At 42.8% G+C, this 72,089-nt stretch overlaps 1 protein-coding gene across 3 annotated transcripts; it reads left to right on the top strand.

Moving 5' to 3' along the window:
• The first annotated feature begins 40,759 nt into the window (after positions 1-40,759).
• Positions 40,760-70,194, top strand: LOC147614391 (uncharacterized). Of its 3 annotated transcripts, none has more exons than XM_086780944.1 (8): positions 40,760-41,476; positions 41,861-42,059; positions 54,823-54,993; positions 55,103-55,219; positions 68,755-68,952; positions 69,130-69,189; positions 69,358-69,456; positions 69,881-70,194. In XM_086780944.1, exons 1-8 carry the CDS (start codon positions 41,295-41,297, stop codon positions 69,992-69,994), a joined length of 1,140 nt encoding a protein of 379 aa, XP_086637070.1. In that variant the 5' UTR covers positions 40,760-41,294; the 3' UTR covers positions 69,995-70,194. The 3 variants fall into 3 exon arrangements, with proteins under 3 accessions (XP_086637070.1, XP_086637071.1, XP_086637072.1); XM_086780945.1 differs by having other exon boundaries at positions 40,763-41,476; positions 41,864-42,059; XM_086780946.1 differs by lacking the exon at positions 40,760-41,476 and adding an exon at positions 41,676-41,692.
• The last annotated feature ends 1,895 nt before the right edge of the window (positions 70,195-72,089 follow it).

The following is a 72,089-nucleotide window of genomic DNA, read 5'->3' as shown; positions in this document are numbered from 1 at the left end:
GAAAAGATACATGAAAATCAGCCCCATGGATTGCAAGCACTCACCATTAGGGTCAAAACACCATGGAATGAGGGAAAAGTGAAGATCTTGAAGAGCTATCCAACATTGCAATGCCTCGTACTCTTGATGTAGCTATGGAGGTGTCAAATGGTGGTGATGGAAGCTTTCAAGATACTAAAATTGGAGATTAAGACAAATCAAGACCATATTAGATAAAATGGGAAAAATCTTACATTTTGGGAATTTTAAAATTGGTATGTTTTGCATAAATTGGGAATTTACCACTTATTGTGGGAATTTGTACGTGTGTAAAGAATGGCCGTTGGGCCATTCCATACTTGCAAGGACATAGATAGATCATGTAGGAAGGTGGTGTTGATAAACACCTTAACAAGGAAGCCGCATATGTCTTGTACATAAATACCCACAGACCTTATGATTGTGGATCAAACTAATAAATGAAACTCTACTTTCAATGGCAACAATTAAATGAAACAATATTTAAATTTAAATACCAAGTCTTGAACAAGTACGATGGTAGATTATGATGGTGGAAAAACAATCTCGTTTGCAAATTAGGTTGTGAGAAATAGAAAATTTCAAATAACTTAAAGTGAGACTACTGCATTTTTACTATCATGCAAATTTAAAGCACAAAAGTCATAACTCTTCAAGGCAGGCACTGTCAAAGTATTCCTCATGACAGGTTGATCTGCTCCACCAAGGCACATTCCTTCTTGTGCTTTTTTGGCTTCCGTGAGACTGGTATCTTGATTCTCGTATAAGGCCCTAGTTTTCTGGGCCTCCATGACCAAACAATTGCATCCTCTTCCCACACCCGAGGATCTACCTTGTTCTCTACCCAAAACCCCTTCCAACAATCAGCATAGGCCTCTGCATCTGTCAAACCACCCTTTCTTGCACACGGTGCCCAATACTATATCAGAATCTTCTTGTAGTTTGGTGAGTTCCTATCCATATCAATGTTTGATTCAGCCATAGCAAGCCAAATAGGATACACATCTCTGTTTGATGGGAGCAACAAGATAAAGTCCCCTTGCTGGACATCTAGCATTGGGTTGAATTCTTCCCTTGGTTTCTCTTGTTGGCCCACAATAATGATCATTGTACTCCTCGTAACCTAAGAACCTTTCAAGATCAAAGGAAGCATCCATGTCCCGCTATTGAGAGCCTTGAGACTTTGGCCAAAAATGTGTGTACAATCTAGCCTCCGATGCTATAATTGGTTTATCAAGCTCTTGGATTACATTATTCCAGTAATCTATCACAGGTCTATAATATCTTGGAACAAAAGAACCATTTCCAAGATTTTGCCAAAATCTAATATAAGACTTTATACCTGATATCACATCCTCATGCCCCTTTACATGCTCTGCCACCGACAACAAAGGTGGATTACCTAGTGTGGTAACATTGGCTTACCTTCACTATCTTTCTTCCACAGTGGAATACCTCCATCACTAGGCCTCCAATCAGGTGTTGCTACATGCACTTTATATTACTGGTGTGTCCCCATTCATGAAGAATTGAAATTGAAGTGGCCTAGAGTGGCCTATAAGTGCATCTTGCCCATCACAAATGTATCCATCACAATATCGCTTGAAGTTAGGCACTTGAGTTAGCAAAAAAGGCACTAGTGAAGAGCTTGAGTTGGTCCTTAAGGTGTCCATCAAATGTGGTAAAGTGAAGGTCTGTCCGACTCTCAATTTTCTGAGAACCTACTAAACATTGCATCTATGTCCTCATGTTTGTGTCCGACCATTAAAAATCCCAATTGAACAGTTTTAAAAACCCGCCTTGCAACTAGAAGAGATAGATATGCAAACAAATATCAATTCTTGTTTTCACCTGCACAATTATCTAGTTGCAGTAGCAAGTTCTTTGGCAATCTGTGAAAAGCTGAAACCACATTGACACCTTGTAAATCATTTGGACCTGATGCATGTTCTCCTGGAGAAATGCTTGTTATGGAATTTCATGTGCATTATCACTCGATACATTCTGGCCAATAAGCTCTTTACCCCACCATCAGTATCATAGTGGTAATCTAAAGCTTCCCTTGAGCTCAAGGCATGGAGAAGTGAAACTTTGCTCCTTGAAGCCCCATCTGTAGCTAGATCACCAAGGGGTGCTTATCCAACTGCTCTAGGTTATGCAAACACAATGCAATTGATCCAATTGTGAGATTAGGATCCGATGGTCATAACCCATTTACCATAAAGCGATCGTAATGCCCCTCCCCATGTCCATGAGTGATCATACCAATCAATGCCACTTGCAATTGCCATGCTGAATCTGTGTCCTTTGGTATCGTTCATAGTCTAGGAATGGCCGTCTTCCTTTGATCCATCTTATCATGGATGATGCACACATATTTCTCTGGTTGTAATTCTGAAAATACACGCCATGCATAGTACATGTTTCTACAACTCTGTTGTTGTTGCTGACTCATGTGAACTTTTATTTCCTCCTTAATCTTTGCTCTTTCCTATAGACTTGGCTTGGCTCCCATTCTAGCCTTCAATGAACTACACAAACTGCACTTAGAGAAATCACTTGTCTTTGTTAATGCCACGTGGGGATACTCTTGATTCCATATCCTCCCAAAAGAAGACTTCGATAACTTCTTTTCATATCCCAATTGATCGAGCGTTGTATTGATCTCATCTAATATGTCAACTTACTTGTATGTTTTGGGTATCCTTAACTGAGTCTCCCTTGAGCCATCCAGCATAGTTCTACTCTTGTTAGGCATTTGCTCTGAGTTAACGTTGATGAAGTCCTCAAGTAGTGCTCTAGCCATACCAGTATGCTCAAGGCTTCTTCGGACTATCCCTGTGTTTCCATGTACATGTTAACGAACACCAGCCTCAAACTTTTCCCTGTAGTGGTAAAAGGATGTCTTCACGATTCCATGCACCTCATACCATGATCGGCAACAATAGGCACCCATCTCATTAAGTTTAAATTCATATTTAATCTTCTTTATTTTTGAGTCTTGTAGCCAAGACATAGAGAGCATATCATATACATAGTTTGTCTAAATTTCTTGAGATTTTTCCCAAAAATCTTGGCGTATGCACATATCATGTTGCGATCTACAAGCTGATAACATTTGTTTTTACAACAATCAATAGAGACAACCCTTTGCACTGAATTGACAAATAGAAACTCAAAGTTGGTGGTTCTCTCTCATTTGGAGTTCTTTTTATGAAAGTATAGCGTCTCTTTTTTGAGGCTGGGACCTCTTGAGCCATCGTTGGATACTCAACTGTGTTCTGCTCGCCACCATCACCCTGCATGTCTTCAAAGGCTACATAGGGCTACAATGGAGTATTGTCTAACATTGTAATTTGCTTGATAGGCCACTTAACTAAGTTGATGCTATCCACCTCATAACCATTTCCACTTAATGTATCCTCTTGGGCCCTATCAACAGTAACACCTACACAATGCTCACCAAGTTGTTCAAAGTTGACACAATTTTTTGGAAGCACATACAGTATCAAACCCTTGTACATAATTATCCCATAAAAGGAAATTTTTGCTCTTCCAAGACTCTCGAGTTCTGATGTCGGACTCTAAAGATGTCACTAGTATAGCATCCACAATTGGAGGTTCCATAGGACGGGCTTGTCCATCTGCATTTTCCATTTGCTCTCCGAAATTTGGAGAATCTCTAAAAGGCATTAACATAACTTTAGGCCAACGGACGGAAGTCCAAATTGCACCTCTTAGATCTCTTGCATCCATAGTTGGAAGGGGAAGGTCTACGTCCTTCACACATTTCTCTACAAACACAGACACATTCCCTTGACCGATCTTAGAGCCATTGCAAAACATCTCTGGGTCTGTTCTAGAGATGTAACCAACTCCAACACATTCACTTACTAGCATCATAAAGACCTTGTCTCCAGGTTGAGTATCCATACCTATCAATGATAACATCATAGAGTCAAGAAAAGATCGTGCAAATCTCCAAGGATGAAAACATAATACACTCAATTTTGTTCATAATACTAGGGTATGTTTAAAAGCGCTAGAATGGCTAGAAAGGTATGTATGTCCCCATTCTTGCATGACCCCAAGGCATATAGGTCATGTTGGAAATGGCCATGGGGTATCCAAGAATGGCCCTAGGGCCATTCTTGATGCTCTTCTACATTTAGGAATGGATATGGGGCCATTCTTGCATGACCCAAGACACATAGATCATGTTGGAAATGGCCATGGGGCATCTATCTAAGAATGGCCCTAGGGCCATTCTTGATGCTCTTATCCAAGAATGGCTACATGGCCATTCTTTTCTTATACAACAGGTGCAAGAATGACTATGGGGCATCCTAGAATGGACGTGGTACCACCCAACCTTCTTCCATGCTCTTGGGCAAACAAGAATAGCCATAGGGCCATTCTTTTCATGCACAATAGGTGAATAAAGTCATTGTTTTGCCTTAAAGGCCTCAAAGAGCATGCAAGTTTGGCCCTAGAGCATCAAAGCATGGTCCGAGGGCCATTCTTGCATGACCCCAAGGCACATAGATCATGTTGGAAATGGCCATGGGGCATCTAAGAGTGGCCCTAGGGCCACTCTCGATGCTTTTCTACATGCAATAATGGATATGGGGCCATTCTAGCACGGCCTTGGTGGCACCCAACTTTCTTGCCCTATGGCCATTCGTTTCTTGCATGCTCTTGGGCATCCTAGAATGGCCATTGGGCCACTCTTGATGCTCTTCTACATGAAATAATGGATATGGGGCCATTCGAGCATGGCCTTGGTGGCACTTAACTTTCTTGCATGCTCTTGGGCGGCATCCAAGAATGGCCATAGGGCCATTCTTTTCTTGCATGCTCTTAGGCATCCTAGAATGGCCCTAGGGCCAATCATGATGCTCTTGTGCATGCAACAATGGCCCTAGTGCCATTCTAGCATGGCCTTGGTGCCACCCAACCTTCTTGCATGCTCTTGGGCAAACACGAATAGCCATAGGGCCATCCTTTACCTAATCAACAGGTGCAAGAATGGCCCAAGTGCCATTCTTTTCATGCACAACCGCCGGTGCATGAATGGCCCTAAGGCCATTCTTTCATGGCAAATAAAGAGCATGCACTATTGGTCCTAGGACATCAAAGAATGGCCCCAGGGCCATTTCTTGCGTGACCCCAAGGCACATAGGTTATGTTGGAAATGGCCATGGGGCATCCAAGAATGGCCTTAGGGCCATTCTTAATGCTCTTTTACATGCAAGAATGGATATGGGGCCATTCTAGCATGGCCTTGGTGGCACCAACTTTCTTGCATGCTATTGGGCATCCAAGAATGGCCCTAGGGCCAATCTTGATGCTTTTGTGCATGCAACAATGGCATAGGGTCATTCTAGCATATCCTTGGTGCCACCCAATCGGGCCATCCTTTTCATACCTAACACAGGTGCGATTCGAGAATGGCCCTAGTGCATCCCAAGTCATTTTGGAATGGCCGTAGGGCATCCAAGAATGGCCATAGGGCCATTCTTTTCATGCACATGTGGAAGAATGGCCCAAAGGCCATTTTTGCATGATCCCAATACCTCAAGGTCATTTTGGGATGGCCATGGGGGCATCCAAGAATGGCCCAAGGGCCATTCTTGCATGATGTAGCATAGAAGCGTTGGATGTAGATGGGTGGGAAAATTACGGATGAGGGTGGTTTCAAATCCAAACTTCAATTATATTAAGCATTTTTAATTATATAATGGTTAACCATTATATAATGGTTAAAGACGAGTTTGTTAACTTTAATGTTTAGTACAGGTCTTACACCTTATATAATGGTTAAAGACGAGTTTGTTAACTTTAATGTTTAGTACAGGTCTTACACCTTATAATAACTGAACAATAGTCTGAATTCTTCATGTTTCATGCTTTAATATGAAAGAATACATATAAATGTCCTGTTATTAATTTTATTTGTCAATCTAGTGTGCATATTTGCCATATTTGACATGACTCACAAGGGTCTAAACATAGCTGTGATGATCAAAACACAATAATGCCATGATGAGGAGTTTTAAAAAAGACCTAAATTAATCATCATTCTCTAACAATGATTCCATCCTTTACATATTTATTTTACAATAGTTATGTAAGGTATAATTTTTATCCTCACATGTCAGTGTTTGATACAAGGTAGAAGTAGATTACTATAATTGTTCTTATTAAATATAATTATATATTTATTAAAAATAGACAGAGAATTACATCTACGTTATGCAGAAAAAAACCTAGAGGTGCACTATGGATAACGTAGATGTACTATAAACAATTACGGTCAAACTTACACTATCAAGTCTAAAGCCACTAAAATGCTATCCCTACTCTAGGCCAAAGGAGATGCATATTGCCATGCTTAGTAAAGTGAAATTTATAAATAATCAAGCAACAAGAAAAATACAGAAAACATCTCTCTGTTTGAGACTCCAAAGATGTCTCGAGAATGCTCTCCAAGTTGCCAACACCGATTGAGTGCCGCTCCCTTGAGTGGTTACCCTAGATGGTGCACTAGTGTTACGTCCCCCTAGTATTGTTCCCCGAGCATAGATGCATACGCTATTTTTAGCACGTTGCAGTGTCCAGTTTTAGATTTTTTTATTTTTTATTTTTTATTATTTCTTTTTATTTTTATTTTTACCCTACCTAACCACTAAATGCAACTAACATGAATATGTGTGTAAATATATATATACTTTTTTTTAATAATTACACCAAAATACGAATTATGCTAATTATACTAATTATGTAAAAAATTATAAAAATTTAAAAAAATGCAAAATATGCAAAAAAAATGCGAAATCTAAAGAAAACACATAATTTATATATTTTTTTAAATTATTACTATTATTATTATATTTTTTTAAATGCAAAAAAACATGAAAATTGCCTAGTATGTAGAAATTGCAGATTTTGAAAAATTAAAGATTAACAAAAAAAACAAAAAAACAAAAAAAACACTAACCTTATCGCCTGGCACCTTATCGCTTATGAATCTGCCGGCACCTTATCGTCTTATCACCACTCTCTGCTGACGCCACCACCGCCCGCGTTCAAATGATGGCCATGGCTATGGTTGGTGGGACACCACCGGACTCTCAGCGGACCCTGAGACCTTCGCCAAGAACCGCGAGCTGGAGGTAATCCACTCCCGCTGGGCAATGCTGGGTGCCCTAGGCTGCGTCACCCCGGAGCTCTTGGCTAAGAACGGCGTCAAGTTTGGTGAGGCAGTGTGGTTTAAGGCGGGCAGTGAGATGGCGGGCTGGACTATCTGGGCAACCCGAGCTTGGTCCATGCGTAGAGCATATTGGCCATCTGGGCGTGCCAGGTGATCTTGATGGGCACCGTGGAGGGCTACAGGGTCACCGGCGGCCCTCTTGGCGAGGTCACCGATCCCATCTACCCTGGCGGCAGCTTTCGACCCCTTGGGTCTCGCTAATGACCCCGAGGCTTTTGCAGAGCTGAAGGTTAAGGAGATCAAGAATGGCCGCCTCGCCACAAACTTCGCCCGCTCTACCTTGGCCAATAAACTCGTTACCGGCTAGCGCTTCCCTGCAATATCCTAGAGTCTAATTATCCTACTCCTAATGATGTTTAGAATGTAATGGCTGCCAAGGGTCCTCAACCAACGGTAGGTCGTTTCCCCGGCAGCGGCGCCAATGGAAAGACCCTTATCTCCCTATGATGCAATACAGGCGAATAGAGGTTATGCCTAGCTCCAATGGAATGCAAGCACTCCTTTCGCGCTAGGGACTCAACCCGGTTAGGTGCACGAAAGCTTATCCTCTAAAGGAGAGATGCCTATGGCTACCATCACATGACACTAGATTAAGCACACACACACAAGCTCAACTTGCCCTCATTCCTACACACCCATTCATTCACAAATACAAGCAAGAGAAACACAATCACTATGCACACAAGCAAAGAGAAAGACCTCACTCCACTCCTATTTTCCTACAAGCATGCACACACTCAAGCCTCAAGCTTCCATGAAAGCTTCAAATCAGCCCACATACACAAAAATGAAATACTAAAAGCATGCATAAGAGTAAAATGATTAGAGAAGAGGATGAGAAAGACTCATGACATTGCTATTGATTCAATGAAGAGATTTATCTCATATAAAGATGTAAATGGGGTGAGAGAAGAGTCTTCACCTCTATGGAGAAGAGGGAGAGTAGTTCTCTCAAAGGAGCTCTTGCATGAACTTAGCCCAAAGTGTATGTGAGCTCTCAAATGAGCCACTATTTATACTAAAACCCCTAAAACTCCCAAAACTTCCCATGTGGGATTATTCTCAAGCCTACTCCCACACTCACCTACAACTTGGAACTCTCTACAAGAGCCCTAAATAAGAATGTCAAGTCTCTTGTTTTCCTGCTTCCATCTTTGTGTTGCATCCTTGCATTGATCACCACTCGTCACGCAACAGAGAGCTATTGACCTTTTGAATCAGACACCCGTAGGGCACCCAAATTAGGGTTTAGCAAAAAATGAAAAACCCTAATTTAGTCATAGATCCTTAGGGTTATCAAAACGGTGTTTAGAGGTCTTCATAATACTCCCTTAGAGCTATCCCAATGAGCCAAGAACCTTTCTATTTCGACATCGTTTGATAGGTAAAAACTAGCAAGTTGACTTTTTCACAAAAAAATCAATTCAATCTTGACTAAAATTTGACTTAGTCAAACCACTTGGAATATAGTTGGTATCTCCCTAGTGCTATCCAACAAACCAAGAAGTACTTGATTTGGACCCATATTTTATGTTTTAGGACCATTTTCCCATTCTCTACAATGCGGTAAAAACCCTAAAATAGAGAATACTTGGGCATCCGGGATTTCAACTATTTTGGCATATTTGGGCAGTATACATTGGAAGCTATCCCTAGACTACAAGATCTCCTAAATCCGCCAAGTTTTGGGCAAGCTACAACCAATACCCTATTTTCAGCTATGGCACCAAAGGGCAGACCATGGAAGCCAAAGGACTCAACATTTGAAGGCACGGATGCAGATGAAGGGTTAGAGTATGGCAATGGGGCACCGTACACTAATACTATTGGGAATACAAATGCGCAAGCAATGCCCGCTGACTAATGATATGTCACAAATGATGATGATGAAGGCACGGATGCAGATGAAGGGTTAGAGTATGGCAATGGGGCACCGTACACTAATACTATTGGGAATACAAATGCGCAAGCAATGCCCGCTGACTAATGATATGTCACAAATGATGATGATGAGAAGCATGATGCAACTACTTTTTCAAGAGACTATGGGCATCGTAACACAAACACTTGTGAAAGAGATTAAGGGCATGTATGGAGACATGAAGACCAAGGATGAAGACAAGGGTGGAACATCTTACAAGGTTCTACAACCTCATGTTGAGGACAAGGAGAATTATCACCCAAGTTTTCATTATGCTCATGGTGCTATGCAAAACCCAGTGTTTACACACTCACCCAATGATGCCAAAGGCAAAGGTCATGCATCTCCATACAAAAGCTCAAGTTTCCCACCAAGGAGTAATGTTTGTATTCCATTCAAGGGAAATACTCATCGAGGTGATGCTTCAAGACCTCATATTGAGGAAGATTTTGATGATGAATTTGAGCATAACAATGATCAAATGCCTTCTTCTTCACAAGAAATGGATGGAAGAAAGCAATGTGTTAAGTTCCATGGTAGAGCCACTACTAGTGAAAGCAAGGAAAGGTCAATCAATATATGTGAATTCTTGGTACCATTTCTTGGTTCACCTCTTACTTTGAGAGGAGATGGAAGAGCTATCATACACTCTATTTTGAAAGAGGTTGGCTTTACTAATAAGGACAAACAAGGACTTTCATTCACGATCACATTTGGTCATTGCATAGAATATGACTATGTGGGTCTTTATGCACACATTGTGGGTGCTGAAGTGGATGAGACGCTTGCTATAATTTCTGGATAGCAAGTACATGAGGATATCTCGATGCCGATTCTCTCTCAACAAGACATCACTAATGTATTCGTGGCCAATGGGAATACACAAGTTGAAAATGGGAATGCTTGGATTACTTCCATAAGTGCTTTGATGGATACATTTTTTAGCTTATGATATGATGCCACGAGATCATGAAGACGTGATCATAGAGGATATTTTGGATGTGCATGCAATTGTGTTTGACACAAGGGATGATGATTCATGTGATGATGCACATGCTTATGAGGATGAATTTAACATATGCCATGCACATGAGGATGAATTTGACATATGCCGTGCACATGAGGATGAAGATTATATATATGGTGAAGACATACATTATTGGTCACAAGAGGGTGACATTAGGAATCTTGATGATGATGCTTATGCAAGTGTTGATGATTCATCTACCATCATTACTTGTGATTAGGAGAGCATCTATGTTGATGTGGATGATGGTAGTATATACATGCATGCTACATATGATGAAGATGAGTCTTATGATGCTAGTGAGCATGTGGATAACATTATCGATGTGGATAACATTGATGATATGGATGACATCGATGATGATGCTCATGCATCTAGTAGTGAGCAGTTTTTGGGTACTTCATAGAGGTTCTATGGGAACCCAATCTATGACCCTTTCTTGAGAGACGAGTGGAGAGTCTATGATTGTGACCTCTATGAGGGTTATATGGACAGTGATGAGGATTATGCCTTGGTACATATGGATTATGCTCAGGTAGTCATTTGTGATGTGGATCATGCCTATGGACCTATGCATAGTGATGGATGCAGTGAGGACATGGATTCACATTTGATGAAGCATGCTATGGAGTATGAGGCATTCTCTTTTGATGATCATGGATGCATATGCATTGATATAGACATAGTCTATCAAGTATTCACTCTTGGACATGATGTATTCACCTATGATCCAAGTGGGTGGTGCTATACGAGCTATCATGTACCCGCAGGATCCTATGCATAGGTGCATTATCTTTTTGACCCAAGGGGATATTGGATGTATCTCATTTTGATGGATGCGGTCCATTACATCATCCATTTGATCCAGGAGGATGCAGGATTGATATGGTCATGGGTCAGGCCTGTCTTGGATTTCCATTCGATCCAAGCATTATTATCACTAGCCTCACCGTCAATTACACCCTCCTATCCTTTCCATTCAATCCATGCAGGCATCATGGAAATGTTTTGATGGCGGATACATCTAGGCCATGAGCGTATTTTTGGCTTTTGTATATAGCATGTTATATATGCTTGTGTGTGCGGCGATCACCCTTTGATTTCGAGGGACGAAATCATTGTAGGAGGGAATGGTTCGTTACAAAGTAGATTTGGTGTCACATGCACATGGGGGATGGGGCCTAGGTACTTGGGCTTAGGGTCATTTACATATGTGCCTTTGGGGGCCTTGGCCTATAGGATACATTGGGCTCATGGCATTGTACACACTTATGATCATTTTGACTATCATCTTTCTTGGAGCTCGCATGCCCAAGCTTTCATGATGGTGAACTTCTCCCATATGAGATGTGAGGATGGGTCCCACACCCATGTTGTCACTCCATGCCTTGAGTGGCCAACCCTAGTTTCTTGCAAGCATGCATTAGAGAGAGGTTTAGCAAGGGGGATTGCTCAATTGCACAATGGAAGAGTGTACTTACATTATGTGAGAAATTGCCTCATATACATGGCCATAAGTGTTCACACACACTTAAACTACGATCGAGAAGGCGCCCAAAGCTTCTATTTGGCCTATTGTTTATACATTGCTTCATATCATAATACATTGATGCATTACAACACTAGGGAGAACATCCTAGCTCACTGCCACATGCTCTAGGAGTGGGAATTGCCATTATCTGCTAAACCTTTATGAGCACTCATCCAACTTTGAGATTTGAACACCATTACTTTATAGCTTGTTTGTAGATGAGTTTGGTGTGTCCATCTGCTAAACCTTTACGAGCACCCATCCAACTTTGAGATTTGAACACCATTACTTTATAGCTTGTTTGTAGATGAGTTTGGTGTGTCCATCCTTGACATGTGATGTAGATTACTCATGCTTTGTCATATAATTGGGTGTTTTCAACCTTGACATTTGATGTAGATTACTTATTTTTGGCATATAATTGGGTGTGTCCATCGTTAACATATAATGTATATTATTCATGCTTTGGCATATAACTGGGTGTGGCAAACCTTGTTAACCCTAAAATGGGTTAACACCAGAATTGAGAAGTAAAGTTTGCATCTCAGTCACTCACTACTATGTGAGGTAATCCATGTAAATGAAAGATTTTGTGCAAAAATATCCTTGCAATATCTTAAGCAGTGAAGGTCTTCTGTAATGGGATAAAGTGTGCAATTTTTGCGAGTCTGTTGACTATAACAAACAAGGAATCATATCTAGCATTCACTAGAGTAAATCAAGTGATGAAGTTCATACTTATGTAATCTCATTTCATCGTTTAAAACATCCAAAGGATGGAATTCACTAGCCAACTTGAACATTTCAGCTTTAATCTTTTGACAAATAAGGCATTGGAGGACATAATTTAATACATCCTTTTTAATCTTAGCCAAAATAAGCTCTTCTTAAACATTTTGCAAAGGTCTTCACATAACCATGATGTCCTCTAATTGGACTATCATAAGTCTCAACTAAGATCCTGCTTCATAAATTCCCCATTACTTGGGACACATAAGTAATTATTATAGTACATGCATCCATCTTCAAGTTTATACCCTTGTTCCTTATTAATTTCTTGAACAATTTGACTTTCCTACATTAGCAAGGCAATAATTAGGGCAAAGAATACATCTTTCTTTACCTTTTTCTTAATTTTTATAGGTAGTGGATTTGATATAACCGCTATAGTAAGCAAGGATATTTTTTGACTTAGGGCATTTGTAGCTACATTTTCTTTCCCTGACTTATATTTGATCTCAAAGTCAAACTCTTGTATGCATATTGAGATCACTCTAGGTAAAGATCCATTTTAGACTTTTATGGTCAGTTTCTAGTGTAAATCTCTATCATCCAAGAAGATAATACCTCCATATCTTCAATGCGTGAGTGACTGCTAAAAGTTCCAAGTCATGGACTACATAATTCCACTCATAAGGCTTGAGCTTTTGAGACTCATAGGCTACTAGCCTCCCATCTTGCAAAAGGATTCTACCAACTCCACTTGCATCAATGATCACCTCAAAAGGCTTGCCACATTCTAGTAATTTCAACACGGGGGGTTGGTCTCACCAAGGTAGTCTTAAGTTTATCGAATGCACTTTGACATGCTAGCATGTATTTGAAGGGTTTATTTTACTTGAAAAGAGTTATTAGTGGCAAGAAAATCTTGGCATATCATCTTTGGATGAATATGTGATACCATCCTGTCAATCCAAGAAAACCTCAAACTTCTTTTACCATCATGTCAATCCAAGTAAACCTCAAACTTCTTTTACCAATTTTGGTTCCAACCAATCTGTAATAGCCTGTCTTAGCATGGTTAATCAGAATACCATCCTTGGACACAATAATCCCCAAGTATTCAATGCGATCAATGAAGATATAACATTTACTCTTCTTAGCAAAGAGTATGTGGTTCCTTAGGATGTCTAAGACATACTTGTCCAAAACATACTTGCTCGGCCATTCAGGTTCAAATGAGCATAGTTCTTTCCCAGTAGAGTGAGCTTTATAAGATAGATTTCTTCTTAATTCCTTAGGCATTTCAACATTATGGATGGCTTTACCAACTATAGTTTTGGAGATTTTGTTACTCCAATTCCTTAGATCTTATGTCTATGAAGACCCAAGAAAATGATGGTATGCTTGTGGCAGTGTAGATATCTACCTGATTCTAAGTAAGCCAATCCATTCTGAGAATTCCATCATAAACTCCTAAAGGTAAGACCCTAAATTTGCATTCAGTGAAGTTTTCATTTAGAGAAAATTTCAGATTCTCTGTCTCTTAGCATGTGAGAAAAAGTTTTCCACTAGCCAATTCGACTTGCATTGGTTTACCTTTTTCTCGTCTAGTTTTCACTTTTAGATGCAAACAAGAAAAATGAAAGAGTGAGTACTTATAGAATCAATAAAAAGCTCAAACTACTTATCTTGGTAATTAGTAGGTGCTTGAATAATAAAAGAGCTGTTGATTTTGACCTTGATGCTCAATGGCTACATGAAGTTTTCCTGTATCATCCTCTTCTAACTTGGCCAACTGCGATAGCTCTAGAGGCAGTTGATTAAGCTAGGAGTTCCTTCTTTGATTTTCCCAATCTAGGATAGTGGCCCTTGGTAACTTTAGGTGGATATAGTAGGTCTCTGGTTGCTTTGGACAAATGTCGCCGACCTTTAAAATCATGGTCCTTTAAAGCTTTTCATTCGGATAAGTTATGACCTGGCATATTAGGACAATCGCTCATAATGTATCCTAGCTATTGACATCAATAGCATCTTTTTTCCCTTCCAAGCTATTGTATAGATGTTTATCGTTTACAATTGCTAAATCTAACGTTGACTACAAATACCTTACAGTAGTGGAATTAGAATTATTGAGGTGAACAATGATGGGCTTCTATGGTCACAAATGTCATATTTAATCTAATGTTGATTTGCAAATACCTTACAGTGGAATTAGAATTATTAAATACCTTACAATGGAATTAGAATTATTAAATTAAACAACGATGGGTTTCTATGGTCACAAAGGTCATATTTAATTAATTTAAATATCAATTCTATTTATTGCTAATTTACAGAGAGGTAAAAAATAATTGAAATTGAAATAGAAGCACTCAATTGTATAAAAATGACTGTTTTACTTCCAAAATTTTAAAAATATGAATAAGGGTTAAAGCATCTACTTGTAGAATTATAAAAGCTTAAGGTTGATGTGATGTAGGGTGTTGAGAAGACCTCTAATTCTCTCAAGAAACCCACACTTCCTTCTACTAGGAAATTGTCCCTCCTACAAGCTCCCAAATGTGAATTGAATGCTCCAAAAGAAATAGGCTACCTTCTACCTATATTGGGTAGTACTCAATGTACATGTTGTAAATAGGTACTGTGACAAGAATATGACAGCATATAAGTGCTCAAAATTAGGCATGGAGATTTGAAGCAAATGGGACTCCTTTTATAGATGATAGCTGTTAACCCATGGCGGACATGGCGACGTACTATATTTTACGTCATTAATTTAAATATTCTGAGTCATGGGCCAGGCTTGTCGGCACCATATGTTAAGGATGAAGGGATTGGGTGATCGCCGATGAGAGGCGCACCTTGGATATCAGTAGGATAAGGGTTAGGGTCGGCCGGCCATGTATGGGCGCCCAAGTGTGAACGGCCAAGTCACCTATATGAGTCAAATGTAACCCTAAAATCCTCATTCTCATGTGTTGTGAATACAAGAGTGCTCTTGCCTTATCTCCTTGGTTTCCTTCTCCTGCGTGTGTGTGTGTGAGAGAGAGAGAGAGAGTGAGAGAGCGATCGAGCGCACTGTGTAGCGGCACGGCGACGGCGGCGAGGCGGTAGAGCGGCGACGGCGGCTCCTCCTTCACGGCTGCGACGCGGGAATCCTTCAAGGCGGCAATTAAGCGGTGAGTGACACACCTTTTGCATTCTGTTTTGAGCTTGCCTTCCTGGTTGTATGCTTGCAGCCATTCGTGGCTCGCATACGGTGTCCGGCAAGTCCCCAGCTATGACCTGTGCGGCAAAAGCGCACATTTTTGGCGCCGCTGCCGGGGAGTTGCCCTGCACCAAGCTCCAGTTTGCAGCTCGGCTGCTGCGTGAAGTTTAATCTACACTGTAGGAAAGAGACTGGGTGTTTATTGTTAAGGTGTTTCTGTGTTGCATCTCTGTTTCTTTTGTTATATTTTCGCTCCGCGTGTGGGCGTGCGTTCTGTTATCTGGTTTCTGCGTGCGAGAGGGATTTCTGAATCCCCAGATCTATGCTGTGTGTGCAAACTGCGCCGCGGAAAAGGCTGAACCCTAAGGAAACCCTAGAAAACTTATCTCAAAAAAAAACAGAAAATAAAAAATAAAAAAATTATAAAAAAGAAAAAAGAAAAAATTAAATTTTATTTTCAAAGAAAGAACCGAACATGTGGAGAGGAAAGATTTTCTAATTGGAGAAAAAAATTTTGAAAAGAAAGAACCCCAATTGACCCACGACCCCGGCCTCGGTCTCGGTCTTTTGATATATATATATAGGAGAGTGAGCCTCCATAGCTTTCTTTCAAGTGAGAGCTTATGGGAAGTTGTGCCCTATATGTAGCCCACTCCCTAAGGAGTAAAGTGAGTATGTGGGATAAAGTCCTCACCCTTTCCTCCACAAGCAAATAGGCTTTTGCCCCTTCCCCCCAAGGGAAACGGACTGTTTTGAGGACTACAGAAGCTCTAGATAGGCGAACACGGTGCTGTAAAGCACACTAGGATCCTTTGAACGATACGCTCGTTTCGAGCTATCACACGCCCTAGTCCAAGTTCGACCGTAAGTAAGGGGGTCAAAAACGAGTTAAAAACAATCTAAAAACAAGTAAAAACAGGGTGCGAAACACCTAAGAAACCACTCGTGTGAGTTTCAAGGGTAGTTACCAACGCACATAGGGTACCCACATCACATGCATCTACGTTCTGGTCGGGTGCTAGAGCCTGAACCACTAGAAAGCGTTTCAGTCTACGCAGACTCACACCATCCCTCCACGTTGGCATCTTGGCCTTCGGCTGGAACCCAAGGGAGTGCAACCCAAGATCCACGAATAGTGGATAGTGACTCATCCTCTGACTCAGAAACCATGGAAGGGCACCCTACCAAGAACCCTGAGGAGACAAGCCAAAACATGCCAGTGTGGGCCCCACAACCTGGATCTAGCATGTTTAGTCGTCTAATAGAGACCCTTAGTAGAGCTACACGCTCTGAGCATGCGACAAGCGAAGTAAATGAAGAAGGAGGGGTAGTAGATTCACCATTCACATCTTATGTAGACCCTACCCTCCCAAAGAGTGTCCATGTGGATATTCTACCCACTTCGTTTAATGAGGGCCCTACTGAGCTACCACATTCCGATGCTCTTCCTAAAGTAGAGGTCCCTAGAAGCCAATCCATAAGAAGTGACATTGCGTCCACTTCAAGAGAACCGTTTGGCACACCAAGTCTAGATGGGATATTTCTCAATGAAAATTGGGAATATGATCTACACACAGAGACTCTAACTGACCTATACACAGGTTACACATACCATGTGGGTTGGTTAGAAGTCCTACGATCTACATCTAGCGCCACTAATCTAGAGGAGCAACAACACATGATATGTGAGGTGATTCATAGAATTATCCAAATTGAGAGGCAAAATAGGGGAGTGAACTTAGTTTCCACTGGCCCTATGAGATTTTTGGATACGGGCAAGGCCAAACAACCAACCCTATCACAATTGGAGACTCCCTCGGTGAGTCCCATAGACCCTTCGTATGTTGTTTCGCCTGGAGTCTCAATGCAGGTTGAGCCCACGAGCAGTAACTTTAGCTTTCCAACCTTGGCTCAACTTTCCATTAAGGAATCCACAATGCCTACCCCAATGATGAGCATGACAGAAAGCATACCTGTTACCACTGTAGTTAGTACGACACCGCTACCTAGTGGAACAGTACCTACAACAGTGCGTGCTAGTGCCTATCGACCCTATGTACCTATTGCTACTCATGCTCAGGTAGCTCCTATGCCTCTTAGTATGCCAATGGCGTATGCTCCACGACCGTCTTATCACCACCCTTATCCAAGAGGAGCTAGGCCTAGCCACATGTCATATCCTACATCATTTGCCAACTTACTCAGACCAACGCCAACTCCTATCAGCCAGGCTATCCCAGAAGTGCCTTCACCAACTATGCCTGCTCACTTAGGTGATCTCGCAGCATTTGCTCAGACGATCGGATGATCCATTGCAGAAAACATGCGGGGCATGCCTGAGAGAGAACCTAGAAGCAAGGCAGTACAAGTGGCTAAGCTCACTCAAAACTTCAGTGGTAACGAGGATGTTAGGAAGCACATTGAAGTCTTTGAACACGTGTGTGATTCCTTGGAAGAGCACAATGAGCTGCATAAGTGTAAAGCCTTAGGCTTAACCTTAAGTGGGAAGGCCGGAGATTGGTATCGAACCTTAAGGGTTGAAGAGCGCACTCACTACCCCACTCTCAAGAGATTGTTCTTGAAAGAATACATACGTGAGGGTGTGCTTTGGGGAGTAGCATCTCAACTCCAAAAAGCTGAACGCGAGGAAGGGGAGTCAGTGAGAGACTTTATAAGTCGATTGAAGCATCTAAATTCTCGATGCACTCCCGATGAACGCTTCAATAACAACCAACTCCTCGATAGATTCATCCGAGGATTGCGCCACGAGGACATTTACAATGGCCTAGTCATTAGAGGTCTTACAACGTGGGAAGCAGTCACTGCCAATGCAATCCAGTTAGAAGACAACTTGATGATTGCAGGTAAAAAGGTGTCTTCAGAAACAAAATCCGTTAGTTCGCAAGTATCTGGGCACGAGCCAATGACGGTAAAACCTATTGCCAAGGAGCCCAAGATATCTGAAATGTCTGTGACCGACCTTACTAAGGCTCTCCAAGAATACTTTAGGGATAATCGAGCTCCTCAGAATAGCCATATGTACCCAAGGAGAGAGCAACAATGGTGTTCGGTGTGCTTAGGACCACATAGCACGAGTGAATGTCCCACATTTAGAGTCAAATTCAATGGGAATTGCAATGCATGTGGTAAGTATGGCCATCAATCTAAAGATTGCCTAACACTTAAGCGAATGTTGGCAAACCAGGCACCACTAGCTTGGTCAAACACACCTCAAGTACCCGCGCTAATGCCTACACAACCTATCGAGCAACCGTCACAGCACATAGTTCCAAGGAATCAGAATGTAGTCCAGTCTGTGCCGTTACCACCGCCAGTGCTAGGACCACAACCTCCACATCCAAGGATTACCCCTGTAAACCAGATGGGTTGTGAGTCACATAGTGCATGTGGGGATTATGAAGAGGAGATAGACCCCACTGTTCCATACGGGATTGATACGTTTGAAATGATTCCCCAGTACTACATGGAGGATCATTTCGGGCAAGTTAAGCCTGTATATCAAGCGGCTGCTCTCGCCACAAGGGGGCAAAACCTTAATACCTTGGCGAGGAGACCACCTCTTCAATGCTACGAGTGTGGTGGACCACATCGTGTAGCAGAGTGCCCTAATAGGCTACAGAAGATCTCTACTCAGATGCAACCAAATCAAGCGGGCACATCGGGAATGCCGGTACTTACATGTAATCGTTGTGGCATAGATCATTTGATCTCTCAATGTCCACATAATCCTAATGCACCCAAGATTACGCCATTGAATTTGGTTGAGGTCACCAACCAAGCACGAAGAACCACACCCGTTGTACCTGCTGCGAATGTAGTTACACGGTCAATGCTTCAAAATCAAAACTACATTCTTGAAGAAAGGGATACTGCATCAATCGCTCAGGCAAAGAAAAAGAAAACACGGTGAAAGAGATCGCTTAATGCCACGAGCTCCAAGCCCAGTTCAAAGACTAACATAGGGACAGGAGACGACCCCGTGTATATGAATGATCCTGAAGACGATTCTGATTCAATAGAAACCATGGGGACCAAAGCCACTACCTTAAGGGAGGAACCCACTCAGGAGCTCAATGAAGGAGAATCAAGCGAGTACAAAAATAAGGGGAAACAGAAGGAAACTTCCTCGGCCCAAGTCAGTTAATGCCCTCTCGACCACCCAAACTGACTGAGACTCCCCAAGACAAGCCACGTGGGCCAAAAACCCTCAAGAAAAAGATTGGAACTTACCCAAACCCAGTTGAGGAGATTGAACAAGTGCAACACTTAAGGGGTTTGGTGGAAGAAACACAAAGAGAACTGGAGCCAAACCCGAGAAAAATCAAAATTCCAGACACAGTGTTTCCTACGCAAGTTCAACCTCACAGGAACCATAAACCGTTAGCTATACCGAGTATCATTCGAGAAGAAAGTGAGGATAGGACATCCGGAAGTGGGCAAACACCCTTCTTGCTGGAAAGAATGTTTAGTGAGGGAATGCCTGACCCCATTGAAGAGGAAGTGATTCCATCTTCACCAGTCCCTAGTCAAGGGGCGATATCTCGAAAAGTACCATTGAATGTGTCCAAGCTAATGGATTTCATGTCCTCCGAAATCAGAACCACGATCATATCCAAATTATACGGAGATCCTGAGCTATTCTTAGCTCTTCGGGCATTTCTCAATGGAGAACTTAAGGCGGGGCTACCACAATTTGCAAATATGGATAGACCCGACACGCTTCAAGATGAAGGGGAACATTGGGATCTACAACCCAACTTAGATGAAGATTCGGTCGTTGAAATACCTGTTAACAAGTTGGGACAGTACTTTGAAGGGGACGAATCTAATGCCACCCTCCCCATTACTACCAAGGGATTAACTCTAAAGGGAATCCTTGATGGTGGTGCTGGAGTGAGCATTGTGACTAAAAACTGTTGGGAATCTATGGGGAGACCTCACCTCGAAGTCACAAACATAGTGGTTAAGATGGCAAACGGAACCATAGCTAAACCTATTGGAATGTTAAGGGACCTTAAGATCAAGGTCCTGGGATACAAGGTAAAACATACCTTCATTGTAATGGATTTCTCCAAGCATCCTATGTCATATCAAATGATCTTAGGACGTCCTTTCATGAGGGAAGCACAAATGGTGCATGACTGGTCGAAAAACCATGTCTATCTACAATTCCAGGACTCTGTCATTCGAGTTAATCTTGAGAATGGTCGTGCACATCCTTTAGGAAGCAAGGTTATCATTGATAATCGATCGGATACCACTATTCACTCCGCCCCATTAAGGTATTGCTATACATGCAAAAAAGAGACTGATGATGGGAAGGATTCTCCTTACATGGATGTCCTACCGGGTATGACTGAGTCGGATAACGTGGATTGGGTACACCTAGCGGCAACCATAGACACATGGGGAAATAGAGGCACAAGTTGGGTAACACCTGAGGGGCAAGATATGCCACAGTTAGTGCCAATAAACATGATAGGTGTTATGCACTTGACCCCTGATGGCGAGAAAGTGGCAAACTCCACCGACACTGAAAGTAGCGAAGACTCTGACCAATGCAACTCTGAGTATGAATCTCAAGAAGAAACTGACCCTGAGCCTGATGGGGAAAATGAATCAAATATTCACCCAAATGTGGAAGCAAGGTGCTCAAGGCCTAGGACAGTGGCCTCCTGCAGTTCATCCGAAAGTGAAGATCAACCAAGTGAGTCCGAATCGGATAGAAACAAAAATCAAAAACTTGGTAAGAAGAAAACGAGACATAAGCGCCAACGCTATCGAGCTAATGTACGAACTGCAATAAATAAGGAGAGATCCACTGCAGAATGGCTTAGTTATGTAGGAGCCATTGACGCTCATCGGAAGATAGCGGATAATTGGGGACAATACCTCCAAAGTGTTATGTGGTGTATTCCACAACCTCATGACGTCGCCCAATTAGAAATCGAAGAGAAGCCAAAACTAAGTCGTACTGTAAGAAGGCGGCAAAACCAAGAGTTGGCTCAACAACAAAAGGAGGCGGAATTAAAAGAAAAAAATCGGGCACAACAAGAACCAGTAGACTTACACCCCGCACCCGAGCATTTCAAATCATTCACCACAGGGGAACGTAAAGTAGTCTACACAAAAGCCCAACGAACGCCTACCAATGGGAGTAGCGGTGTCTACGATGGCCCTGCGGTAGTTAAGGAGATAGACTTAGCAGATCCGGGTGAGGAGTCTAAACCAGTTTTTATTGCTCAAGACCTCACCAAGGCGGAAGAAGTTGCACTTACGAAGCTTCTTAAAGAATTCAAGGACATATTTGCTTGGACATATCATGATATGAAGGGTGTTCCACCTTCGGTGGTGCAACACACGATTCCAATGATTAGCACTGCTAAACCAGTCCAGCAACGTCCCTACCCAATGAATCCTAAGTACGCAAAGATTGTACAAGAGGAAATTGAAAAGCTGATAAAATGTGGATTCATATACCCAATTGAGCACTCAGAATGGGTTTCTCCGATAGTCATCGTGCCAAAGAAGAATGGGAAACTCAGAGTGTGCGTTGATCTCAAAAAGGTTAATGCAGCCACCAGAAGGGATCATTACCCCTTGCCATATTCTGAACATGTGCTTGAAAGAGTGGCAGGTAAGGAGGCATATAGCTTTTTAGATGGGTACTCGGGTTACAATCAGATCACAATTACAGTCGAGGACCAAATGGGCTGAAGCGAAAGCGACACGTAAGGCAGATGCAAGGACAACAGCCAAGTTCCTCTTTGAAAATATAATTACACGATTCGGTTGTCCTTTTGAACTTGTGAGCGACAATGGTACGCATTCTATAAATGAAGTGATTAAGGAGCTCACAACAAATTTCATGATATCCCATCATAAATCTACTCCTTACTATCCGCAAGCGAATGGCCAAGCCGAGAGTACCAACAAGACTTTAATCTCTATTTTGACAAAGACAGTTGAAGCTCATCGCACGGATTGGGATCTAAAGCTTACGACAGCTTTATGGGCCTATCGTACTGCGTACAAAGTGGCTATTAATTGCACACCATTCAAAATGGTATATGGCCAAGAAGCAGTCATGCCGTGGGAATTTGTCATTCCTAGTCTTCGTGTTGCTACTCAAGAGGGATGGGATGGTAATCCTTTAGCAGAGCGTCTGTATATCCTTGAGCGCTAAACGAAGAAAGACAATTGGCTGTATACAATGCCCTTGTGGAGAAGGATAGAAGGAAAAAATGGTTTGATCGCCATCTAAAGGACAAGGACATCAAGGTTGGGGATAAAGTCCTGATGTATGGAGTGCGAAACGAAAAGAAAAAGCTCAAATATGCTGGTAAGGGACTGTATAGAGTATGTGAAATTACCCCGCAAGGTACCATCAGAGTGGAGACTCTCGACGGAGTTGAAACCATTGGATTCCTTAATGGGAGTAAGTTCAAAAGATACTATGACCCCCTGAGCCAAGAGGAGTTACATGCAATCCATCAAAAGAAGGCAGCTAAAGAACAAGCTGAGCTTAAAAAGATACAAGCGAGAGTCGAAGCCAAAGAACGTCAACAGCGTGCTAGGCGACAACGAGAAGCCAACTTGGGAATTACGCAAGTATTTTTCGAGGAAGCAGAGGAGGATGCACTGGAATCTGACCCACCTCTAAGATACCCAATTGAGTTACAGAGTCCTTACGGGGAGGTGCTGTATAATGCATTATTGGATACAGGAGCTCAACATAATTTGCTATCATATGGCGTGTGGTGTCAACTGGAAAAACCACCTTTAACCAAGAGTTCTATCCAAGTTCAAGGAATCAACAAGAAGAAAACCCCTGTCTCAGGAATTCTGCACACTCCGGTTGCTTATGACAAGGGAACCATAATTCAAAGCTTTTTGGTTATGCCTGCTGGTACCATGGAAGGGACTGTAAACTTAGGGCGCAAATGGATGATGGCCACCAAATGCAATATCGATTGGGCAACCAGACAAGTCACGATGCAAGAACCAACACTAGGTCTGACCGCTCAAAATCTCGCTCCTAAGCCATCGACTCTGGACAAAATGATGGATAACGAAAAATCACCAAGTCCAGTGGCAAAACCATCTTCGATTGTTGGCCACCCCTCTAACGCTTCAACGCCAAGAGTGGAAACAGGCAAGGTGGCCCCTAAAGCTTTGCTTACTATGCCAAAGAGTACATACAAATGGGTCCCCAAAGCTTCGCTAACAGCTACTTCCCTTGCTCAATCTCGTTCAGCCACCAAGAAGCCTCGTAAAAGGAAAGCAGCTACCCACCCGAGAAAGGGCAATGTAACATCGCGATGGATCCCTAAAAAATTATTAGTAGCCCAAGGGTACTACGAGGGAAATGACCAGATTTGGGTCCCTAAACATAAGCTGAATCCCTCTACATCACCTGTAAAACCTTGCAAACCAATTGTTGCCACCCCAATGATAATTCAAGATCGTGGTAAGGGAAAGGTAACAGAGTGCTCCACACCACTTCTTCCAAAGTTAGTTTGGATTCCCAAACGATATCGATCATTACCACCTAGCTCAAGAAGGGGGAAGCCACATGAAGCTTCTAGCTCCTCATGCCAGGCACACGCTGATATAGAAGTTTCTACATGCTCTACACCTACTCTTGCCAACACCCAACAAAAAATCGATGAGTCTACGTCTCCCCTTGTAATAGTATCATCGGAAACCATTTCCTCCATTCGTTAATGGGAGCGTACACTACCATCTCTGCAATTGGATGTGGCCACAAGGGTCATAAAAAGCTATCTGCCCACATCACAACCTATGACCCGCTGGACAAATTGGTTCCAAGAGGCTGCAACATCATTGCAAATAATATGATCTACCCAAGGAAAGGGGGAGCATGTACTCACGCTCGACATTCTAATGCTTCCTCCTTAACCTTCTCCCCTGACCATGTAATTGCCAAATTCAAGGGGATGTATATATATAGCTTCATACATTTTATTTTATTTTATTTAAAAAAAACAAAGAAAAGAAAAACAAAAAGTAGTAAAAAGAGCAAGAGCACAAAAACAAGCGAAATATTCGTATACAATCAAGAACTAGATTGACCTGTCATAAACCTACTGATGCTATATCTGTGTTGCAGATATGGCAGATGCCCGATCATCATACACTTCACCCACTCCTACCTTTGGTGAGAGGTATCATCGATACCAGATATTCCACATGTGCTATCCTGTGATTGAAACTGAATGGGATCATATAGATGTACTAGCCAGAGAAGAAAATGTTGAGGAATTAGAATGGCTAATTCGCCTATTGACCATGACTGACCCCTACTCCGTAGAGGACATATCCCCGATATCCCAATGCTTTCCTTTTCCACAAGATAATTATCCTCGCATGGTTACATTTTTGATGAGTTTATGTGGATGGGAAAATGAAAAGGAAATATCTGACAATGATGAATGGACGGATGAAACTCATGGCACTACTGAGGTTGACTTTATTTGTTTGGATGATGCGGATAGAGGCTTAACCTTAGGACTAGAGCCAGGACTCTACAACATCCTCTTACCGTATCCTCAGTAGTAGTGTGGTGACTGGTAGGTAGGTTAGCGTTTTCAAGTTTTTTCTAGTCCAGATTCCTTAAACATGTCTTGAAATTTTCACATTGATGTGCCTCTCGAGGTATAGTGCTTGTTAGTTGATTGTACAGGTTAAAAAGTTTGAGGTGGGTTCGCTTCCAAGTCCAGAGACTGCCGCAACGTTCATCAAAATATATCTACATCAAATTGCAAGCTGTCTCGTCAAATCAAGGAGATCTCCAATTACAGGTGTAATTCTTCCATACCCACTCTCTTTTGTTTTTACTGTTCAATCAATTGCATAAACTATAATGCATGACCACATGGAAATTGTCAATGTACTACTTAGTTTTTGAAGTTGCTTGCATGCTAGTGTAAATCATTAATGAGCTTAACTTTATTGGAAATATTCCTAGGCAGCATGACGTCTTTAGTTAACCTTGGAATACAATTGTCTTAGGTCTAGGGTAAAACCATCTTAATGTTTGACACCTGGCCATGTGTGTGTTGACCTCTAGGACATAGCTATTACCCCTTTGTCGAAAGGATGCAAGACAAATTATAGTTCAGGAGCAAGGATCAAAAGAAATAGATTTAAAAAAAAAAGCCTACAATAAATGGCAATACAAGTCTATGATGTGCTTTAATGTTGGCCTATCGCCTTATTGATACTTGGTAGGCGAGGAGTATTCTACTCCACACCGATGCCTTGGTTGGTAGGGAGTAGCCTTGCCTAAAGTGAGCTAATAGATTCCTGGATAATGCCTTGTGTTAAACATGGTACCAGGATCGATGTTAGTTTTGCCTTAGGAAGGTCGCCATTGTGTAAAAATTGTCACGTGCATTTTTTTTAAAAAAAGGCAAAAGGCTCCTGTAACTCTAATGTTTCTTGTGTCCCTAGACTCGTGGTATTAACTTGTTCTTAGAGTAGACACAGTGTGGTCATCTGTTTATTTATTAAGCTTGGTTATTTACCTTGACTTAGGCCAGTTATAAACCTTGATTAACCTTTGACACCTTGCTTACTCTTGAATTCCTTTCAATAATTTTAAACTCCTATTAATTTGCTACACTAGCTCACTCATGTGACCCTTAAACTAAGTTCTCATAGCAACATCCATTGTGGTCTCACATGCTTGAATTTATACACTTTATATCTTTTGAATTCCAGCATACCTTCACTCTACTTCCCTGTTTTGCAGACGGTCTACCACAACACCCTCTCGAGCTTACCATACCATAGCTTCCGAGGACGGAATCTACATCAGGAAGGGTAACCCATGGCGGACATGGCGACGTACTATATTTTACGTCATTAATTTAAATATTCTAAGTCATGGGCCGGGCTTGTCGGCACCATATGTTAAGGATGAAGGGATTGGGTGATCGCCGATGAGAGGCGCACCTTGGATATCAGTAGGATAAGGGTTAGGGTCGGCCGGCCATGTATGGGCGCCCAAGTGTGAACAGCCAAGTCACCTATATGAGTCAAATGTAACCCTAAAATCCTCATTCTCATGTGTTGTGAATACAAGAGTGCTCTTGCCTTATCTCCTTGGTTTCCTTCTCCTGCGTGTGTGTGTGTGTGAGAGAGAGAGAGAGAGTGAGAGAGCGATCGAGCGCACTGTGTAGCGGCACGGCGACGGCGGCGAGGCGGTAGAGCGGCGACGGTGGCTCCTCCTTCACGGCTGCGACGCGGGAATCCATCAAGGCGGCAGTTAAGCGGTGAGTGACACACCTTTTGCATTCTGTTTTGAGCTTGCCTTCCTGGTTGTATGCTTGCAGCCATTCGTGGCTCGCATATGGTGTCCGGCAAGTCCCCAGCTACGACCTGTGCGGCAAAAGCGCACAATAGCCCTTTCATATGCATGTTAATGATCCCATTTATTGTTATAGCCTCTATCTAGGCTAGTTAACTCACACATGATTAAGTAAAAGGTGGATTTACTAATGCATACACTAGTCTAAGGTGATGAACTCAAGTGTCTCAAGTCTAAGGCAAGTGAGCCCAACTCTAGCAAATCACTAGCTCTCTAAAACCATGAACCCAACTCCACTTTACCACTCAAGCAAAACCATGTGTGCAATGCCAGTTTTTACCACATACCACTTACCCGATTCCACTTGTATTTCTCAAACCCATGGTTAAATTCTTAGAGAAGGATAAAGTCAAGTATGCTAGTAAGAGGAGATATAGGGAAGATCTAAAAAGACAAGTTCCATGCAAAAGCCAAAGATGAGCATCTTTAAAATCTGATTCTTCAAACTCTAAGAAGGGTCATATCTGTAGGATAGTGCACGCTAACATTAAAGCTCAAGAGTCCAAGAAGGAGAGTAAGATTAGCAAGAAGGCATTTACTTTCTAGGATTATGAAGGAAAAAAGGATGCACGTGTAGTGCTTGCATGGTTGAGCCAACTAGATAATTATTTTTATGGGAAGAAAGTCTCAAAGAAGGATAAAGTCAAGTGTGCTAGTAACCATTTGATTGGTAGTGAAGCCCTTTAGTGGAATGTCTCTAGATAGAGTAGGCATAAACCTAACTCTTGGATTTATTAAGAGTAGACAAGGTAGGCATAAACCTAAGTCTTGGAAATCTTTTTAGAGATTGATCAAGAAAGAATTTTCTACCACCATCTTATAAAAGAAAAGCCAAATAGTAATGGGATATCTTTAGGCATCTAGAGAAGGAGAACATTATATATAGATAGATTTTGCTAAACCTTTTTTATAGCTTCAAGCTTTAGAGAAAGTGTGGGGAAAAAAGTAAATAAGAAAGTTTGTAGCAGATTTAAAACCAACCATTAGAGATGAATATGTTTTGCCCTCATTCACTTAGCACTGCCATAACTTTAGCTATTAATTGTGAGAAGAAAAATGGTATCTCTGAGAAGTTTAAAGCACTATTTCCATCTACATCCAGAAACCCTATATGTTGACCCTTTTCTAGACCATTTGAAAGACCAAAATTTGGTAGTGGTAGCACTAAATTTGGTAGTGATGGTAGCACCAGCCAACAAGCAGGTAAACAACAATAAGCCAGATACATCTACAAAAGGGAATAAAGTAGATACATCTACAAAGACTAACAATGAGTCTCGTAAGCCTCATTTAGTGAAGTGTTACAAGTGCAAGAAAGGGGGTCACTATGCACACGAGTGTCCAGAGAAGAAGAAAAATTGAGTGGTGAAGAACTAAAATTGAACATGATTGAAGGCAAAGATGACAACAACCATGCCAAGCAAGAGGGTAAATTTGCTAACGCACAAACCGACTATGGAAGTAAATTCAAGACTCAATTTCATTCTCTCTTTAAAGTAAAAGGAACCACAGAAAATGAAATTATTATTCTACATGATGATGGGAGTATGCGTGATTTTATATCTAAAAGAGTTGTGAGAATGTTTGGTCTTAAATCCACCACATCACATGATGATGGCAGTACACGTGATTATATACCTGAAAGAGTTGTGAGAATGTTTGGTCTTAAATCCACCACATCACAATTTACAAGGTCAAAACTTTATTCACAAGCATGATGTACAATTTCACAAAAGAGGTTTGGTATTAGTATTCAATCCTATGAGGATGATTGTGATTTCCTTATAGTACATTTACAAGGAGTAGATGTGATCTTAGGCATGCCTTAGTATAATCCACAACTAGATTATGATATTCATGAGATGTGGCTTCAAAAGATGATAAGTCTATTTGTCTAAAAAGTGAAAAGAAAAGAGAATTATTTCCTTTTCTTCACCATATGCAAGAAAAGAGAGCTTTGAGAAAGCAAAAGAAGACCTATTTTGTGCTAGTTACTACATATGCAAAAGAAGACCTATCTGGTACTTAGCCATATGCAAGCAAAGAGAGCATTGTGAAGGTAAAAGAATTCCTAGTTAATACAGTTACTACTTTAGAGACAACACCAACTAACCCTTCTCACCATGCATTTTTTTCCAAGTTCTTAAACTATTTCTTATATAAACTACCGCCTAGGCTGCCTAGCACTAAGACTTGAGAATCACAAGATTGAGATATTAGCGAGCAATTATCCTCCTTGCACCAAATAGAGTGAATATGCTTGAGCAAAAGGAAATCCAAAAGCAAGCGCTTCTAGCAAGAGGATTGATACGAGCTAGTAGTTCACCTTATAGAGCACCTAAGATTTTAGTGAAAAATTGCATTGAATAAAATTATAGTGAAAATATATATATATTATATCCCTAGTGTTGATGATTTATTAGACAAATTGAGGGGATCTAGGATATTTAGTAAAATTAATCTTAAATCTAGATATCATCAAGTTAGAATGGCTAAGGAAGATGTGTACAAGGTTGCATTTAGGACACATACCGATATAGTAGACACTAGGGAGGAGTAAACTCACAGTGACGGCGATTGATGAACTATGTGGAGAAGGGGCTGGTCGTGTATCTTTATAGGCTTGTATATGTAGGGGAGATGCAGGGCATCCATGACACGACCGTGTAGGTCCACAATCATCGTTGGTGCCACCATCTACTAGCCCATAAAGATATACAAGTAGCTTCATAGGAGCTATCCCACCTCCCATGGCCAATCAAGCTAATCTTGGGCCCCATTTGGACCCGATAATATCAAGATAGGGTGTCCAAGAGTAAGTCTACCTACTCCACGTGTAGACCATTATAAGATATTATTGGGCCCCATTCGGGCTTATCAAGATAGGGTGTCCAAGGGTAAAGTCTACCTACTCCATATGTGGACCGTTATAAGATAATGATCCAATGTAGCATGTAGCCTATTTGGAAATGTGCCAAATCTTATCCAAGCCATCTCTAAATCAATTAGCCTCCTAGGCCACCTTCCCATGCGAATATGTAGCCTATTTAGCAGCGTGCCAAATCTAATCCAAGCCATCTCTAAACCAACTAGCCTCCTAGGCCACCTTCCTATGTGAATATGGGGGAGCAAGGTGCTTGGGCTGCTCAACCATGGCTACTCCTCATAATAATGGGGGCCAATGCCTAAACAATACAATATGAGGGTGGAACATTAATATCCAACATCCCCCTTTAATTTCCAACTTATCTGGCCCAATGTTGAGTTGATGAAGATGCCACTCCATCTAATCCCTATTAAGAGCCTTTGTGAGAAGATGTTTGGTACGATTCTTTGTCATTGGGCAGTAGAAACTCTGGTTATCACATTGTAATGTTATAGGGTGCTTTTGCACCACTCCCATATCCTGTATACTCCTCCATAACCATAATGCCTCACATGATGTAAAGGATGCAGCTTTATCTAAGTCTCTATTGATGAGAGTGCCACAGTGTGCTGTTTATTATTAATTCAAGAAATACACCCGAACTAAGAGAAAAAAAATATCCTATTATTGTGAGGGCCTATTGTCCAAATCACCTGCCCAATTTGAATCACACACCTAATCTAAGTCACAAAATCCACTAAGAATCTTGTGTGCGACATAAGTGATGACATACTCCTCAATATCTTGGATGTATCACAACACCTGCATAGTTGTTTCTAATGATTCACTCGAGGCTTTTTGGAGAACCTACTCAAAACACAAACGATAAAACTGATGTTTTGTCTAGTATTACACAAGAAGATAAGACCACTAACCAAATTCCTATATAAGGTCTCATCCATAAGATCTAAGGTATCTTCGATGGGTTAGCTTGTTGGAGAACATGCTCAAAACACTAAACAATAAAACTAATGTTCCGTCTAGCATTACACAAGAAGATAAGACTGCCAACCAGTTTCCTATATAAGGTCTCATCCACAAGGTCTAAGGTATCTTCAATGGATAGCTTCATATCAGCCTCCATCGGGGTACCAACTTCCTTGCATTTAGTCATACCAAATGCCTTGAGTATCTCACCTACATATTTTTGTTGAGAGATGAAAAATTATGTTGCTTCTAGCAGACCTCAATCCCCAAATAATAATGCATAAACCCTAGATCTATTATCTCAAACTTTTCACTAAGCATCTGGTAATCACCTATCAGCATCTACATAGAGAATAATGACCACATACTCCTGTTGTTGTGTTTGTGAGTTCTTTTTTCTAGTGATCCCATGTCAAGATGATGTCATCTACATAGAGAATAATGAGCATGCACTTCCCTTGCTCACAAAAGACATACAAATTTTCATGTGAAGGGCTGTGTAAGAGACCCAATACTTATAAAGTAAGCATCAATCATCTGCAGTAGAGGTACCATGCTTGAGGGCCCCATTTCAGCCCATAGATTGCCTTCCATAACCTTTAAACTTTGCTTTCAAAATTAGGAGAACCAACAAACCTAAGTGGCTGTTCCACACATACCTCCTCGAGATTCCCATTAACGAAAGTATATTTTACATTCATTTGGAGAGCATGCCATCCCTCTTGCATTGCTAATGTAAAACATTACGGATTATGGTTAACTTGGTTGTAAGAGCAAAAGTTTTCTAAAAATCAAAACCTTCAACTTGTGCAAAACCTTTGACGAGTTGTGCCTTGTACTTTTCCAAAGTACCATTAAAGCATTTTTTTAAGGATGGAGTCATATGCTACCATCCACTTTGGATCCCCTTCAACAAAGGTGGTTGGCTCCGAAACCTTGAGTACCTTTTTCATAAGAGTAAAATTCACAAGATTTTCTCGAGCCCTGTTTTTCTCCTCTAACCTAATAGATCTATGAACATCTTGAGGTGCATCCTTGATGGGGCTAGAAGTTTTTCTCCATCCCAAGATTTCCCGTACCACTTAGGGAATGGCTTTACCTTTTTGTGGCACATCATGCTCTTGTTCTTCATCTTTCAAATCCATATTCATAGGAAATGGGGTGGGCTTCCCTCCATAAGAATGTAAGGAAGCCCATGCTACATGTGGAGGTTGTGTTGCATTTGTTGAATAAGTGTGGCCACTAGGTCTTCTATGAAAGGTGTGACCTGTGGCTCTTTCCCTTTATTGTCGATCTTTCAAGGCACTGTGCCAAAAGATCCTTTTAATGGGGTTTCTTCAAGGAGATTCCTTAAAGAAGTTCCCATGAAACTATCAGCAAAATCTATGCCACTCCTATAGTAAGGATCCATTCTAGGAATTTTCCCGTTATAGCTCATCATTAGAGAATTTGTCATTGTCAGCACATCGAGAGTGGAGGTATCTCACTCTATTGATGTAATCTCTGATTAATTCAAGGATTCCTTCCAAGAATCTTCTCATTAGCTGTTCATTAGAGAATTTATCATTTTTAGCACATCAAGAGTGAAGGTATCTCACTCTATTGATGTATAGTCTTTTATTGATTCTTTCTCTTGCTGTTTAACATGATAGAGTTGATCAATTGGGTTCCATCGAGTTTCCTAATGGGAATACCCAATAGTGAATGTAGTCTTCAGGGTGTCAAAATCAACCTTGTCTTTTGGTTTTAGTGATCGGAACTACCGCCCCACCTTCCCTCGCATGGTGAGACCAAAGGCACTCACCCTTACCGAATCATCAGGTCGACCACATGTATCGCACATTTGGTCAAACATTTCCAAGTGTGCAATGGGATCTCTAGTCCTGTTGAACTTTGGCATTAGCTTTGCAATTTGCATTGGTTTAATTGTATTTTGTTGTCTTGGGTGTGATGCCACCGCCACAATTGGTGGTGGAGTGCTATGAGTCTTGTTGCTACCCCTCTCCCTATTTGGGATGTTATTCTCAAGATATCTTGTGTGGTTAGTCTAGAAGGATTTGATGTGAATGGAGGTTTAGGTAATGGTTGAGAGCGATAAGGGTACTGGTAGGTAGGTGGTGACACGGAAATGCTAGATACTACCCTTTCCCTTGAGGAAAGTTAGGGTATTGGTGGCGGAGAGTAGCCGTGTAAGGCTAGGTTGTGTTGTGGGTGTATAGTCTTCCCCATGTGCCGGATCTATTCCGGAGCTTCCTGCTCCTTACTTTGAGGTCCTTATTATTGTGTAACCAAGGGCTTGGGATGTATCTTCGGCCCTAGTGGCTTGGGTTATTGCTATGCAGCCCCAATGATAGCAAAATTGAACTTGAATCCCCACATAATGCTTGTACCGATGTCTAATAATACAAAACCTGAGGATACAGTGGGCCTCCAGGTAGTTTCGCGAACACTCCAAGGTTCATGCTTTGAGACCTTATTGAGCCAAAAGCTAATGACATAATTGCTATCTTTGAGACCATGACAGTTGTGGTTCTAGGCAGAATTACTTCTTTCTCTATACAATTGCTTCTTGTTCTTGAACTAGACTGGTTAGGGTTCATATTAGGAATGGATGGCTCCATCTGGTTGGCCTTTCTCGCTTGTGGTCTCTTACTTGTTGGGTCATTTGGCGATTCTCTGACTTCCACTTATTAGTTGGTCCTCCTGTGATAATGTCTCTAATCATGCCTACGAAACTCCTTTGAGTAGTTGTAGGGGAGTCAGGTACTCCAACTTCTTGGTCCATACGTGGCTCTATAGTGATAGGTTCTCAGTAATAGGCCTCACTCGAGCTAGTATCGTCGTTATAGTTCAAATACTATGTGACTAGGGTTGCTTGGCTCCTATGAGGTCCTAGGGACTCTGAATCGTGCAATGACTCTTGAGAATACTATGTGACTAGGGTTGCTTGGCTAGGGTTCGTTATCGTTCAAATACTGTGTGACTAGGGTTGCTTGGGTCCTGTGAGGTCCTAGTAGGGACTTTGAATCATGCAATGACTCTTGAGAAGGTGCTCTTGACTATGCATAATTTGAGGCACTCTTTTCTAGTGGGGGATTAAGTCCAAAAATCCTTTCTAATCTTGTGTACATGAAAGGGTGATCAACTTAGAGCATACACTTCACTGACACAAGTAACATGGTGGCCCTAGAAATTCTAGATTTAGCTAGATTTTTTAAGTTTTTCAATCTCTTTTGGACGTGTGAACGTATGTTCACAAGTGAGAATGTGAATTCCCACTTAGGTACATGCGCAACCAGGTGAATTGGGAATGTGCATATCTAGGTCCCAGTTAGACTTACGAGCATGCATGAGGAGCAACGAAGGTGTGTGGCTAGGAAAGATGCGAATGTGTGTGGCAAAAGTTAGGAACGTGCATGGATAGGTGTCTGTTTGAGTTGAGAACTTATGTTTCCACTTTGGTACATGCGAGTTTTATAGGTCTGCCACTTGTAGTGGTGGATGTTTGGCCACCTGATGGTTCAGTTTTCAGCAATTTTTATCATTATGGTCATTTATAAAGGGAATATTTTCGGACCTTTCCTTAATGAGAATATTATGCAAATTTTTCCTGTCAGATGTAGGAATGTATGTTCTTACTTAGGAACGTGCATTTGTAGGCCCAATTAAACATATACGACGCAGGTAAACTAGACAACAATTTTTATAGTTTTGGTCAAAAAATCCAGATTTTTTCCTTTAATTCATGCTTAATGGTGCATGCTTTTAGGTTTTTAATTTGGTAGGATGCTTTAGCTTTTCCTAACTTATCTAATGATATGTTTAATATAATCTAATGGTATTTTTACAAGGATTTATGGTGAGATCAATGCCTGAAATGAATAAAAACTTAGAAATTTAGCAAATACAAGAAAGAAGAGCTTGAATCAAAAAAGACCACTTACTTGTAAACATGTAACTTGAGCTTGAAGGGTTTGTCCATGCTCCATTGTACCAAGGTAACCAATTAAGCAAAAAAAAAAAAAAAACAGTCCAAGAAGTTAAACACTCCCAATTGGTGGATCTGCATTACTCCGATTGGGATATGTTAATACTCTAAATGCAAAGTATACCAAGGGAATCCTATGCTAAGACAATTCCCTGGTAGTAGTGCCAAATATGTTCATTGATTTAAGAACACTTCAAGACTTGCAAGACAGAGAGAAGAAGAGGAAGAATGCAAGGGTCTTACTACTGGCTTACACCTCTAGCCACTCTTAGTAGAGCAACCCTCTCTTGTGGAGATCTAGGGTTCTCAACCTTGCCTCCCTTGTTGTCACTACAAGGAAGCTCTGCAAATGGGTGGGGAACACAGAGAGAGAGAGAGAGAGAGAGAGAGAGAGAGAGAGAGAGAGATCTATGGAAAGCTCAACCTCTACTTCAATGCCTTGGTGAGTGAGAGCACGGGGGAGAAGGGAAGAGAAAGAGAGAGGGAGAATAGAACTTGAATCAACATTCTATCACTCACCCACATAATCCTCAAGCATGCATGCAACAAAGGAAAGAAAGCATACAAGCAAGCTTCAATCACAAAAGCAAGAAACTCAAACTCAATTTTGAGAATGGAATTATGTGTTTTTTCATTAATCAAAATGTCTTACATACAAGACTCATATCTACAATGCTCGGCCACCCAATTGGCCCAAAAGCAAGTTTAGGCTGATTTCCTAGTCTATGTATACACTATTGGCATTATACAAGTCGTAACTCAGTGATTTCCCATAATCATTTATATGAAGCGCATTGCACGATACAAAAACTATGGCTTGAACATGCTATCATGCTTTGGGAGTAATGTTAGCCAATGTGGTTAACAATAAATCAAAAAATGAATGAACTTCACGCAAACTAATACATGGGACATGGTCTAAATTATTGCACGGTTTTTTAACTTGTAAAAACATAAGTTGCATGAGGGATAGCAAGTAAGTGTGAGAACTGCTTTGCTTCAATGCCTCGGTGCGTGAGAGCATGGGGGAGAAGGGAAGAGAAAGAGAGAGGGAGAACATAACTTGAATAAACATTCCATCAATCACCCACACATTCCTCAAGTATGAATGCAACAAAGGAAAGAAAGCATTCAAACAAGATTTAATCACAAGAGTAAGAAACTCAAAATCAATTGTGAGAATGGGATTATTGTTTTCTCATTAGTCAACATGTCTTATATATACCAGACTCATATGTATAATGCTCGACTACCCAAGTAATGTTCAGGGACCCAAAAGCAAGTTTGGGCTAATTTCCTAGTCTATGTATACACTATCAGCATTACACAAGTCGTAAAATCAATGATTGTCCATAATCATTTACATAAAGCGCATTTTGTGGTACAAAAAATATGGCTTGAGCATGCTATCATGCTTTGGGAGTAATGATACCAAATGTGGTTAACAATGAATTCAAAAAATGAATACCAAATGTGGTTAACAAATGAATTCAAAAAATGAATCAAATTTAGGCAAACCAATACATGGGACATGGTCTAAATTATTGCAAAGTTTTTGAACTTGCAAAAAAGTAAGTTTGCATGGGGATGGCAAGTAAGTGTGAGAACTCCTCTGCACATTCAAATAAATTCTAATGGCCATAAACCATGTTTTGCACATTGACTTATCATTAACTTTAAAATCAAGGTGCTCTAACCATCGTGGCTCTAACATCATAACCTGAACTTACCAATTTTACTCAACTAGAAACCTTGTAACACTAGTATGGTTATGTTATACCTAAATTATACAAAAATTGATAAATAATAAAGACTACTTTAAGCCAAAGTAATTACATGATTTATGACCACCATGAACCAAATATGTAACAAAGAATATGTAGAAAGAAGAAGCAACACATACTAATGATATAATGATTGAGTTCATTACCTCATATATGAAAATTCCATATATTTTAAATGTGTAGATTAGGAAAGTAGGGATGACAAGAAAGGTAGATAATGAGGTCGTTACCAATATACAAGACAACGTTTTGAGTTGGCTTTTGTTCACAAGGTAGAGAAGAAGAATTACACACTATGATTGAGTTCAAACCAATAGGAAGTATTACACCTCATATACAAAGAATTCCATACATTTAAAATATGTAGATTAGGACAATCAAGGGGGATAATGGGGTCCACACCAACATGTAAGACAACTTTTTGAGTTGGCTTTTTTTCACAAGGAAATGAAAAAAGTGCAGTTAACTTTAAAGACACAATAAAGACACCTCCAAGTCATACCCCTTTGTCAAAGGTGTTTACATCTAAGCTAGAAATATTGACCAAACTTATAGTAAATGATGATTGAGAAGAAAGAAACTTTGTATATATTCTCAAGGTAGAGGGTTGAGCTTGGATTTTGGAAAGCATTGAAAGTGAAGCAACTAAACTTACAAGATTATTAATTAAATATATTTGAAAGAACTAAATACCTTTTAGTTTTACTTCTCTTTTTAGGTTTTCCTTCATATAGAGACAAGGCTTGCGGCGGCGGCAACTACACTTACAAGATTATTAAGTAAATGTATTTGAAAGAACTACATACCTTTTAGTTTTAATTCTCTTTTTAGTTTTTTCTTCATTGTTCTTACTTTTTTAACAAGGATGGAATAAAATCTTGAATCTCCAAATTTAGAATATAGTTAGAAAGATCAAGATTCATAAACACATCTATTTTTTGATAGATTGTCGAATCCTCTTAGATGATAAGAACTTTACATTTTGAAGAATGTAAAACACTTACTGCTCCTCCTCCTCCTCTCCCACCTCCCCCCTCCCTCTTCCCCCTTCTTCCCTCTAAATGGACCTTTGAATATAAAGTATCATGTATCACATGCTAAAGTGATGTGACAAAGAAGTTTATTGTGTAAACAAGACCTTTAAAGTATCGTGTATCACATGCTAAAGTGGTGTGACAAAGAAGTTTATTGTGTAAACAAGACATGCTTTGAAATGGGTCATGTGCACTAGCACATGACACTTTAATATGTTTTAGAGGCCAACCATTGGGGGGTGTCTCTGGTCCTGCTAGGCTAAGTGATAAACATTAGAATTTGGATGTGAAAGATCTGTTTTGGTGAACAAGGGTCATGAAAATTTTGACTTTTTTTTCTATTTGCACTTAACATATGCTATTAATGGTGCTCAAGAGGACATTTATGGTCTAGTGTCGAATCTACATGATAAATAAATTTAATGCTAAGCAACTTATAAATGTTCCATCCTACAAAGTTACAATTGAAGTTAAAATTTTAAATAAAAAACTAGCAAGACTTTTGGAAATGGGATGTCTTGATATAAGCATGTAGAATGTAGGTCGTGTGCATTTATTATCTTGTTTTCTATGTAATTATGTGAATGTTAAAAATGTTGGGTAGCATATCAACCTTAATTACATGGATAATCTAGACTTTCTTAATGTTCAAGATCTAATATCACCCCTTTCTAAGTTATTCAAATAAATCTAACTATCAAGTTTTTTGTTATAATTTCCCTTCTTCCTTATCTGATGACAAGAATGTTAAATGCTACATAGTGCCACATTTTCTTAAGCATGCCACTTTTTGAGTTGGCTTTTGTTCACAAGGTAGAGAAAAAGAATGACACACTAAAGACAAAATGATTGAGTTCAAACCAGTAGGAAGTATTATACCTCATATACAAAGAATTCCATATATTTTAAATGCGTAGATTAGGGGTCCTCACCAACATGCAAGATAACTTTTTGAGTTGTCTTTTGTTCACATGGCAATGAAAAAAGTGTAGTTAGCTTTAAAGACACAATAAAGGCTCCTCCAAGTCATACCCCTTTTTCAAAGGTGTTCACATCTAAGCTAGCACTATTAACCAAACTTATGGTAAATGATGACTAAGAAGAAAGAAACTTTGTATATATTCTCAAGGTACATGGTTAAGCTTGGATTTTGAAAAGCATTGAAAGTCTATCATTCATTATTTTGATTATACAAAATCTACAACAAGAGATATAAAAGTCACACCTTATTTGGCACCATTTAATTATTTCCTTGTGAAAACTTTCTCACATATAGACAAGGCTCGAGGAAACTAAACTTACAAGATGATTAATTAAATATATTTGAAAGAACTACATACCTTTTAGTTTTAATTCTATTTTTAGGTTTTTCTTCATATAAAGGAAAGGCTTGAGGGAACTAAACTTACCGGATTATTAAGTAAATATATTTGAAAGAACTACATACCTTTTAGTTTTAATCCTCTTTTTAGGGTTTTCTTCATTGTTCTTACTTTTTAAACAAGGATGGAATAAAAGCGTGAATCTCCAAATTTAGAATATAGTTAGAAAGATCGAGATCCATAAACACATCTATTTTTTGATAGATTATAGAATCCTCTTAGATAATAAGTACTTTACATTTTGAAGAATGTAAAACACTTACTCCTCCTCTCCCCACCTCCCTCCCTCCATTTAAATGGACCTTTAAATATAAAGTATCATGTATCACATGCTAAAGTGGTGACAAAGAAGTTTATTGTGTAAACAATACCTTTAACGTAACAAGACATATCATGCCCTCTCTTGGAGACCTTGATTGGTTAAAGTTGGTCATTCCCTTAAAAAATAGCTTGCCTCTTGAGACGTATCAATCTCTTAGCAGCGAGATCTCTAATTCTCAAGAAGGAAATTTTTATGGCATGGGGATGGATATGTTGTGGTTGCAAGCTTCTATGGTGAATAATTCTTCTATTTTATATTGGTCATAGTTTGAGAATTTATTGATAAGCTAACACTTTCTTTTTAAGGGAACCCTCCCCCATCTCCTCACCCCCATCTTCTCTCTCATGTTACCATAATATATATATATTTTGTTGAATTATGTTGAAGTAACATCCACATGTTATTATGTGGATCATAGGCACTTTGCCACACGACATAAAAATACTCAGCTAGACACATGCATGTGCATGTTCATTGTAGCATGAATGAGAGGTAGAGCCTCTCACATTGTGTGCAGTGCTTCCATATTATGCCACATCAAAAGTGAACCTTTGGCATCATTGATTGACATTAAATGTCTGTGTGACCACAATGATGGACAAGCGAAGAAATCATCATAACTTGCTGTAAACTTTCTTGAGAAAAATATGGAATTTCAAGTAAAGTAATGTGAAAGTGGTTTTAGCAAAATACTAGGACAAGCTAAGCCCATGACATTATGCATCATAACAATGGGTGGAAATGGGGTCCCAAGTCCCAAGTCTTAGTTTTGGGAGATTGCTTAAATCCCAGGCAAGCCAAAATAGATTGGTGGGCTGGTATATATATGCCCCTTAAGTGGCCTCTTTGCCCTATATTTGTAGTCCTAGATAGGACTAGGTAAAGGCAAGAGCAAAGGAACTCACATAGAGGAGCAATTAGGATATATGTGACCTCGAGTCATAATGGGGATTAGTGCTTGAAAAAGCCTTTTCATAAACTAGTCAAAATAAGGGCAACCTCCTAAGTATTGCTAGTGTTCATTATCAAGAATGTATATCGAATGCTAAGTTTTAAAACTAAAATGTAGAAAATTTTGTTCCTAAAAAAAGATTCATAACCTAGAGTACTTAAGATGTCTTCCCATGCCCATGCTTGGAGTACTTACTAAGTCTTGCCGATGCCGATGCCGATGCCGACGCCGATGCCGAATATCTTGGTCTTCCCAACTTTCAAAAAACTTGGCCAAGCATTCCCAATTGTAAGCTTTTTCTTCTATGGGAGCTTTTGGAATCATGGGAATGCAAAGCTTTGTGGGAAAACCCCCTTATACTAAAATAATAGGGTTGTGTACCCCGCTGTTTCTTCCTGTCGGCTCCCCGACTACCAACAGGCCCGTCTTGTCAGTTTGTATAGCGCGCTCAGTTTCCAAACTCCAACCCCAACCCCAACCCTTTCTCTCAATTTGTTTCTCTTGCTCCCGCAGCCTTTCTCTTTTAATTTCTAGCACGTGCTCTCCACAGTCAATCCTACAGTGTCTGTAAGATCTGCAAAATCTGGGCTCTTGTGTGCCCAGCGCCCAACCCACACACACACACACACATAATACATCTGAATCGCACCCCGGCCCTTCAACTGGGTGACGCTCTTCTGCCGCACTAACAGAAGAAGAGCAATGTATTCTTATATTGATGTACACCATCGGATTCCATAGCTCATCAATGCAAACTCAATTCTCCAACCGCTCATGAAGAAGAAAGGGCCATAACTTTCACACAGAGTTTTCTGTTCTTTAAGGTTTCACTTTCGGGTCTTTCCAGTCCAATATAGAAGCAATGTGGGGCGCTGGGGCAGATTCTGATGCAGAGAAGAAACAGGCATACACTGCTGAATTTGAACCAGGGCCTGTCCCGCCTCCCAGGCCCCTCGACAAGTATGGATTTATTAAAACTGACCACGTCACTGCTGCTCCTGCAGAGGTCTCCACCAAAGGCAGGCCGAGGGGCGACCGTGAGAGGTGCACCAGAATTTCCGATCTTCTGTGTTTTTCACCACATGACATTGTTACAATCCATGAACATGGTGATATAGCTCAGGCACATTTAAATCCGTTGCAGATCATTCTTATCCGGCCACATGCCATTGTCATACCTCATTCACATCTGGTGCCCTTGTTACATTACATGTTGACATAGCCCTTTCACATCCGGCAACATGTTATCAGTATTTTCATGTGTGTACAATGCTGCGCTCACTTGCATGAGGCTACAATGTTTTGATCTATGAATATGTAGCTCTTGTAATCTCTACTATATGTGTGACCTAAATAGCATGTATTGTCTTTGCTTTGTTGGTTATTTTCGAAGCCTGAACAGTATTTGACTTGATCCTGTGCCCTCAGCAGAGAGGAGAAAACGCTAAGAAAATGGCGAAAAATGATTGGAGTTGGTGGGGCTGATTGGAAGCATTATGCCCGAAGGAAACCCAATGTAGTGAAAAGGCGTATTAGGAAAGGAATTCCTGACTGCTTGAGGGGACTAGTTTGGCAGTTAATTTCTGGGAGCCGGGATTTACTCCTTATGCATCAAGGTGTTTATGAGGTATATTAACTGTTCCAAACATGCCATTCATTGCTTAAACTCTAATTTCATCAAAATAAGTTTTGTTGGGGTTGTGTGAGCCAAACCATGCGTGTCCCATAGTTTCTGAAGTATCCGTTGCATAGGCTATAGTAACAATATGACATGCCGCATAGACACATGCATTGCAAAGTTGCTCGAAGCAAGAGTCTACAGTCCCTGTAGTGTAAGTTGATGTAACATGCGGAAGCTTACAGACAGGATTATACTTTAGATAATGAATATTTAGCACCTTGGTTCCTGATGATTGCACAATGTGGCAGAAATGAGAGAGAGAGAGAGAGAAGAATACTACTCGTCCCTGTCCTCCATGGTTGCACCTTAAGTCACCAGGAATGAGTTGTATGCGTTTCAAGCTCCGTTGGGGAGTTTTTGCTTGACATTGTTTTCAATGTGGTCAATTGGGGCATTGCATGGCTGAGTGCAGGCTCAATGACAAAGATCGGGGGTGCGCGGGGGATTTCCTCTTGTAAGAAGTAGTATGTCTTGTGGCAAACATTGTTGTCTAACCAATGGGATATTCTTTGTGCGGTTGAGCACAAACAACATAGTCAGGTGGGTGGTGGCTTTATAGATGTTAGGATCTAATCCACGAATGAATTGATCCATCTTGGCTTGCTGAGATAACCCTAACTGTTGTGCTAAAGTGATAACCTTACCGGAAAACTGAAGCACGGGTGACCCGTTCTGTTTGAGTCCATAGAACTCATATGCGAGGTTGGTCAAATACCGGGGAGGGAGAAATCTGGTCTTTAGGTCATGGACAAAGGTGACCCGTTCTGTTTGAGTCCATAGAACTCATATGCGAGGTTGGTCAAATACCGGGGAGGGAGAAATCTGGTCTTTAGGTCATGGACAAAGGTATCCCAGGGAAAAGCTGTGACACCTATGATGTGGTTTGTATGTATACTAGACCAATGCTACCACCAAGTGACTACCTCACCTGTGAGGTGGGGAGCCGCTATGTGGACTTTGTCTTGAGGATCCTTTAGCTTTGCCGAAGGAAAATGTGCATTAAACTAATGAATAAATTGATTGATAGCTGAATGATCACACTTACCATCATACTTACTGAAATTTGGTTGAGTTCAGATGACGGTTATTGATGTCACGGGATTCTGACTGGTGGCACCTATGGGTGGGGAAATTGAAGAGAGGGTGTGCTGAAATTTTAGATGCATGGCCTCCTTTTCCCGTTAGTGTTCGAGTAACATTCACTCTTGATCGAGCTCTCGTTGGTGCTCTCGAGCTGCGAGTTCAGCTTGACGCCAGTCTTCTTCAAGCTTGCGTTGGGATTCCTCATAGTCCCGTCTGTCTATTTTATCTTGTTTTCTTGCTTTTGCCTCAGCTTTTTCTTCCCGCCGTCTTGCCTCGTCCTGTCTTTGTTGTTCCATCTGAAAGAAGAGGGTGATGAAGTCGGGGGTAGCTGGAGGAGTGGGTTTTGCTGCGGTTGCCTCCAAGAGTTAGAGACGCTCCATGAGAAGTTGGTTCTGTGCTCGGAGTAGAGCTATGGTATTTGTTGTTGGAGGAAGAGCATCGTCTCTTTCGAGGGAGATGTCTTCCTGTTGATATGTATGCTTCTCTGTAGACATATTACTGAAGTCGGTGGTCGTGCTGAAGCGAAGTATGACCATCCAAGGAAGCTCTCACACTAGGATGCGGTGTGTGTGGACAAGTTGAATCTGATACTAATGTAACATGCAACGGAATTATGCGTCGATGAAGGATCCCGTCACACAAAGTCTCACACCGCCTTCTTTATCCTGAGTTTCGCGAGTCTTGAGCAATCCACTTTATCGCTTCACACTTTAAGAGATGAGAGAGAGAGAGAGAGAGAGAGAGAGAGAGAGAGAGAGATCTGTACACCTTATTGGGTTCCAAATTACCCACTGAAGGGCCCCCTCCTATTGCTAGAAGTATTTGCTTTTATTACTTTGAAGAGAATGATTGTATGACTGACTTTGGACTGGAGATAAGCCAAACACACGACCTTTGAAAGACCAAGAGTTGGGCTGAACTTTACATGGCTATAGAAGCACCAATGATGACCAATCTCACTGCCAATGCACTCTTTCAAGGGAATGTAGGAAAGCTGCAAACTGTGGTTGAGAGATGGGCTGCTTTGGGACTGTTCTAGGCTGAGAATATGCGCTATGAATGAATGAACATGCTGTTAGAAGTAAGCTCAACTTGTTGTGTATGTGTGGGAACTGGCCCTAAACAAGTCGTGAACACTTGTGTGTTTATGTGTGTGTGAACCACCTCTTAGAGGGGCCATAATAATATCTAGATATTTGTGTATGAGTGACCTAAGTAATGATGTCATGGGAGAAATGAATCTAGTCGTATCCAATGTACCTTGTCTAGCCTTTGTTTAATGAAAAAATAACTTGCATTGTCACGATTGTGACTAACTCTCTTAATCTCTCCTTAATTACTCCTTAATCCCTTATTAACTGAAAGGACACCTGTGAAGGGTCACATCCTTACACATAGGTCACTATCAAAGGACATGTCTATTCATTAAAAGACACACCCTTAAGTCCAAAGGACATAACCATTGATTCAAGAGCCACGCCCCTTCCCAGGGATGTGTCTCTTCACTTGTAACCTTTCGGCCTCTATTTAAGAAAGGCCTTTGTCTCAATGCAAACAACTCAGCTTTCCGCTCTCTAATTATCTTTATTTCTTGAATCATGTCTTAATAGACTAGGAAGTCCTCAATGGTATCAGAGCAAACAATCTCCAACCTGTAGGATATGCCCACATCCAAAAAACCCTAACCCTAACCCTAAAAATCAAAAACCCTAAATCAAAAAATTAACCTTAGAATTAGGGATAGCAAGAGTTGTATGGAAGAACAGGAGAGAATGCCCCATTCAATTTTGCCAATCTTACCTGATTAGTCATTTTCCACAAAAAAAAAAGGCTACCTTCTTCTTTCCAAGCAAGCAGGAAGTCCTTATGGCAATTGTACCCTGCAGCGAACCATCTCCCTCATGACCTTGCAGCAGTAGATGCCCTCGCTTGCATGAAGATTGCCTTTGCTTTGGGTCATACCTTTTTTGAAGAGTCGCACCACTTGACAAGCCTCGTGCCCTTGTGTTGCGTCGCACCCCTTTCACCTAAGGGCGTGCCCCTTTGAATCGCCACCCTCATGCGCTTCAGACCAGCACCCGGCCATAATACCGTGGCCGCCCATCCCAGCAGCTGGTCCTTTTCTTTTAAGGGACACCTGTTAACCTTATAACACACACACAAAAAAAAAAGCCAGCAGCCTACGGCGCCCAGGCTGACCAGCACACAAAAAAATAAAAAGAGAGAACGCCGGCCAGCCGGTTACGGCGCCTAGCACACAAAAAAAAAGACGCGAAGGGTGGTGGACTAGCGCAACGCACGAGAGAAAAAAAATGAAGGAAGACGCCCACAACAGTGACCAGCACTAACTCAAAATAAAGGGGGGGAGAACCCACGGCCAGCAACCAGCGCTTAAAAAAAAAAAGCACACCAGCCTGGCGTGCTGTTTTCGACCAGCATCTGTTCGCTCAGCTCGGTTCATGGTCCATTATTCTGTTATCATGGCCTCTGCAACTCTCAACGGCAATATTCTCCACATAATTCTCAGAGGAAACCTATGATTTCAGTTATTTACAGGATACACCCTACCCTCTCAGTCCATAGTGCCCTCTCCTACCTGTGTTTCTCCACCGGTCTCAGCCCCTGTTCCAATGAGTGTGCCCCCCTTTTTCCAGCCCACTCATTACCGCATTCAGATAGCCACACCGACTTCTCACCTCCGAGAATTCGACGTGTGGGTGATCCGTGTTCGTACTTCTGCACAGGATCTGGATCATTACTGTTTTATACTCAGGCATCATCCTTATCTGGGCACTATTCTCCCCGAGTGTAGTATCATTTTTCACGAATATTGCACCTATTCTGAGGACGTTTATCCATCTTCATTCACGGTGCGCCCCTCTACACCAGAATATACACCCTTGACACCAGTAGCTGCCCCTACCCCTGTACCTTCTTCTCCAGTAGTAGCAGACTCTCGTGCGAGCCCAGTCCCAGAGGATCGCCCTTACTATACTGGGTGGTCTATAGCCGCTTCACTAGAACGTAGCCTCTCTTCTCGGGATTTCCAGATGCCGCACCCTCCAGCCGATGGTTCTTACTAGAGCCCAGCGGCGTCATCAAGAGCAAAAACCCCCAGGGCCTCGTCACCCTGAAGCCTCTACATCAACATCTTCTCTCATGGCAGAACTTGTTGACATACCAGCTCCTCCGGAATGGCAGCAACTTCAGCAGCAGTTCCAACAGCAACTCCAAGAGTCTATGGCATCCTTGGCTTCGCAGATCCAGCAGCTCCACACGGATCGCCACTCCTATACACGAGTTCCGTACCAGCAGCAGATGTTTTAGTAACAGTTTCAGCGGACGCAGACGTCATTCCGTTCGAGGTAGAAGGCGGCGACCTTAAAACTCTTTATCGTCTTTTACAAGCCCGTAAAACAAAGAAATTGAAAATTAAACCCCCTGACTCTTATGGTGGTCAGCGCAATAAGCGCATCTTAGACCAATGGTTCTACAAACTACGGTTATACTTTGAAACCATGACTCTTTCTAATTCCAAAAAGGTGATTTTTGCGGTATCCCTCCTCAAAGACACTGCTTTATTGTGGTGGCAACGATGACAGCACGCCGGAAAATCGGTTACAACGTGGGAAAAATTCGAGCGGGTCCTCCATAAGCAGTTTATACTTGCCAATGCGGATTTCCAAGCCCGTACTCGCTTACGCCATTTGGACCAAACTAGTTCCTTGGCCTCTTATATCTCCCAGTTCACCAACTTGATACTGGAGATTGACTCTTTGTCCCCAGCGGACGAACTTCATGCCTTCGTTGAAGGTCTTAACCCCACACTGCGTGCCGATGTTCAGAAATATAACCCTGTCGATCTTGCCGATGCCATACGATATGCCGAGCGCATTGCAGACATTAATTCTCGAAATTCGGCCTCTTCCGGTCGAGCTAATGCCTTTCAGAAAGCCAATGGATCTCGTATGAACCGAGATAGTCGCAGAGAATCTTCTGGCACTTCTACCTCCCGGCCTAATTCCCAATGAAATAATTCTCAACACCCTCGCCGATCAGAAGGATCGTCCTCTTTTTGGTCCCAACGTTCTCAATCCTCCCAACCACGCAATTCGGATCGTGGACGGGACCAAGGATGTGACCAATCTCGCACTCCTCGTCCTGCCACTGTTCCTTCTGGACGAGATCAACAAAAGACAGGATTGTGCACAATTTGTAATGGACCTCATCGTTGGTTTGAGTGCCCCAAAAGACCAACCCATTGACAGAATTCTAATGCTGAACCCTCTCCATGGCCGCCATCCCTATCGCCACTGTTGTTGCTATAGGGTTGCTCAGAAGTGCTCCCAACCTACACCCATGCGGCGGGAGTTCTGGCGTTTCCTTGTCTTTCCCAATGTTAGTTTCTTGGTTACCGGGGCGAGCCTTGTGCCCCCTCCCGTTGTAGTAACACTCTGACGTGTTATGGGAATTGCTGATACAGATAGCACACCACTTGTCGTTCATCGCACATTCCGTTGCTGGATGGCCAGGATTACGGCAACGAGAACACCAGACTTTCTTCGTGGACTTAGCAGCCGAAGACTCCCTTGCGGGAACCATGCTGACCTTCCCACTTTTGTGAGATTTCATGGTCTCCCGCATTGGTGCCTCATCAGAATCTGTACTGCTACTGTCCTCCGATTCACTGTCAGAGCTCCTTGTGTCCGAAGACTTGAGTCCAAATCCCTCAAGAGTGAACTGAAGTCATAATCTCTAGGAATTATGGGAGATTTACACTCAAGTACAAATCTCTAGGCATTGATGAAGGGTTGGAATTTTTCCTCAATCCTTCAAGTGTTGGACTCAAGAACCCATCCACATCTAGATGATATGACACTAATGTGCAGCTCATCTTGTTAGCCAACTCGGGAGAGATGGCGTCCTCAGAACTGCAGGACTACAAACTGCTGGCGGCCCTTGGCAGAGCCATAAGCTCGGATGAGGCTTTTCTGTGGAGCATCGCGCTCACCCTCCTGCTTAGCATCAAATACCACGGATGGCATAGGATGCATAGAAGGTAAAAGCTGAACCACATTGGTGGTAGTAGGCGGGGCTGGAGGAGCTGGAGATGCTGTGGCAACTGTGGCAAAAGGTGCTTTGGAGGCTTGCTCCGTTTGCCATTTGTGGCAATCCTTCTTACCATGCCCTATGATATGACATAAAAACATCTGTTTTTTGAATGGTATTTCTTTTGCTCCTCTGGAGGAAGATAACCTCCAGTGATGCCTGCTTTAGCCTTTTCATCAAGGATTTTCTTAGCCTTAGATTCTTTATTCTTCTTACCCCCTGAACTGGAGCTATTATTGCCGTCCTTCTTAGCATCTTTAGAAGATGCATTACCTTTCCTTGACTGCGCAGCAGATTGCTGCTGTGGGGGTTTGTTACTGGACTGTGATGACTGCTTGGGCTTGCCTCCGTTCATCTTCATTTCTTCCTTTTGAGTGAGAGTCAAAGCTTGGTCATATGTACTGGGTTCAAAGTTGCGAAATGTGAACCGGATGTTGGGATATAATCCACGAATGAATTGATTCTTCTTGGCCTGCGCAGACAACCCTAACTGTTGTGCTAAAGTGATAACCTTTCCGGAAAACTGAAGCACTGGAGACCCGTTTTGTCTGAGTCCATAGAACTCATTTGCCAGACTGGTCATATACTGGGGTGGGAGTCTTTAGGTCATGAACAAACGTATCCCAGCTAAAAGCTGTGACACATGTGGTCTGGTTTGTATGAAGACTAGACCAATACTGCCACCAAGTGACTGCCTCACCCATAAGGTGGGGAGCCGCTACGTGGACTCTATCCTGAGGATCTGCGATCCTATCTAATGGAAAATGAGTAGTAAATTGATGAATAAACTGATTAACTGCTAAATGATCACACTTTACTAAAATTCTGTTGACTTCAAATGACGGTAGTTGATGTCGCGGACTGCTCTCTGGTGGCACCTGAGGCTAGGGAAGCTGAAGAGAGGTGCTGGCTTCCTTTTCCCTTTGGTGCTCGTGTAACATATGTTCTCGATCGAGCTCTCGTTGGTGCTCCCGAGCGGCGAGTTCAGCCTGACGCCGGTCTTCTTTGATCTTGCGTTGGGCTTCCTCATAGTCTCGTCTATCTGCTTTTTCTTGCTGCTTTCTTGCTTCAGCTTCAGCTTTTTCTTCTCTCCGTCTAGCCTCGTCTTCTCTTCTTTGTTGTTCCATTTGAAAGAAGAGGGAGATGTAGTTGGGGGTTGCTAGAGGCGGAGGAGGACGTGTTGCTATTGCCTCCAAGAGTTGGAGACGCCCATGAAAAGCTGGTTCTGAGCTTTGAGTAGAGCTATGGTGTCTACTGTGGTCGGAAGAGCAAGGTCTCCTTCGGGGGAGACGTCTTCCGGCTGATGGGTACTCTCCTCTGTAGACATGATGCTGAAGTCGGTGGTCGTGTCGGAACACAGTCTGACGATCCAAGGATGCTCTCATGCGAGGATACGGTGTGTGTGGACAAGTTGAATCTGATACCAATGTAACATGTAGCAGAAGTATTCGTAATTTGAGGATCCTATCACACAAATGCTCACACCGTCTTTTGTATCTTGAGTTTAGCAATCCACTTTAAGACTTCAAACTTTAAGAGATTGAGAGAGAGAGAGAGATGGAAACTGTACACCCTATGGGGTCCTGAATTACCCACTGAAGGGCCCCCTATCCCGTTACCGGAATAGTATTTGCTTTATTACTTTGAAGAGACTGACGGTGGACTGACGATAAGCCAAACGCAAGATGTAGGAAAATCAAGATTCAGGCTGAATTGTACACGGCTGTAGAAACACCAATGATGTCCAATCTCGAGCCTATGCACTCTTCCCAATGGATGTAGGAAGGCTGCAAATTTGAGGCTAAGAGAAGGGGCTGATTGGGACTGTTCTAGACTATGTATGAATGCTGAAAATGATTATGAATGTTGAGTTTTACCTTCACCAAGTGGCTGTAGCAAAACGATGCATATGAGGGTGCTGAAAACTGTATGAATGCTGAAAACGCAAGAGGATCTGTAGGCTGAATGTTGTAGATGCTGCGTTTTATTGAATGAAGGCTGAATTGCTCAAGTGTTAAGGGACTTGGATTGACTGATTGACTGTCTAAGACTGAGAATGACATACGTAGCTCGTGCCTAACTTATCCTAGACTGAGGATTACAATGGGGTCACGGTGTACGACAATTATCATCCTAAAAAGGTACTAATAATGTACAATGTTGCACTGATGATGATGAGCCATCTTGTCACCATGCACTACAGTGCAGAGTGCATGTGACACAAAATATAGAGCACCCGCACGGTTCACCTATGGGCATCTCGAGTGGGCGTCCCTTGCTGGTGAATTAGACATGCCATAGTAGGCAATCACACGAAAACAAGTCACGCGAAATCAGTTTCAAGCAAGCAGAGATGCGTGCACATGCATGATGCAATGGATATATCTCCCGTTTGTGGAACTTGTAAATAGTAGGTCTTCCCGAGCACAGATATGGCTTAGTGTGAAGCCTAAACTGGGATCCTTGATAGTGGGTTCCACGTCCTGGCCACACGACGGGTGACACAAGGCTTGGCCTCCTGTAGATGACACCAGTCGTGGCCTTAGTATGGGCGACACGTAGCTCCTTTCCCTCCTGTACCTTGGCACAAAATCGGGGAGGGCCACTTGGGTGGCCAAATGGTGACCAGAGCTTGTGGGAGCTTCCATGGAACCTTGACAGTGTAGAAGCAGGCTTTCTTCTATCTTGTGCCCATTAAATGTCAGAATACGCAGCGAAGATGATGACCAGATCTGGGAACACGAGCAAAACGCAGTGCAGAAAATCACAACATAAGAGAGAGAGATAGAGGCGTGTAACTCTGCTCTATATACACAAGAAGATCCCGGAGTATGATACAAAATGGAATGGGGGGCTGGGGGCCTATTTATATGGCCCCATATACCAGTCGGCCTGTGCTACAAGCAGCCGACTGGTCCTGAATCTCCACGACCAGCACATGCAGCCAGTCGGCCAGCACTGAGGGTCCACGACCTGTCCAGTTCAGTCGGCCAGCTCCAGAACGGGAACACACACATGCTGATGCAGTCGGCCAGCAACTGGATCCTCCTGCCAACTCAGGGCTGCCTCCCAAGCCACAGAAAAATGGAAAAAAATAGGGGAAAAATACGGAGAGTGGGGAAAAATGAGAAAACACCTCCTAAGGGCGGGCACACCCACAACAAAGGCCCTGGTGTATAAAAATAGACAGGAGATGACTTCTAACACCCCCTCTCAGCTCCTGGCTGTGAAACCAACCACAGGGAGCTAGGGTGCCACCTGAGCAAATCCTGAGATAGCGACTTCGTGAAGAGGTCCATCGTACTGTCCTCCGTCGAACAGAACTCTAGCAAGATGTCATCAGCAACGATCTATTCACGAACAAAGTGCCTCTGTATGACAATGGGTTTCACCAGTGGAAGCCCAAATCTGCAATGCAACCTCTGCATCCTCATTCACCCTTCTCGGTCTTCCGCTTGGGACACTGCCTCCAATAGTGGCCTTTCTCGCCACAATCATTACAGGTCCTCTTTGCCTTTAGTTTCTCGCGGTCAGTAACGAACTTCTTCTCAGAAGACTTCTCCGACGAAGCCTTCCCTTTGCCCGTGTTACGGCCTTTCGACCATTGGCCAGTTAAGGCCTCCGAACCTCCACCCTGAGAAGGGTTCGTGAATCGTTCCTCCTGGTCCAAGACCATGGACACAAGCTCCTCCCACGTGATGGTGCTGAGCTTGCCACTGGTAATCAAAGACGAGTAAAATGCTGAGTACTGAGAGGGCAAGTGTGACAGCAACGTTATGGCCATGTCCTCTGACGATATCTCCTTCCCAGCCTGAAGAACTTCTTGCTGAAGAGCCTGCAGCTTGTTAATATGCTCCCGCATCGTCGATGACTTTGCAAGGCTCATAACCCGCATCTGTACTTCCAAGGAAATCCTCTTCATGGGCGATACCCTATTGTAAAGAGAGGCCAAATGCTGCCATATACCTCTGGCCAGCGTCATATGCTTTACATGATTGATTACCTGCAGTGTGCAGTTGAGAAAGATAAACGAACGGACCCTGGCGTTGACACGATCCCACATCTGTGTCTGAGCCTCCTGGTCCTTTCGGATCAACGGTAACTCCCCTTCCTCTACTTCCGGCCGTGGAACACCAACAACGACGAAATCAGCGAGGTCGTAAGACTCCAGAATAGATTCCATCATAACCTTCCATATGCCGTAGTTGTTCCCGTCCAACTGATGGTCCACCTGGAACGTGGGGAGTGTCGGGATCTTCACATGCCTCTCGGCCATCTCAAACAGATCTGCCATTGCGGGGATGTACTCTGAAAAGGGTGAGTGGGTGGGAACAAAGAAGAACTAATACCTGCAAGTGGCTGTCCAGCAAATCAGCCCGTCGCTCTCTTGCTTCTCCTCTTCCCGAATAGTCCCGTACGGTCCACCAATCAGCCACACAGCAGTCCCCCTCTTGCTCACACAAATCCCAAGAACTATCTAGAGCCTAGGCTCTGATACCATGTCAGAATACGCAGCAGAGATGATGACGAGATCTGGGAACACAAGAGCAAAACGTAGTGCAGAAAATCACAGCATAAGAGAGAGAGAGAGAGAGAGAGAGAGAGAGAGAGAGAGGCGTGTAACTCTGCTCTATATACACAAGAAGATCCCGGAGTATGATACAAAATGGAATGGGGGGCTGGGGGCCTATTTATATGGCCCCATATACCAGTCGGCCTGTGCTACAGGCAGCCGACTGGTCCTGAATCTCCACGACCAGCATATGCAGCCAGTCGGCCAGCACTGAGGGTCCACGACCTGTCCAGTTCAGTCGGCCAGCTCCAGAATGGGAACACACACATGCTGATGCAGTCGGCCAGCAACTGGATCCTCCTGCCAACTCAGGACAGGAGATGACTTCTAACATTAAAGTCCTAATGGGATCCCCTTTCTTGCATAGAGCAAGTTTAATTCCATTAATTGGCTTTTTTAAAAATTTTTCAACTGGCCTTTGGCCCAAGATTCTCCCATAGTTACTAATTTTCACCGCTCGTAGTTAGGCGCTTATTTGTCCACCTGTAGTGGGCGATGCCGGCAAGGAAGCACCAAGGGGGGTTTTGAACCCAGGATCTCTTGGTCCTAGGCAAACACCTTGACCACTTGAGCTATCACCTCATTGCTTCCATTAATTGGCTTTACCAGTGGGCTTTTTGAGATTTGTATGCCATGTGCATGAAACCACTCAACCATGTCCGAATGCCATGTATGTGTCGGTAATGGTGATGGCCGTGTGGCCGAGGAGGAGGGCACCAACTCGTCTCACCCGTTCCCTCTCCCTTCGCGATATATTGCATAGAGGACTCTAGTGCTAGGCATGGGAGGTGGTCTTTGTCAAGAGCGTATACATAAGTGACGGTCTAAAAGAGGGCATCTATAACCAATGGGGCCATCCCAAACTTTCCATGTATAATGTCATGTGGTACATATGGCTTATTCCTGATCATGCATGGCAATCACCATCTGTAGCCTCTCTATGCTCCTCCACTCATTTGAGAGAGAGAGAGAGAGAGAGGGAGAGAGAGAGAGGGAGAGAAAAGAAAGAAAAGATATATTAACGTCTACGGAAGGCCAAATTGGCCTATGAGACAAATCTGTATACAACAAGTCCATGTCCCAAGTATCGTGGAAAGAAAAACTGAAATGAAAGCTAATCCTAGTCATATGCAGCTCACTATGCAGTCATTGTCTAGCATGCTATAGATGAACAATCATGATAGGTGGTATACTACCAATTCCACCTAGTGGAGATGGTGGGGTGTAGTACATCATACATGGGGCAAGGGGCAAGAGAGTAATATTAATGTCTACAAAAGATCCCAAGGATCTATGAGACCATGAGTAATACAATGATACCATGGGTATCATGACCCATGGAAAAAGTAACTAAAAGAAAATGGAAAAAAAACTAGTGTGTATACATGTGATATAAGCATATGACCCTATGTATGTGGTAAACTAGCCATGATCAACTAATGGTAATGCCCACCTCAGCCAATACCGATCTGATGGCCAAGAGACTATTAGGCCTCTGTGATGGAAGCATGCCATGGCGTCGAAGAGCCTTGTGGATCTGTATCTATTGGGTGGAGGGTCATGATGCTTTGGGTCGGGGGCGTATGGCGTGCAAAATATATGAAGCTCTATCACTGAGAACCCCTTTGGAGCAGGGGGCTGGACCGCTAGTGCAGGTGGTGGACTCTGATGTGGTTGTAAAGTAAGCGCAAACAACAATTAATGTGAGTCAATCCAAGGCTTCCAAGTAGGTTGGGAGTAGGGTTTCTTGCTCTATTCGGGGGGGAACTCAGCAAGAAGTTTAGTCTTTAGTAAGGTTTGTTGATAAATATTTCAGCTTTAAAATTATATTAGGCTATGTGAGCGATTCAAGTCTTTTTGTTGTCGTTCTCTTTCCTCTCTTCCTATTCGCTGTATATTTTCAGTTTGGTGCTTCAAAGTAGTTTGAACCATTTTCTTTTGCAGCAACTGGTTTTATACGAAACATCTGCCTCCGAACTGGATATTATCCGAGATATTTCACGAACATTTCCATCGCATGTGTTTTTCCAACAAAGACATGGACCAGGCCAGAGATCGTTGTACAACGTTTTGAAGGCATACTCTGTGTATGATCGAGCTGTTGGTTATGTCCAGGTATGAACTTTTGTTTCACCTTTGACATTGTTGAAGGGTTTCAGCTTTGTCATTGATGTTTTCTTGATTGAAATGGTAATTTGATGGAATGAGAGTTCGATTTATTCAGGGAATGGGGTTTCTAGCAGGATTACTCCTCCTCTACATGAGTGAAGAAGATGCGTTCTGGTTGTTGGTGGCATTGTTGAAAGGTGCAGTTCATGCTCCTATGGAGGGTCTTTATCTGGTAAGATCTACTATGTAAGCCCTTTGATCTAATGTGTGGCATTGTTTTTGAATTTTATCGAGTAGATGTGGGTTCTTTTTTTGAGAGCTGATGGTACGCTCTAATGTCTGTGAACTCTATACACATGGAGGAGCTAATTTTGTCTAATATTCGGTGTCCAAGGCTTTGCAAGATGACGAGGGGGAATGGAAGTATGGTCATCTCCTTAATGGAGGAGAGTGTGTAGTAAGGTCTATAATAACAGGGACAAATGTAGGTTGTCCTATAACATATCCTAATGTTTTGCAGCTGCCACCAGTCAGCCCCTTTGAAATGGTCTATTGAGATAGTTCATTACAAATGATCAGCATACAAGCATGTCCAAAATCTAACAGTTGATGACCATATGTTGTGATGTTTCCAGTGTTTTCAGAAAGTCTGGCTGTCCCTGTTTCCTCAGGCACCATCTTTGGAAGTGTAACTGCATCCTCTTCATAGTTTATCAGCTTGACTAGTCGATTTGGGGTTCTTGCAGTGATTCCTCTCAATAAAGGCATGTATATGCTGTGAAAATTTAAACATTATGTCAAATAGTTTTTACCGAACCTGAACCTGAACTTTTGGCCCTCTACCTACGTCTCTCTACCAAGTGTCCATATCGGCCTCAAGTCCTGCTCCATAAATCTTGGCCATGTTGTGGCCAATCATGTTTGTCTGATATTCTCCCAGGTTTGTGGGGTCCTCTGTGTGTGTGTGTGAGAGAGAGAGAGAGAGAGAGAGAGTTATATTAATGTCTAAGGGTCTATGAGACCAAAATGATGTGTACAGTGTCCATGAAATCTCATCATGGATCTGAGAGAGAGAGAGAGAGAGATACAATGGGCCTATGAGACCAAAGTGATACAATGATGTCCATGGCATATCTCATCATGGAACAAAAAATAAAATAGAACAAAACAAAACTCTCTCATTGGAATGATACAAAAATGTCCATGGAAATCTCATCATGGAATACAAGGAACATGAAACATTAAACATGAGAAGAGCATCAGCCCCCAATAGACCACTCTCCAATATATCAAATGTCACGTGCGTGCCTTTGCCATGGCTAATCCTCTGCATGAACAGCTCGAGCAGGAAGAGCCCTAGGCAGTACTGGTCCGGCTGGTCCAACAAGTCAATGATCTCCGGCTGGTCCAACAAGTCAATGATCATGGAAAGTGGGCCAAGCCCCTCATGGAACAAACAGTGAAACCTCCCATGGATCTCATGGGACACTAGGTAGGTAGTTACGTATTTAATGCTCTTTTGTCTCAACCTTTGTGTGGCATAATCGACGGATCCTCTCCTCCCTAGGTCTCCGTATGAGCTCCCCGGCTTTGAAGATGTGCTCAGCTCTCCACTCCAAGGCGGTGGGATGAAACCCATATCTGGCCAATCGCAATCTGCATTGCATGGGACATGTGAACACTCAGGTAGCCCAACTGTTGTGGATGAATCCCTCCTTGTGGGTTTTAGGGCTAGAGAGAAAAGTTCCAAAGAGAGAGCATATGCATGACTGAATGATTTTTCTATTGATTGATATGATATACAAGCTTCAAAGAGTACTGTGCTTTAATAAGGCTTATAGCCTTATCTTTTGACACATCACACACACTAGGGCAATGACACGTGGCAAGTGCCTATAACATCATTGCTTATCACATTCACACATAAGACGGCTATAAGCGGTTGTTCACACAAACACAATAAGCCATCTGAGGGCTGTTTCACACACATGAAGCTCCAAATACTGAACAATCCTCAGTGAGCCCAAGGAGGTGATCGTGCATCTTGGGTGGAAGCTTGAAGGTGTGATCCATGTGGAGTGGGTGTAAAGGCTGAGAAGATCTAATCGGATAACCTGGTTGGTGTTGGAGAAAAGGAGAGTCCAAACTGTACTGAAGGGGTGGGAGGCAGTTCATGTGGAGCCGATATCCGGAGAACCAAGTGGAAACTTGGGCATACCATACTCCAGGGTGACCTCGAGTGCTAGGTGTCTGGAGGACTTCACTGATGGGATGAAGGTATATGACTGTTTGGAAGAGTGCCTCCACCATTAGGGCTGCAACAAACTCTATGTGGATAGTCTCGTGTGGGACTGATGGTTTGCTGCGGATCATTTGGGAGAACATCATGACTTGGGGCCTCTCAACTCGTTGCCAATCCTCATAAGATAAATCTGCCCCTAGAAAGTTGCTCCATACATCAAGGCTGGTGTGATGAGGGTGTTAAAAAGCCAACCCTTCGTCTTGGGGTCCTGGAAATGCGCCTGGAAGCATTGCTGCTCAAGTAAGCTCAAGGCTGCATATCCCCGTGTCACTCTGTGGGCCACTAAAAGTGACACCAAGGTAGACATTGGATGACACAATCTCCATTGTCGTAGGCCTTCTCAAAATCAAGAAGGAGAACTATTAAATCCTGATGCCTCAGACGGGCTGAGGCTGTCGCCTCCTAGAAAGTGAAGATGTCCTGTGGCAATGGCTTGAACCTGAGGGATCAGAGAAAATTGATCCATCCTCGCCATGCAATCTGTAGATGGCATCCCTCCGCTTGTGTGGACCTGTGATCTCAAAGAAATCTCCAGCAAGCACTCTCTCTAGCCTGTGTCCAAAAGGAAGCTCTAGCATGATATCTGTACTCCACCCTCGTGTCCTTGATGGAATTCAGCTCTGCCCGGGCTGCTCGCCAGCTGGGCCTCAATCCATGGGCTGTCCAGGAAACTCTCTTGGAGACGCTGCAAGGATGCCAGGCTCTGACAAATGCTCCTCTCCCGCTCTCCGAACTCTGCGAGTCTGCTTTGTGCCGCCTCCTACAGCAAATTGGTGATCTGTCTAAGTCGTACATTGAGGGCCCTTGGAGCTTATGCAGCATGAAAATCAAGACTCTCCCAAGTCTCCTCAATCTTGCTACAAATCTCAGTCCTGAATGAGGCACTCGGGGATATGGGTGCTCGAGTGTGTGTCCTGCCTCTATGGGTCCTCCAGGGAAAGAGCATGGCCTGAGAAAGAAGTGCCTGCAAGAATGCCAACCATGCCGCCTTGTCCACAAGCCCACTCAACAACGTAAAAACGGTCCAGTCTGGAGAGGTTGGGGCCAATACCTCTATTGTCTGATCTCGAGAAGCTCAGATTCCTTGGGCTATGCCCAAACTTTGGTAAGTGCCATTGATCCTGTCCCCGAGGAGCCAAAATCAGCTCCTCCCAAGCCGAATACTCTGAGCCTGCGATGGTGTCCGTGCCTCCTTTGAGTCTGTCCTCCGCTGTCTCTAGCATGTTAAAATCACCACCCGTGCACCAAAAATCAGCTTGTGGGAGGGATTGACGGACCGCCGCGGTGTTTGGAGCGTTGAGGTTAAGGAAACCCGCTTTGTCCTCTCCAATCCTAATGATCACCCACTGTTCTCTCTTTGTGATTATGGTGCTTGAGTCAATCACTGCTAGTAAGAGCTGCTCACAGGCGCAGATGCATACCCCGCCTTGGATCTCGGAGGGGCCAAAGGCATGGGACCAGAAGGTGTGGCTTCTGCCTTGGAGAATCTTCCCGCATTTATGGGTGCGACCTTTGGAGAGATGGTACTCCTGATGGGAAGAGAATGTCAATAGGTCCTCTGACTTGGGCTCTGTGAAGATCCTCTTTGAGGATCCTGTGCCTCCTCAAGTACTGTGGTCCACCCAAACCTTGAATGTTCCATGAGACCATCGGCATATCTAAGAGTGGTGGGAGGCGGAACGCTCGAAACTGCCCTCCACTCTGAGAGTCTTTGGCGTGGGTTTGGATGGTGAGTAATCACAATCCGTCCTAGGGCGTAGGGCGAGGGCGGAGCCTCGCCAAGTGGTCACGAATCCTGCCCTCCATGTGAAACAACACCCGCCGGGCCCTAGAGTAGGCATACCGAGACCTACACCTATCGTAGTGAAGGTACCTGTAGAAGGGGGGGAGGGGTCCAGATATGAAGAAAAATGAAGAGGAGCACCTCTAGGCTGGAGGACGCCAACCCCCCACCCTGATGCTTGTGGCCGGAGCCACCCAGCACCATCTGCGCCAGCGCCCAAAAATGAGTATGTCAATAATCCGCAGGTCCTGCAAATGGTGGGAGAGCTCTACCGCCTGCCCATTAATGGTGGTAGACACTGACTCAAGGCTCCATATCATCCTTGGAGCCGCGCTCAAGGGGAAAGAGAAGATCATCGCATCACCATAAAGACTTCAAACATGATCTGATAACAAAGAAAATAGAAAGCCTACTAATCGATTGGTGTGGCTTCGTGGTCAAGAGAGACATCAGCCAAAGACTTCTGCAGGTTTGGGAGTACGGAATTCTTGGATGATGGATCTTCCCTCCTGAAGTACCGCCCACTTGCCTGCATTTCAGGCTTCTCGAACCTTTGCCAACTCCACTCCTTTTGTGGTCAAGAGATACATCGGCCAAAGACTTCTGCAGGTTTGGGGGTATGGAATTCCTGGATGATGGATCTTCCCTCCTGAAGTACTGCCCACTTGCCTTCATTTGATTACATTGTACCATATTGCATGGTACCCTCCCTTCTCATTGAACCATCCTTCAGGTAGCCCCCCTACTTCAAATTGGGCGATGTCGACTCCTTTCGCTTTTGTTGTCATGTGCATCACAGATGCCATGGACATTCTCAGGGCTAGATCCAAAAGAGGCAAACAGATAAAGACCATGAACCAGTAGAAGATAGGTAGAACCAGAATGTAGGAGCTTCAGGTGTAGCATCTGAGGTGGACATGGAGCAGGACTTGGAGCAAGAAGCAGTCGGCTGGTTCCAGAAAGGACTGTCGGCTTGCAGGACAAGAGATGAGTCGGCTGGTTGCAGAAGGTGTCGGCTGCCCATAGCCATGGTCGGCTGACCCAGCACATAGGGGCAGCAGCAGGCGCATCATGGACAAGTAGATCATCCAGTCGGGCAGCGTTTATGGACATGGAACTGGCCGACCAGCAATCGGCCAGCATAAAAAGGGGTCCAAGATCCATATAAAAAGGCCCCCTTGCTCTATGTTGTAGTCATTCAATCCCACTAGGGGTTTGGATCCTTAGAGGTCCCATAGGGGACAGATTTTGGTGTTAACCACCTTTTTATGTAAGGCAGCCCATGGCTGCAGATTTAGGTACCTTTTTGTACCATAGAATATACTGAATTTTCCAGCACCTCTCTCTCTATACCTGCGTTTTTGCATCAGATGGTTCTCAAGAGTGTTTAGGGCTAAAAATAGACACCCAGAGCTTCCGCGTGTTACATTGGTATCAGAGCATCAGGCTCAGCAAAGCTAAACACTGATTCAGTCCCAGATGATGGTGTACAGGTCCAAGGTACAGGAAAGTACACGGATTCGAAGCCCAAGACAAGAACACAGATCAGGAAGAACTCCCAGGAGGTTTGTTGGTGGTGTTCCACAATGCCAGATGGGGATGGCAGTTCCGTGAGCCAGATAGGTTCTCAGGTAACGGTCCCAAGGGAGGTTGATCCTCCAAGGGTGATGTGAGAGTGCCAGACTCAGTTCCAGGAATGAAGACCAAGACGGTGTTCAGAGTCAGGGCAGGAATGGATTGTGGACTAGAGGAAGACCAGATGCATAGATCTTCATCAGAGACAGAGTGGTTTGGAGAACAGGCCGGGTTTTCAGAGAAAACGGTTGCCAGGGATGGATGATGATAGAGGGACTTCGGGACAGGATTGGGATGATGACAGTCATCCAAGAGCAGGTTGGATTCCCGTCATCAAGTTTAGCAGAGGGGGATGTCATGTGCATCACAGATGCCATGGACATTCTCAGGGCTAGATCCAAAAGAGGCAAACAGATAAAGACCATGAACCAGTAGAAGATAGGTAGAACCAGAATGTAGGAGCTTCAGGTGTAGCATCTGAGGTGGACATGGAGCAGGACTTGGAGCAAGAAGCAGTCGGCTGGTTCTAGAAAGGACTGTCGGCTGCAGGACAAGAGATGAGTCGGCTGGTTGCAGAAGGTGTCGGCTGCCCATAGCCATGGTCGGCTGACCCAGCACATAGGGGCAGCAGCAGGCGCATCATGGACAAGTAGATCATCCAGTCGGGCAGCGTTTATGGAGATGGAACTGGCCGACCAGCAATCGGCCAGCATAAAAAGGGGTCCAAGATCCATATAAAAAGGCCCCCTTGCTCTATGTTGTAGTCATTCAATCCCACTAGGGGTTTGGATCCTTAGAGGTCCCATAGGGGACAGATTTTGGTGTTAACCACCTTTTTATGTAAGGCAGCCCATGGCTGCAGATTTAGGTACCTTTTTGTACCATAGAATATACTGAATTTTCCAGCACCTCTCTCTCTCTCTCCTCTCTCTCTATACCTGCGTTTTTGCATCAGATGGTTCTCAAGAGTGTTTAGGGCTGAAAATAGACACCCAGAGCTTCCGCGTGTTACATTTGTTCCTCGTATTCTGTTGAGACTTCTTTGGGTTCTTGACTGTCTCTTTGGAAATTATCTTCTATGACCTTGACCTTAGTCAAGATTTCTTCCGTTTGCTGGGTCCATAGTCCCTTAGCTTGGTTGAGTTTCCAATGTGATAAGGCCGTCCATTCATTTTGTGGTTGGGGGTTCCCTTGGTGAGAGGAGAGCCCCCATGTGTGTGTGTGTGTGTGTGTGTGTGTGTGAGAGAGAGAGAGAGAGAGAGAGAGAGAGAGAGAGAGAAACCAAGATAAACAGATCCAAAAGAGAGGACATTCTCAGGGCTAGATCCAAAAGAGACAAACAGATAAAGACCATGAACCAGTAGAAGATAGGTAGAACCAGAATGTAGGAGCTTCAGGTGTAGCATCTGAGGTGGACATGGAGCAGGACTTGGAGCAAGAAGCAGTCGGCTGGTTCTAGAAAGGACTGTCGGCTGCAGGACAAGAGATGAGTCGGCTGGTTGCAGAAGGTGTCGGCTGCCCATAGCCATGGTCGGCTGACCCAGCACATAGGGGCAGCAGCAGGCGCATCATGGACAAGTAGATCATCCAGTCGGGCAGCGTTTATGGAGATGGAACTGGCCGACCAGCAATCGGCCAGCATAAAAAGGGGTCCAAGATCCATATAAAAAGGCCCCCTTGCTCTATGTTGTAGTCATTCAATCCCACTAGGGGTTTGGATCCTTAGAGGTCCCATAGGGGACAGATTTTGGTGTTAACCACCTTTTTATGTAAGGCAGCCCATGGCTGCAGATTTAGGTACCTTTTTGTACCATAGAATATACTGAATTTTCCAGCACCTCTCTCTCTCTCTCCTCTCTCTCTATACCTGCGTTTTTGCATCAGATGGTTCTCAAGAGTGTTTAGGGCTGAAAATAGACACCCAGAGCTTCCGCGTGTTGTTGGGTTTTATGCTGTGTATGCACCCAGAGGAGTGCTAGTGATCATCAGTAGGTTACTGGGGCACTTTTTACTTCAGTTAGTGGAGGTTTTTTCCCCCAGTTTAGTTAGTTTCACTTATATGCAGTTTATAAGTGTTTTGGTCCACCCGGCACATTTATGGCCGGTCATGTGAACACTTATCCTTTAGGGGTCACTATCATGTGGCTTGTACTTCACTTTTTTCTATCATTGAGATATCTACAGCAGTCGTGTTCACTCTCCACATTGGTTTCCACGCCTGTTTTCTTTCTGTAAACCCTAACCCTAACCCTGTTAAGTCTTCAATTGGTATCAGAGCCATTGAAGCTTTGCCCTTGTTCATTGCCCGTACACACCCAAGTTTTTTTGTTGCTGCTGCCGTACAGCACCCGTACATCACTGCCCGTACACCTGAGCGCCGCCTGCAGTATTCGTACAGCTGCTCGTCTGCAGCAGCTTCCGTATCAGTTCGTCGCTGTCAGCACACGTACCTGTTCCGTACAGTCAGTACCGCCCTCCGCTTCAGTTCCAGTCAGCGCACGTGCATCAGCTTCGAAAGACTGCTCCTGTCATCAGCGCTGTTGTACCTGCTACATACGCACGTGTACAGCGCACGTGTACCAGCAACCGTACGCCTATGCCTTCAGCGCCTACAGTACTACAAGGCGCCGCCTGCAAATCTGTGCCTGTCAGCGCTGCTGTACCTGCTATGTACGTGAGTGTACAGTCAAGCGCTGCCTTCAAGAGTTCTGTACCTGGTCGCCTCAACGCTGCAGCACCCTGTACAGCTTCCGTACCTGTCAGAGCCGACTATAGTACTGTGTAGTACAAGTCGACTGTACCTGCACAGGGACTGCACCTGCACGAGTACAACAATCAACTCAAATCTAAGCTGGTAAGCATTACAGGTTTTGAATTTTGGGCAGTCTTATTTTTCTCTGTGAAAAATATACAGGCACAACAAGCAGTTTTTTCTATCAAGAAAAATATACAGGCACAACAGGCAGATTTTCTAGCAAGAAAATATACAGATTTTTTGCACAGTTTGGGTGCAGCAAATTTGGGCATTTTTGGGGCATTTTGGCATCGTGTACGCCATTTGCTGCTCTACTCAGTCATTGGTGCATTGAGCTGCACATTCTAAGGATTGAGAGTGCAGGCAGATTTGGGTAAACTGTATTCAGTGGAGTACAGTTGTTATCAGGGTTTTTGCTATTGGGTTTCTTGGTAAACAGGTACAACATTGTGCGTAAAGCATAATGGCAAATCAACAGCAAAGTGATGTATTCACATATTTGTCTAAGGAAGACAAATTGGATGGCACGAACTACTCCTTGTGGAGTTTTATGCTGAAAAATGTGCTTGTGGCAAAAGGTCTTTGGGATTTTGTTAGTGGTGATGAACCACGTCCAGGTCCATTGGCTCCAGAGACTCCTCCCCAAGGGGGTGCTCGTGGACGAGGACAACAGGTACAGGCTCCAGGACAGCCATTGCCTGTTCAGAGAACAAATGCTCAAAAGACATGGGATGCCAGGGATGCACAAGCTTTGTCACTCATTGCATTGTCAGTTCAGAGGTCTATTATACCTCATATTCGTTCAGCTGGCACTTCACAGAATGCATGGGTGACTTTGGAGCAAATGTATGCTGCTCGTAATGAGGCTAGGATCTCATTTTTGAAAAGAGAGCTGGAAAATCAGAAAATGAATGAAGGAGATGATATGTCTAGCCACTTGAACAAGCTGCAGGATTTGAGAGAACAACTCATCAATGTGGATGAGATTATTCCTGAGACACAGCTTGTGTCCACCATCTTGCACTCTTTGCCAAGATCTTACTTGGCTTTCCATACCTCTTTGAACCTCAGCATGAGGAATGCTGTTGAACCCCTCAAGTATCAGGAACTTGTTGCTCTCTTACTACAAGAGGAGCAAATGAGGAAGAATATGAATATGAACACAAATGCTGAACAAGCATTTACTACAGGTCAAAAGGGGAAAGGGAAATCTCAGCCAAAGAGTGCAAATCAAAATTCAGGTGATGGTGGTTCTTCACAGGATACCAAGAAAAGTGATGGACAGCCCAAGAAGAAGGGCAAATGTCATTACTGTAAGAAGCCAGGTCACTACATCACAGAATGTAGGAAGAGGATTGCCAAAGAGAAGGCAAAGGAAGCTGGGATGTCTGTTAATGATGCTCCTAAAGCTCCTCCAGAGACTGCTTCTTTTGTTGAGGACAGGGATTACTGTTTTTTTACATGCAGCTATGATGCCTCTTGGTCTTCACAGGCACTCAGTTTGACAGAGCATGCATGTACTTGGTATTTTGATAGTGGTGCCTCAAAGCATATCACATCTCGCAGGGATTTGTTTAGTCATGTTGGCCCTGCCCCTGTTGGCAAAACTGTTCAGTGTGCCAACAATGCTTCATATCCAGTGTGTGGCATTGGGGAGATTCAGCTTACAGCCATTGATGGCTCCATTCTCCGCCTTACAGATGCCTTATATGTACCAGGGATAAAGAAGAATTTGTTGTCCATTTCTTCTTTAGCACATTGTGGAATGCAAGTCCACTTTGATGATGATAAATGCATGGTCAGAGACAAAGCAAATGCCTTGACCTTGATGCTTACTGGTACATTATGTCATGGACTTTATGAGTTGGATGCATTTCAGCCAGTGGATCAGTCTGCTTATCATGCATTCAATCTTACTCCAGCTATGGTTGATGCGGAGTTATGGCATGCTCGCATGGGGCATGTAAATTTTGGTAGTCTTATGCTTATGCAGCGACATAATATGTTTACAGATCTACCTCTCATGGAGAAGCCTCCAGATCACATTTGTGAAGGATGTATTTTGGGAAAAATGCATAGGTTTTCCTTCCCACGTGATCAGGCTCTAAGAGCAACTGCAAAGTTGCAACTTATACACAGTGATCTTTGTGGTCCCATGCAGACGAAGTCATTAGGTGGTTGCTTTTATTTTGCAACATTTATTGATGACTTCTCTCGTATATGCTGGGTCTATCCTTTGACACAGAAATCACAGGTATATGATGCATTTTTGGCCTTTGTAGCACTTGCTGAGACAGAGTCAGGATGCAAGGTGAAGACTCTCCGTTCTGACCGAGGGGGGGAATATATGTCACATGTGCTGAATTCCTTTCTTGGGAGTAGAGGTATAAAACATCAGTATACTACTCCTTACACTCCACAGCAGAATGGGGTTGCAGAAAGGAAAAATCGGTCACTCATGGAGATGGCCAGATGTATGCTAAAGGCAAAAAGACTACCACATATCTTTTGGGTGGAAGCAGTAATGTGTGCTTGTCATATTTTGAATCGATGTCCCACAAAGGCATTGGTTTCTATTACTCCTTTTGAGGCTTGGCATGGCCGCAAGCCTTCTGTATCGCATTTTCGTATCTTTGGGTGCCTTGCATATGCACACATACCCAAAGAGTTGAGGAGGAAGCTTGATGATAAAGCCACAAAATGCATTTTTGTTGGGTATAGCCGTGAGAGCAAGGGCGACAGGTTATATGACCCACTATCCAGGAAGATATTCATCAGTCGGGATGTGATTTTTGATGAAAAATCAGAATTATCCATGGCTGGTTATGAGGCAAATCAGGCTGAAAATGATGTGTTTGAAGGTCTACTACCCATGGAGTTTCATTCCACAGTTGGTGATCCAACTCATGAGGGTACTGGACAGCCAGCAAATGATGTAGGTGGTGCAGAAATTCAGCAGCCAAATGAGCCAGAAGCTGAACCAAATATGGGACAGCAGGCACCACAGGTCAGACATATACCTAGATGGTATTTGAGGACATTACAGGACAGCCATTTAGAGGGTCCTCTTGCTGGTCGTACTCGTAGGGAGACAAGGACCAATGAGCATGCACACATCATGGATTTGAATCTGGTTATGGCAGCCAGTTTACAGGATGATGATGAGCCTGATTCATTTGTGGATGCACGAGATAATGTGCATTGGAACAAAGCCATGCAGGATGAGATTGATTCTATTAAAAAGAATCAAACATGGGATTTGGTTGATCTGCCCAAAGGCAAGAAAGCCATTGGTACTAAATGGGTCTACAAGTTGAAAAGACATGCAGATGGATCCATTGACAGGTACAAAGCCCGTCTAGTTGCAAAGGGCTATGCACAGAAGAAGGGCATTGATTATGAGGAGACATTTGCTCCTACATCCCGTATGTCGACACTTAGGTGTGTCATTGCATTGGCTGCACATCGTGGTTGGGTTGTTCATCAGTTGGACATAAAGACTGCATTCCTACATGGGGACCTCGAGGAGGAAGTTTATGTATTTCAGCCCATGGGATTTGCAGAACATGGTCATGAAGGGAAAGTATGCAGGCTGAAAAAGGCCTTGTATGGTTTGAAACAAGCTCCACGAGCTTGGTATGCAAAAATAGATGCTTTTCTACTCACTCAGGGATTTGTGAACAGTCCATCAGAGACCACTTTGTATGTGAAGAAAGAAGAGACAGATCTGCTGGTCATCAGTCTTTATGTGGATGATCTCTTGCTCATGGGATCAAATGATGACAAAATTGCAGCATTTAAAGAGATACTGCAACAGACATTTGACATGTCTGACTTGGGCCTTGTACATTACTATTTGGGCATACAGTTTGTGCAGGATAACAGAGGCATTGGGTTGTTGCAATCACGTTATGTTGCTAAACTTCTGGAGAAGTTTAAATTTCAGGATTGCAAGTCTATTAGTACTCCTATGGAGCCTGGGATGAAACTGTCACTACAAGATGACAGTGTTTCCTTTGATGCCACTACATATGCTCAGGCTGTTGGGTGCCTCATATACTTGTGTAATACAAGGCCAGATATTCAGTATGCAGTCTCTCAGTTGAGCAGATTCATGCACAGCCCACGGTTGTCACATTGGCAAGCTGTGAAGCGTGTATTCCGTTATTTGCAGGGTACCTTGTCTCTTGGGTTGCTTTATCCTGAGGGGGGTGACATGCAGTTACATGCTTACAGTGATTCAGATTGGGCTGGTGATTTTGATACCAGACATTCCACTAGTGGGAATTGTTTCTTCCTTGGCGCTTCATGCATTTCTTGGCTAAGCAAGAAACAGACCACAGTGGCCACTTCATCTTGTGAGGCAGAGTACAGAGCAGCCTACACTACTACTGTTGAGTGTGTTTGGCTGCGTCGTCTTATGACTGATATGGATATTTCAGTGGAGGAGCCTACACCTATCTATACTGATAGTCAGAGTGCCATTGCTGTGGCCAGGAATCCTGTGTTTCATGCTCGCACGAAACACATTGAGATTCACTATCATTTTGTTCGGGAGAGACTCCAGGCAGGAGATATCAGTCTGATCTACTGTCCTACAGATCAGAATGTGGCAGACATCTTCACCAAGGCATTACCACGTCCGAAATTTGAAGCATTCCGCAATGCTTTGAATTTGTTTCCTTTTGGTGGATGATGTACAGTGATCACATATCACTCCAGGGGGGTTTGTTGGGTTTTATGCTGTGTATGCACCCAGAGGAGTGCTAGTGATCATCAGTAGGCTACTGGGGCACTTTTTACTTCAGTTAGTGGAGGTTTTTTCCCCCAGTTTAGTTAGTTTCACTTATATGCAGTTTATAAGTGTTTTGGTCCACCCGGCACATTTATGGCCGGTCATGTGAACACTTATCCTTTAGGGGTCACTATCATGTGGCTTGTACTTCACTTTTTTCTATCATTGAGATATCTACAGCAGTCGTGTTCACTCTCCACATTGGTTTCCACGCCTGTTTTCTTTCTGTAAACCCTAACCCTAACCCTGTTAAGTCTTCACGTGTTACATTTGTTCCTCGTATTCTGTTGAGACTTCTTTGGGTTCTTGACTGTCTCTTTGGAAATTATCTTCTATGACCTTGACCTTAGTCAAGATTTCTTCCGTTTGCTGGGTCCATAGTCCCTTAGCTTGGTTGAGTTTCCAATGTGATAAGGCCGTCCATTCATTTTGTGGTTGGGGGTTCCCTTGGTGAGAGGAGAGCCCCCATGTGTGTGTGTGTGTGTGTGTGTGAGAGAGAGAGAGAGAGAGAGAGAGAGAGAGAGAAACCAAGCTGCTTGTTATTTTTTGGGGCTCAGGTTGGTCTACCACTTGTTCAGCAATACCTTTCTCAGTTTGAAAGGCTTGTGAAGGAGCAATTACCCAGACTTGGAACGCATTTCGAGGAAGAAATGATCAATCCAAGCATGTATGCAAGCCAATGGTTCATCACAGTATTCTCCTACTCTTTCCCCTTTCCTCTGGCACTTCGCATATGGGATGTATTCCTTTTCGAGGTTAGGAACTCAACCTTTTTGTATTGTTCAATCCAAATTTTCCTTTCTGTAATGTGTATAAAGGAATGAAATTTCAATTCCCTTGTTATACAACGTTAGAAAAGGGTGTCCCTTGTATAAATTTACACATAAGGGGCTAATCAATAGTGGTAGTAATAGAATGCTATTTTGAAACAGGGTGTAAAAATTATATTTAAAGTCGGATTGGCACTCTTGAAATATTGCCATGATGATTTGGTAAGCTACTGTCAACTCTGAAGCTATTTTTAGATTGCATTTGTGACAGCTGCCATGGGGAAGCACTTGCAGGTGGCACGGCCATGTGCAGGTGGTGTACCATTTGAGTCTGTTTTTTATGGCATTAATTGTTGTCAATTTTCTCCACTTGGACTGATCTACTCACAGGTCAAGCTACCATTTGAAAAGCTAGTTAATGCATTACGTAATTTTCCCGAAGACGCCTTGTCCCCAGACATGTTAATACCAATGGCTTTGTCAATCAAGGTAAGCTGCTTAAACCCAATGAGGAACTAGTGCTTGGGTGCTGATGAGAACACAAGTATTGCTTTGCTTACTAAGAGGCTTTTAGTTTCCTGCTTTTAGTTTCCTTCTTTTTGGTGTGTGTGTGTGTGTGTGTGTGTGTGTGTGTGTGTGTGTGTGGAGTGCGGGTGTAGTAGTTCATGCATCATGCTCGTACTTAAGAGATTTCGGTTCAAGTTTCATTCCCTGCACTTTGGTTCTGTCATATGGATCATTTGCGGTCTGCTAGTTTGGATAAGACAGACGCTCTTTCTCTCTCCTCCCAAGGATTCTTGCTTGGAAGTAATTCAAAGACAATGGAAGTGTTTCTCTTAAAAATTTAATGCTTTGGATGGCATGGATGCCTGCAACATTGATCGTGGTGTGATTGGTGGATGAGAATTGACAGGTTTCAAAGAGGCTGGAAGAGCTCAAAGATGAGTATGAGCAGATGAATAAAGCTTCACAGGAGGCCCAAAGCTTGAAGGCCAACCAACAGCGGGGGTTGTCGAAAATGTCTTAGGGCTGTAAAACTGAGGTCATCTGGTGAGCTCATATGAAGCGGTTATTATTGAAAGGGTGGCATTGAGCTCACTCACCATGATAAAATTTGTTGTAATAATGCATTCAATAAATGTAGTGTGAAATCTAGCAACTGCACCCATATATCTGTTGATGTGAACACTGTTTACATCTCAAGCTAATCCAGATCACCTTTTTTTTTTCTTGGAGCCTAGTTATACTATATTATATCATATTATAAAATGCACAAGCTTATATAAAAATTTTAAATCTCTTGTTTAACCTAGACCTTATTAGGTAGCCCTCTTTCCTCATCCATTCATCCCATATGCTTTTCCATAATGCCATCTCACATCGTATGCACAATTGTTTTTAATATACCATATTTAATACTTCATAATATTTAGACTAGAAAAAGAGTCATCTTATCAAAAAAATTTTGTACTTGTAATGAACAAGTATTGCACCCACATTTCTAACCTCCATGTTCAAGCATTGGATATTAAAGTTATTAGATATATAAATTATTTTGTCCACACACGATGATCAGCATTTAGGATTTTGATGAGTTTATGAGACCACACATTGTAAACAATGCTAATGAAGTGTTGAATGTGAAAGCTTAGATAAAGTGGTGCTGATGGATTGTTAGATTTCCAACACCTACGGATGTTGGGGGATTCGCAAAACGCTACTATCAGCTTTACGTTTTTGCTTATAAACCCACTTTGTACTAATGGTCTTTTTGCCCTTTGCATGTTTCCTTTGTTATCAATGATTTATTGGTAGCCATCTTGGTTGCATGTAGTGAGCATTGCAATACTTGCAAGTAGCTAGGATATTTTGATTTTATTTAAAAGATTCGTTATTTGCAAGCTAAAATGGTAGGCGGTGATGTATTTGACATGCTTTTTGCCGTTGCCAGTCGTCGTTGAGCATAAGCTTGATGGGACCAACTATCCATTGTGTTTATATATGATATAGCATATATTGGTTGCCACAAAGGGCTTTGTAATGACGTCATTGGCATTGAGACACTTCCTATCTCAATAGCATAGAATAGTACAAGTACTTTGGATGGTGACACTAGTTCAGATGTAACTATGGCATCTGCCTCCACACCTTCACATCAGAACAAGTTAGGTGGGATGGAACGAATACACGCACATGCATTGGTGGCACTCTGTACTCTTTGTGAAGAGGAGAATTATTGCTCATATAGGCTCATGTAAAATTGCTAAGCAGGCTTAGGATACACTTATTGGACTTTTACTAGGTGCATAGTAACAAGGCAGGAGTTACCTATTTGCATAAGCAGTGAGAGTCTGAGCATATGAATGAGGGAGATTTAATGGATGAGATCCTCACAAGAATTAAAGATCTCAAGGAGCAGCTTGCATGTATTAATGAGGCATGTTCGAACAGTTCATTGGTGTCTATTGTTCTCACAGCTTTTACCAGATTTATACAAGGGTTTTGTATCTGCACTTTGGCTCATGATAAAGGGTAACCGCCCTTTCGTTTGATGAGTTGGTTACAATGCTCTTGCAAGAAGAGTTATCTCGACAAAACTGATGAGTTGGTTACAATGCTCTTGCAAGAAGAGTTATCTCGACAAAACTGAACTAGTATGCATGCGGGAGATCAAGCATTCAATGTCAATCAACAAGGTAAAGGTAAAGCCTTTTCTTACAGACAAAGTGGGAGATTAAGCATTCAATGTCAATCAACAAGGTAAAGGTAAAGCCTTTTCTTATAGCAAAGGCACAATCAATTGAGTCTTTAGGCAAGGATGCTTGCAAATGGTGGGACAATCACTATATAGAGGTCTTATTTGCACCAGCAGTTATTAAAATGAACTTGATGTCAGTCTTTGCCATTACTAAGGAAAGCCTAGTGGTCAGATTTGTTGATTTTGACAAGTGTACAATTCATGATTGGAGTGATGGAGACATCACTTTGGTTCTAGTACTCTAAGCCATAGGCTTTACATCTTGGACAGATATAAGAGATTGGCATATAAGAGATTGACAAGTGTACAATTCATGATTGGAGTGATGGAGACATCACTTTGGTTCTAGTACTCTAAGCCATGG

Source organism: Cibotium barometz, chromosome 42 (assembly GCF_041138505.1).
Source record: "Cibotium barometz isolate CiBa-2024 chromosome 42, ASM4113850v1, whole genome shotgun sequence".
Lineage (NCBI taxonomy): Eukaryota > Viridiplantae > Streptophyta > Polypodiopsida > Cyatheales > Cibotiaceae > Cibotium > Cibotium barometz.
This window is presented reverse-complemented; position numbering and strand designations above follow the sequence as displayed.

What these genes read in the sequence shown, in the direction of transcription:
- LOC147614391 (XM_086780944.1), top strand. Translation starts at nt 41,295, where the DNA reads ATGTGGGGCGCTGGGGCAGATTCTGATGCAGAGAAGAAACAGGCATAC. An exon ending in TGCATCAAGGTGTTTATGAG is followed by an intron (nt 42,060 to 54,822) that starts GTATATTAACTG and finishes TTTCTTTTGCAG; the next exon opens with CAACTGGTTTTATACGAAAC. An exon ending in CTATGGAGGGTCTTTATCTG is followed by an intron (nt 55,220 to 68,754) that starts GTAAGATCTACT and finishes TTTGGGGCTCAG; the next exon opens with GTTGGTCTACCACTTGTTCA.